General features: G+C 44.4%; 1 long non-coding RNA gene across 2 annotated transcripts; it reads right to left on the minus strand.

Annotated features, from left to right (window-relative positions):
- Window positions 1–31790: 31790 nt before the first annotated feature.
- Window positions 31791–58290, minus strand: LOC109492177. 2 transcript variants are annotated; one of them, XR_002736205.2, is made up of 4 exons: window positions 58001–58290; window positions 41227–41296; window positions 37940–38029; window positions 31791–33218 (listed from the first exon to the last, which is right to left on the minus strand). It is a non-coding gene; the product is annotated as an uncharacterized LOC109492177 (long non-coding RNA). The 2 variants fall into 2 exon arrangements; XR_006586214.1 differs by lacking the exons at window positions 37940–38029; window positions 41227–41296.
- Window positions 58291–72089: the final 13799 nt, after the last annotated feature.

A 72089-nucleotide genomic window follows, 5' to 3' on the forward strand; every position in this document is an offset into this window, starting at 1 on the left:
CTGTATGGGAGAGTGTCAACCTCAGAAAACTGTTACACGAATTAAATGAGATACTACAAGAAAAGTGTTTATCATAATGTTTGGCACTTCATAAGCACTAAATAAATACTATTTATCATCATCATCATGGTTAGCAAAAGGTAACAGTATAGGCTAAATTGAAGCAACAATGGGATTATATTTCACTTAAAAAAATTTTAAGTTTATTTATTTATTTTGAGAGAGAGAGAGAGAGAGTGAGCAGGGGAGGGGCAGAGAGAGAGGAAGAGAGAGAGAGAATCCCAAGCAGGCTCTGCACCATCAGCACAGAGACTAACGTGGGGCTTGAACTCATGAACCCTAAGACTATGACCTGAGCCAAAACCGAGTTGGGTGCCTAACCAACAAAACAGAATATAAATGCTATGAATCCTGTCAATGTATAAAAATACATAACCAACAAAAATGGAGGCTTGAGGGGCACCAGGGTGGCTCAGTCGGTTCAGTGTCCAACTTCACCTCAGGTCACGATCTTGCGGTTCATGGATTCGAGCCCCGCGTCAGGCTCTGTGCTGATGGCTCAGAGTCTGGAGCCTGCTTCGGATTCTGTGTCTCCCTCTCTCTCTGCCCCTCCCCTCATGCTCTGTCTCTCTCTCAAAAATAAATAAAACATTTAAAAATATTTAATTTTTTTTTTTTAACCTGGGAGGGTTAAGAAAAGAAAAAGAAGAGAGGAAGTGTACATTTACTAATTTCCTCATTGTTCGCAGCAGGAGGGAAAATAAATAAAATCATATGGGTTACAATAAAGTTTAATCACCTATAAGCTTATTTTTTAATCTTCTTTACAAAGTTCTTAAAGCACTAATTTCCAAAGTTTGGTAATTCAGTTAAAATCAGTATTTTTTTAATTTTATATTATTATTATTATTATTATTATTATTTTGAGAGAGAGAGAGGAACCCCAAGCAGACTCCACATTTGGCATGGAGCTGGACACAGGGCTTGATCCTGTGACCATGAGCTCATGACCCGAGCCAAAATCAAGAATTGGATGCTAAACCGAGTCACCCAGGCACCCCCCAAATTCAGTATTTTTTCTGTTAAATTCAAAAATTAAATTGTTTTTCACATTGAGCATTGAGCATATGATCCCCATTTTGTAAACAAATCTTGTATGGCATAGAGGTATTTGAAATGATATGATTTTATTCCAGATGGTAGCTTTTAGAGTTTTGAGAGGTTTTTTTTTTTTTCCTTTCGTCTTTAGACTTTCTAATGGCTTGAATTTTTATCGTACACATCTATCACTTTAACAAAAACAGTAAGCTTAATTTTAAAGAACTAACATGCTTTCATTTTCATGCATGAAGTTTTTTACTTGAGGCCCAAAAAAGTATTAATTCAGCTATAAACACACGAAGTTCAATTCCACTGACTTCCAACAGGACAAGAGTTTGGCCGGGAAATAGCACACTCGTTTTTTAAAAGTATTTGTTTTTCTGCTGTCGTTGTAATTGAGAAATTACCTACCAACAAATCCAATCTTTGCGAACATAGAGAAAGCCCAAGCTGTCATGAAGAATGTGACATTTGCTTCACTGTGATAATTGCTGCACTCTCATACTTGTTTGTGTAAAGTTTATTTATTCCTTTTGAGAGAGAGAGAGCGTGCCCGAGCAGAGGAGGGGCAGGGAGAGAGCGAGAGAGAGAATCTCAAGCAGGCTCTGTGATGACAGTGCGGAGTCAGAGGCAGGGCTCGATCCCACGAACCGTGAGATTGTGACCTGAGCTGAAATCAAGAGTTGGACGTTCAACCGACTGAGCCAACCAGGCGCCCCTTAAAAAAGGTTTTTAAAGAGAACTAAGCAGTAAGTAGATAAAGAAGTTTCTTAAGCCCTTTGAGTACGGCAGCTGTGAGCTAGGACGGACAGGGTTTGCTCAGATCCACGCTTCTCAAGCCTGGCTGCATTTAGGACTTACTCCAAGAGCTTGTTAACTATACTGACACGATGCTGCAGTGTTCAGAGGGAGTATACTGATGTGTGTCATTTACTCTGAAATGTGGCACGAGATAAATAACTACGGCGCTAGACGTGTGAGAAGGCAGGGATAGAAAGATGTTAACCTAGAAGCTAGGTGTGGAGTATACATGTGTTCACCCTAAAATTCTTTTATTTATTGATTGATTGATTGATTGATTGCATGTTTGGACCTTTCCATCATAAATGTTGGGGGAAAAAGAAATATTAGGGGGGCGCCTGGGTGGCACAGTCGGTTAAGCGTCCGACTTCAGCCAGGTCACGATCTCGCGGTCCGGGAGTTCGAGCCCCGCGTCGGGCTCTGGGCTGATGGCTCAGAGCCTGGAGCCTGCTTCCGATTCTGTGTCTCCCTCTCTCTGGCCCTCCCCCGTTCATGCTCTGTCTCTCTCTGTCCCAAAAATAAATAAACGTTGAAAAAAAATTTAAAAAAGAAATATTAGAAAACATAGCATACTTGCATGAAGAAGGGAAATGGTGGACCGCAAAGTACAATGGAAACCACTGAAGACTGAATTAGTAAATTAGATTCAGGAACTGTCCCGGGGGGGGAGGGGGGGGGGAATAAACCAACAAACAACAAACAAACAGGAAAGAAGAGAGATTTAAAAAACATGAAATGATGAGATGCACGGGATGGTGGCAAGTATGAGGAATCCCAGAAAGACAGATAAATGAAAATCCCGAAAAAGATCTATGGGAAAAAATAAAGGAGATTTGAAAGACACGGATGAAAACACCACCCCCCGCGGACGCCGGTTTCGCTCTGCCCGCCTTCCCTTGTCGGTGAAATCGGAGGTGCTGAGGCACCGGACTGTTTCGTGCTCCCTCTGTTTCTTCACTGCGACGGCCGGGGGGTGAGAGCTGCTAGCCTCAAAGAGGGAGGGAGGCTTGGACATCAACACGCGTTAGAAACAAACAGGTTTGGGGGCGCCTGGGTGACTCAATCAGTTAAGGGTCCGACCCTTGATTTCCGCTCAGGTCAGGATTGGTGAGATCAAGTCCCAGGTCAGGCTCTGCACTGATGGCAAGGAGCTTGCTTCAGAGTCTCTCTCGCTCGCTGCCCTTCCCTCGCTCATGTGTGTGCTCTCTCTCTCTCTCACTCTCTCTCAAATAAACTTTTAAAAAAAGCCTTTTTTAAAACCTTAGACAAACGAGAGGTAATGTCTAAGTGCAACATAAAGTCAGTGCAAGCTGAGCGAATCAGTATGATGTGAAACCCCAGAAAAAAGACGAACAAAAACCGCGTCTTGCACATTGTTTGGACGGGTAACCGATAGGAAAGGAAACGGTCGCGTTGGTTTAGCTCAGTGTGTCTCAAATGGCAGCTTTTCTCTGGATATGTTGCTGTGGGTAGTGGGAGAGAGTTTCTTTGCTGGCACTGTGGGCTCAAAGGGATTCTTCCCGCCGGGCTGCTCAGTCACCTCCCAAGACTGTCAGCTGCCACCTCTAGGCCCAGCCAAGCTGCCCCGTAGTCCTCACGCTATATAAATCATAAGGCTTTCACGACAGCGGATACAACAATTTGAGGAACCCCCTTCCAAGTGGGGTAAATGGATGCCCCCAATGGCTTTCGAGGAGCCCATCGATCTTGTGACATTGGCCCTAAAACAAAACATGAGTTTGGATGACTTAACAGCATTGCTTTCATCAGGGATGTATCTAAAGTTATCCTGCTGAGTACAATCGTCCAAGGACTTCACGCACACGCTTTGTTAATCGATTCTAAGTGTTTGGTCTTCTGATGGGCAAAAAAAGAACCCACACTTGTATGCTTACTGAATTCTGCCAACCTCGGGGTTCTGAGACGTTGCACACCGCATCTGTGAGCAGCCAATGTGCTGTGTATCTGGCCCAAATTTTTCACATACCCGTAGGTTTATTATAAATCTTACAGTGCCATGAAACAGAATGCTGTTGTTAATAACATCAACTCACATCAGAATACGTGCTCTTAGGGGCATCTGGGTGGCTCAGTCGGTTGAGCGTCCGACTTAGGCTCAGGTCATGATCTCGGGGTCCGTGGGTTCCAGCCCCGCGTCGGGCTCTGTGCTGACAGCTCAGAGCCTGGAGCCTGCTTCCGATTCTGTGTCTCCCTCGCTCTCTCAGCCCCTCCCCTCCTCATGCTCTGCCTCTCTCTCTCTCTCTCAAAAACAAATAAAAACATTAAAAAATATAAGAATACATGCTCTTACTCTCTCATTTCCTTTCTTTTACTAGAACACTGCTTGCTCTACATTTCGTTAGATGTTCCAAACCATGAAATCGCATATTCGAACAGTTAACATGTGCTGAATACTGGCATTTCTACTCTTTTAACTATAAGAATAACTTCCTTTCAAGAAGTGCAACACCGTTCATGTGTATACATGCGTCTCTTCTCGCTTACTCACTACACATTGGACAACAAACATCAGCATTCCTTTTAAATCCTAAGCAAACGCTGAGGGGGGAACATACCTCGCTGGCTGGCAGGCGATTTTCCTTTCCTAGCAGCCGGCTTTCCAATTTCCCAACCAGATTTCTGCCCAACAAGCACACAAATTCACCTTGTTCCCCTTTGTGGGAAAGGAAGTTGAACAAAGAGCCATTCCGAGGTTTGGGTAACTTCACGCCGCCCGGGAAAATGGCGGCAGAATTGTGACTGTGCTTTGCTCTGATGCTGCCTCCTAGGGGTTTTGTTCATGGGAACACCAGGCCTGGCCGGTGCCGGAGGAGGAGTAGACTCCACGAGACAAGCTCGGGGACCCAGGCACTCAGGGACACCGTCCCGTCTCCTCCTGCCCCCACTCCCAGAAAAAAACAAAACAAAACAAAACAGAAACACCTCCAAAGAGAAGAACACCCCATGTGGGAGAGCTGTCAGAAAGACGAAGGTGAGCAAAGAAAGAAAAAAAGGAGGAGCCTGTTGAAAATATCCGACAGCCTCATGAGGCAGGGATTATTAAATTCAGCTTCTTGCTTTCATGAAACGGGCTGGTTCCATCAAGACCACTGTTGCAACAGAGTTCCGTGTGTTCGAGTCTGCGAGAGGCGAACAAGAGTGTGCAGGCCTGTGGATCTCCGGTCGGGCTCGGTTTTGTCTTGTTCACTCTTCTGAGGTAACCATTTCACTTCCGAAGGAAGCTGAAATTCCTCTGGGCTGGTCCAGAGCAGGTTAGTAGAAGTATTTTGCAATGTGGCATCTTCTAGAAGCGTGGGGCTTTACAAGAAGATGACTCACGTTCAGCCACAGGCGACTCACGTTCCTGTTCTTAACTGACCCCGTATTACACATGGGGATTTGAAAAATGGAAAGAGTTCGGAAGACTTGGTGGCACCTCAGAATCAAAGAGAGAGGCTGTCTTCCGACCAACTGGACCCATCCCACGGCTTCTGAGTGTCACCGAACGGATAAAATAAAATTTTCTTTTTGTCACAGGCAGAGACATAGACCCAGGGAGTTCTTTATCCAAAGTTAAAAGATTTCTTTCACCAGAAACAACCCCTGCCTCATCCCAAGCCAACCCGCACCAGTTACCTTATGATATATATTTTTTAATTCAACGCAAATAATCGTGATATTGACAGGCTGATTGACGTAACTTAAGCTGCCTTACTTGCAAGAAACAAAAAAGAATTCCTTTTGAGGAACTACACGTTAAAAAGGGAACACAGCCCTTTGGTCTAATGCCAAGGGGAATTCGACGTAAAATGGATGTTGAGCCGACAGCTCTATTAACCTCAGAAAATTTTGCACAAAATGGCTTGGCGTTCCGCGGAGGCCAGGAAGATCCGGGAAGGAAGGCTTGGTTTCCTCTTTCTCCTGATTCAGAGTCCTGCTCCAGACTCAGAAGAAAGATCTTATCATGGCCCTTAGAAAAAGCTTCATTGTTACCGTGGTCCTCGTTTTCTCGGTGCCCGGAAAGGAAAAGAAATAACATGTAAAGTTCACTCCTGCTTGTCAGCTGTTTGCAGCCAAGAGTTCATTCCTTACCAACGTTTTCTGAACCTGTGCGAATATTTCAAAGGATTAAAGGCTGACTCAGGTTGTCTCAAGGATCGGGAATCCCCCAATAAAATTCCCGTCTCCCAACTACCCAGCACCATCGGCTGTAGCGGTATTCACAAGTTCTCAAATAATGTAGGACTTCTATACTACTTATCGCTTCTGCCGATAAAATCAGACATTAAACAGGTTCTACTAAGTGAGGCAAAGCTTTCTTTCATTCGGTATCCTTATATGAACATTGCTGATTTCCAGTCTGATTGGATTAGAAGCCGAGAACATGGCCTCGAAACTTACTTTTTTGGGAATTGATTTCAGTTCTCTTTGTGGTCAGTTACATGATTGGATGCGGTTAAGTGCCCAGAGCCATAAAAGAACATACATTTTCGGTAGGATATAAAGTCCTATACATAACTCTATTATGTTGAGGGTGTTCATAAATTTTTTCAAACTCTATTCCTCCATATTTTTTTTGATCTGCTTGGTCTATTAACCTCTGAAAGAGATATATTGAAATCCCCCAGAACAATGTTTTTGTTTGTTTTTACGTTTTCTTGATATATCGATGTATTTTTTTAAATTTTTTTTAACGTTTATTTATTTTTGAGACAGAGAGAGACAGAGCATGAACAGGGGAGGGGCAGAGAGACAGGGAGACACAGCATCTGAAACAGGCTCCAGGCTCTGAGCTGTCAGCACAGAGCCCGACGCGGGGCTTGAACTCACGGACCGTGAGATCATGACCTGAGCCGAAGTCCGACGCTTAACCGACCAAGCCACCCAGGCGCCCCATATCGATGTATTTTTACTTTGTATATTCAGCTTTCATGCTTCATGGTTAGCCATTTGGTTAAATGACATGGGGGTTATCACATGTAAAGACAGCACTATTTTCTCTGAATTATTTTGGACAAAACCTGAAAAAAAAATGCGAGTAAAACAAGTTTTTCATACTTCAAACAAATGTTGCTATGCTGGAACTAAAATTAAACAGTACTTAAAACACTGAGAAATATGAAAAAATTAAGAATTGCTCTGTTAAGGAGGTGGATTATTAATTATTCTCTAAATTCTCTAAACAACTTCAATTTGAGAATAAAGTAGGGGTGCCTGGCTACTGTCTCTGGGCAACAATTAATTCCATTCAGAACGACCCATATCTAGTCATCTGTATTGTTTTTCTGAAGATGAGGAGTCATCAAAAATGCTCAGTGAGTTGGAGGAAGAAGAAACACATGAAATTCTTTGGCTTCTTCTCAGTGACCTCTTTCCTGCTTCAGGGAACAGCATGACTTAGGTTCAAAGAGGTTGGAGCAAACTGATACATTTTTGTAAATGTTAGAAATAGGAAGTTGAGAAAGACTTAATAGACTAGAAGCTACAAGGCAGTCCTTCAACTGATCTTGGTAAATCAACACTGCTTTGCATTTGGACTTGACTTTTTGAGGAATCAAATAATGTCTGCATCAATCCCAAGCAACAGAAGAATGTTGTCAGTAGAGGAATTCAGTCAGTATATGGCCATGGCTTCTCCTGTCCTTGAGGACAAGAACCTAACTATTTCCAATATTCTACTGCCCTGGAAATGGCAATAGGTGCTTTTCTCTCTGTTGTTGACATAGGCAGGGACAATCAAGGCAATTCTGTCCGTAAATGGCCCTTCGTCATTTTTAGTGACAGCTGGAGGTCTTTAGAAACTTCTCTCAGAAGGTGCAGCAGGATGTCAAAGGAATTGCAACTTTTAGCAGGAATCTCAGAGTGCCAAGTTCAACACATGGTTGAAAGATGTTTAGTCCCTAATCAAGCAAATGGGACCAAGATGGTCCGAGAGTCTGCAGAGGGTGCCCAGTCTATAACCCAAGAAGGAGCTGTCTACATTTCTCCAAAGAGTAGAGAGGCAGCTTTTTTATGTTTAACTGCACACCAAATAGGAATGCTCTAGACACAGATCACCTAGCAAGGAAAAACACAGAAAAGAAAGAAATTATTGCTCAGGCAATGGTAGTATAATTCTATTTGCCCTTACCTACACCTAGAGCAAGGGAAAGAACTGCCTCCAACCTTCCGTATAACAAGAGGTTTTATTTAACTACGTGAAACTTTAGTGTGTAAAGGCAAATTTTTCCTTTGATGAAGTAAAGGTAATTACCAATTCCTTTCTAACCATTTCCCTCTGTATTTGACACTCCATCTCCTTCCAAAACTGCAAAAAGGTAGAAAAAAAAATTGTGGGTAGTTGCCGATTCTGGAGAAGAAGGAACTCTCCCCGGAAAAGTGAAGAGAGTACCATCCGAGGTCACTGTTGATGGGACAAGTCAACTTCTGACCCACCAGACGGGCCACAGAACTGGAGGAGGTGGTGATTCTGTCATATGTGTGTGTGTTTTTCATTTAAATTGAACTGTGCCTTCCTGGGCCAAGTCAGGATCCAAAGTGTTCAGAGAAAGTAGAACTTCATGGGATATTTTGAGTCCAAACAGAAACAGGAAATTCCATTGACCTCTGGAGAGAGAACAAGTTCCCTTGAGAAGTTCTCACTTAGTTTTCCGTATTGAATGACTTCTGGATAGTTCAAATGACATCCTGAACCACACGCAAACAATCCCAACATATCCCTAGTGTTGAGTAAAGTTCAAACAGCCCAAAATTGTTTTAAAACTTGGCATGTATCGAACTGCAAATGAGCAAAGTTAAATGCTGAAGTCACAGAAAAGATGAGGGTGGTTATTCATATTATTTATGAAAACTTGCCTACCGGAACAATTCGAACATTGAAACATTTTATTAGGTATAATATCTTAAAGTCTCTTATTCAAATAAATACGCTGTAAGTCACAGGAGGTGGTACTTGATGGCAATAAGAACTGTAAATCGTCTGGCTCGGTTAATTACCTATCACTTACCAGAATGTAAATGAGGGAAGGAGAGAAGAGAAATAACATCTACGTAGCTCTTTCCATATGCCTACATTCAGCTGGGTTTTTTAGGTCACTTCTGTTGTTGAAGTCTCATAACGTTTTGATAAAGAAATAAAATATTTATCACTTTCAAAAATGTTACAGTTAAGAGAATCGAAGCTGAGAGATGTTAATAGCTTTACACACAGCTAAGAAGAATCTGGTTTTGAATCCAGGCTGGTCTGATTCCAAATCCGGCCAGGCTAGTGTCCATCTAATATTTGAAGGAGGAAAGGAATACGAAGAGAATAGAGCAGTGCTGTCCAATAAAAATAGAATGTGCGGCAAACCAAGAAACAAACAAACCAAGTTAACAGTGCTCTTAACTTTAGAGAACAAACTGATGGTTGCCAGAGAGGAGGTGGGTTGGGGGGGATGGGTGAAATAGCTGATGGGGATTAAGAGTACACTTACGATGGGGGCGCCTGGGTGGCTCAGTTGGTTAAGCTTCTGACTGTGGCTCAGGTCATGATCTCACGGTCTGTGAGACCTGCGTTGGGCTCTGTGTTGACAGCTCACAGCCTGGAGCCTGCTTCGGATTCTGTGTCTCCTTCTTTCTCTGTCCTTCCCCCACTCTCTCTCTATCTCTCAAAAATAAACATTAAAAAATTAAAGAAAAAAAAAAGAGTACACTTACGATGAGCCCTAAGTAATGTATAGAATTGTTGAATCACCATATTGTATGCCTGAAACTAACGAAGCACGTTTGTTAACTATACTGGGCTTAAAATTAAAAACTTAATAAAAATTTTTAAAAAATAGAATGTGAGACACATGTAATTTAAATTTTTTTGTAACCACATTAATAAGGTAAAAAGAAGCAAGTGAAATTAATTTTAGAAATGTATTTTGTTTACCCCAATGTATCCAAAAATGCTACCATTTCAACATGTAATCAGTATGCCAATTATTTCCGAGACAATTTATGACACAAGTTACATTCTTTTTTCATCCTAGGACTTTGAAATCCAGTATATATTTTTACGTTTATAACTCATCTTAATTTGGACTAACCACATTTTAAGTGTTCAACAGCCACATGTGGCTAGTGGCTACCATAGTGAACAGCACCACCCTGGAGCATGGATTTCTTAACAGATTTATACCATTCAGAAATTTGATCATTATAAATTTTGTCTTCACATAAGTGGCTTATTAAAATATTGATCAAGATAAGTTTCTCAAAAAGCGTTAAGCCTAGAGTTACAACATGGCCCGGCAATCTCACTTGTAGGCATATACCCAAGAGAAAAGAAATAAATGAAAACGTTTCAGAGAGAAATGAAACCATATATCTCCCCCCAAATTTGTACCCAAATGTTCACACCGGCATTATTCAAAATAGTCAAAAAGTAGAAATGACACAAATGTCTATCAACTGATCGATGGGTAAGTAAAATGTGTTATGCCCATAGAATGGAATATTATTTAGCAATAAAAAGGAATAAAGTGCTGACATATACCATAACATCAGCAAACCTTAAAAGTATTACGCTAAGTGAAAGAAGCCAATCACCAAAAAGCACATATTATATGATCCCATTTATATGAAATATTCAGAATAGACAAATCAATAAAGACTGAAAGTTGGTTAGTGGATACCTAGGGCTGGGAAGGTTGGGACGATATGGGGAGTGACTGCTCATGGGGACAGAGTTTCTTTTGGGAGTGGTGAAAATGTCTAAGAGTGATCGTGGTGATGGTTATAGATATAAGAAAACACTGACTTGTACAATTTAAATAGGTAAATTGTGTATATGTTAATTATATCCCAATGAAGTTGTCATATAAAAGAAATAAGTAACTTACCCGAACCCTCAAAAAATATTGAGCAAGGCAAAAGCTTAAATAGAACTTTCTAAGTAGATATTTATCTGTTCATCAATAATCATTAGGTATGTTGGTTCTAAAACTACCAGCTCTCCTACCTGTACTGCTGTAATTCTATGTTCCTAGTCTTATCTTCGAGGAAAGGATCCATTCAGCTAATCCCTAGGGTGAAATAGCTTGCAGTCAAGCACTTCATTAAATGATCGAGATAGGGTCCCTGCCCAATAGCGCTTGTGGTCTAGAGAAGTTGTCGTGAGAGAAACAAACAAATATAAGCCACTGGGAATAGACATATAATGGAGAGTCTATATAGAGACTCACAGGATGCTCTTAGGAAAGTAAGATAAATGAAGCATTTCCTGGATCTACCAGTGCACGGCACTGATTAAATTAAAGCAAAGAATGGATTAAAATAATTGGTCATGGCTTTTTAAAAAACGTTTTGAGGGGCGCCTGGGTGGCTCAGTCGGTTAAGCATCCGACTTCGGCTCAGGTCATGATCTCACGGTCTGGTCAGTGAGTTCGAGCCCCGCGTCAGGCTCTGTACTGACAGCTCAGAGCCTGGAGCCTGTTTCATATTCTGTGTCTCCCTCTCTCTCTGACCCTCTCCCGTTCATACTCTCTCTCCCTGTCCCAAAAATAAATAAACGTTAAAAAAAATTAAAAAAAAAAAAGTTTTGAATGTTTATTTTTCAGAGAGCGTGTGTGTGGGCACGCAAGTGGGGGAGGGGCAGCTAGCGAGGGAGACACAGAATCCAAAGCAGGCTCCAGACTCTGAGCTGACAGCACAGAGCCCGATGTGGGGCTCGAACTCACAGACCGCGAGATCATGACCTGAGCCAAACTCGGACATGGAACCAAGTGAGCCACCCAGGTGCCCCTGTCACGGCTTATTTTTAGTGACATTATACTAAGTCATGGGGACCTCATTTTTTTAACCACTCTTATGAACAAATCACATCAAATTTTCTTTTCTTAGAATTTTGCCAAGATTCCTCATCGTGCTCATTGTTTCAATGGACTCTAGATTCCAACTAATCCCACATTTTAAAAATAGGGAAAAGGTTTAGCAACTCCAGCCTTGGGAATTTTGCCCGTTTCCTGATGATTCTTCAAGGAAGGGAGTCTGGTAAACAAAAGCTGTCAATATCCAACCTGACACATGTTCATCAGGAAACATGTTCACAAATGTTTTTAGCAGTGTTCTCCAGAAAGGAAACAACACAAGCATCTATCAACAGTGTAACTATTAAAAGGCCTCGTCATTGGTTTACCAGACCATGGCACCCTACACGGGGGAAATAATGGATCAGGTTACACGCATCCATGTGGCTGAATTTCCAAAGCAACATTGATCCAAAGAAACAAATTATTCATGTAAAATTCAAAAACGGGCAAAATTAAAAATACTATTGGTTGATATTACGGTTATAGCCACACACACACACACACACACACACACACACGCACACCACAATAAAAACAAGGATGTCATTAACACAAAATTCAGGACAGCGGTTATGGGGGATGCAAAGCGGGGGAAAGACCCATGATCTAACTGGAGCACACGGCCACTTCTGGGGTACCGGTGATGTTTTCATTTCTCAGCATAGATGTCCGTTTTTGTTTAAACAGTACATGGACGTTTGCACATACTGCTTGTCTATCTTACAGTGTTTTAAATCACAAAACAAACCACGGCAAAACACCAGCAATGGTGCTGGCGAAGCAGGTTTTTATGGGCATCGATCATTTCATGCCCATGTTATTCTGGTTTATGAATCCGTAATAGATCCCACATTAGCTGGCTTCTGAAATGCGATGCTACTGAACGTATATAGATTCCTTTGTCTGCGAGGAGCTTTAGAATCTGGCAAGATATTTGAGATAGAAGATTCCTGGAACCTCAGGAGGGCCGCCTGGGCAGGAGCATGGGCCTCCCACCCCCCCCCCCCCCATCTGGCTTATGGCCTGGTCCGACCACCCCTGGTGAAAGCAAGGTCAGGGAAGCATAGGAAATATGTGCACCGAGGCCTGATACCTTCATTTATTAAATCTTTATCCTTGGACATCAAAAACTCCTGAAAGTAGGGAGTGGGGGTCATAATAGTCTCTTGGGCAAACAATAATGGAAGAGGCCCTACTCCGCCTACTCATGATGCTCACAGATCGCACTTGGAGACACCTGCCTGGAGAGAGGCCCAGAAGAAACTTTGGCACAGGAGTTGTCTTTGCATTTGGTCAGCTGTTTCCTCTAAAGTGCACTAAAAGCTATGAGATGGGAAGGAATGGATAGTTGCCACTGACTCAAAGCCTCTTATTCTCCCAGCCAGACAGAGTCTAAGTGCCGATTGTAGTCAGTTCTAAACACAGACACAAACACGCCAGTTTATGTCTCCAGAAATATTCGGGTTTCTATTCTGCAAGAAGGAATAGTTTTACTTGTTAGCTCTCCATGGAGGGAAGAAGGATAGCAGAAGCTTTTAAACGGAGCCACAGTAACTCATTCCCCCAAAAGAACATATTAGACAAAAAGATAGCAAAAAAAAAAAAAAAAAAAAAGGGATTTCAGGGACTCTCTATTGTTTTCGAATAAAATTAAGGGGTAGTTTCTAAATTCAAGTTTGCACAGGTATGCATGTCCATGGTCTCCAAAGGTCAGTGTCCTGAGATGGCTGTCCCAGGATGAATTCACAACTCAGTGGCCTTGTTGAATGTGGGGCTCTCTGCCCATTCCACTGAGGCTGCCTGAATTTGCTCAGCATCCCTTCATTTCTGCTGGAATCTGGGACTCGCCCCAAGGCCAGGATGGGGTTAACAGAGGGGCAGTGGAAACCTTTGGCCCTGCTTCTGGTTATCACCGCCAGAGAACTACCCCCCTCACATTCCCCTTCTCACCCCATGGCTTCTTTGCATCTTGCACAAAAGATCCGAAATAATTTGAATCTGTCTTCTTTTCCTCAAACTACTGATCCTCAACAAAAATGCATCAGGGTCGGGATAGAATATGACACCCATGCCCATCAATAGAGATCCCTAGAGGACACATTCAACTAAATTACCCACTCCAGATTCTGATAGGTATGGTCTTCAGACTGAGTGGTTGGGAGCAAAAAAGGAATTCGATAGTTGTTGTTGTTGTTGTTGTTTTTTTAACGTTTATTTATTTTTGAGACAGAGAGAGACAGAGCATGAACGGGGGAGGGGCAGAGAGAGAGGGAGACACAGAATCGGAAACAGGCTCCAGGCTCTGAGCCATCAGCCCAGAGCCCGACGCGGGGCTCGAACTCACGGACCGCGAGATCGTGACCTGAGCTGAAGTCGGATGCTTAACCGACTGAGCCACCCAGGCGCCCCTTTTTTTTTTTTTTAATGTGATTTTTGCCTCAATCTTTGGGCTAGCTACGTAGTCATGATTTTCACCCGTATTCGACTTTTTCGTATCCCATACATGGGTGGTTCTTAGGTCTGTATGCACATTAGAATTGCCCAGACAGATTCTTAAAAAATAAAGACCACCTCCCTGGCCTTGTCCTGATATCCTGACTGAGTTGGTCTGTGGCGGGGGCTCAGGTCCCGCCATTTTCAAAAGTTCTCCAGATGTTTTTGAAAGCATAGCCAGGGTTGAAAAGCATTAGGTAGAGGCCAAGTGAAAATGGGGGAAGATCAAAGGGAGCCATAAACCAGAGATGTTACTCAAGATGTTTATCTATGCATGTTTAAGTTTGGGAAGAGACAGAGGGGAAGAAGGGGCACCTCACTGAATGTCAAAATGACCGTTGGAGCTTGCACTTGTGTGAAGCGCTGAACTGACATTTGATCCCACCGTGCACTTAGCACCTGTAGGACCTCGGACTGAGCAAGCCAATGCGGGGTGTCTGGGGAACCAATGAACACCAAGAAGTGTCGCCGACCAGAGTTAGGAGATCCCTTCCCTCTCCCAACACAGCAGACACAGAATAACGATTAAGCTTTGCAGTCCAGTCTGGATCCCAGTCTACGTTCTGGTTTTTAGCCACCCTGGCCTATTCTCATCCGTAAAACTGAGATCTTGAGGGTACCTATCTCCTAGGGCTCTCGTGAGACAGCCCCAGGCGCATAGCAAATGCCCAGTTAACAGTGGCTTATTCATGCAGACAGAGTCAAAGTCCTGCCTTGCCACACGGTTCCTCAATGCAGAATCCAGGATCGTGAATGAGAGAACGCCAAGGAGAAGAGGTAACTGACGCCTAGAACAAATGTTCTCGGTTGGTTAGGGAACAGGACTCTATTTATACATTCATTGATAATATTCAACCAACATGAACTCAGCATCTATTCTAAGGGTTCCCTTGTGATGCTAATATTATCCTAGCTTCTCAGTTGTCCATGTGGGTTGCTGTAACAAAAATACCAGAGACTGAGTGGCTTCAACAACAGACATTGATTTCTCACAGTTCTGGAGGCTGGGAAATCCGGGAGCAAGATGCCAACAGATTCAGCGTCTGGTGAGAGCCCCGTTGTCTGATTGCGTGGACGTCCCCCCTCTGTGCTCTCACTGGTGGAAGAAAGCGAGGGAGTCCTCTGTGGTCTCTTTTATCAGGGTACCATCCCATTCATGAGGCTTCTACCCTCACTACCTGAGCACCTCCGAAAGGCCCCACTTCCCAATACAATCACATGGAAGGTTGAGATTTCAACATACACGGTTTGGGGAGGGTACACAAACATTCAGTCCCTAACACACAGCCGTGTTACAGATAAGGAAGTGGGCGTGGTTATGGAGTCGCAAACATTGAGCTGGAATCTGGACCCAGATCTTCTCACTCCAAGGCTGCCTTCCCTTTCTTGGTGAGCTCACCCGTCCTCGTGGCTTTCGATATCATCGACAGGCTTAAGTGGTCCGAACAAACATCTCCAGCTCAGACTTCTCTGAACTTTCAACTTTGGGATACTGAATATTTTGAGCTGTAATCAAAAACAGCAAATACAGGGACAGGCTTTCTCTGAACGCCCCTTATCCACCGAAAGACGGCTCCTCCAAAAGGAAGTTCCCCGCTGGGAGTTTCATCAACCAGGAAGGATCGACTCTTATCACAGGAGAGGAGACTGGGAGCCTAGCAGATACCACACCCAGCAAACTCTGTCACAAACAGTCCTACCTCCCATCCCTGCTTCTAAGGGCCCCTTCCTCTTTCCTAAAGATCCTTCACTCCTCCCCTAAGAAGCCTATACACCCCCCTTCCCTGATTAAAATGGTATTTAGGCTTGAATTCTAAAGCCATCTCTTGGAGGTACTCATTTTCCCTCAGTTTCTCCCGTGTATCCAAGAGGTACACATGTCAATAGACTCGGTGTGTTTTTTTCCTCTTGTTAATCTGCCTTTTATTCCAGGGGGAACTCGGCCAAGAGCGGGGTACTCAGGAGGGTAGAGGGAAGATTATTTTCCCTCTCCTACGGTGGTGACTCCGTTCTTACAATTTGTTGCCCGGGCAAAACTCTGAGTCCACCCTGGCCCTTCTCCCACACCTCACATCTAATTGGCCAATACATCCTGTCACTCTGCCCAAACATGCACGCAGAATCTGATGGCCATCCCTCCCCCCATCGCCACCTTCCCGGTTAAAGTCACCACCACCTCTTGCCTGTGTGTGACCACACTGCCCTCTCAGGGTGTCAGGCTCCCGGCCCCGTCACCCCACGACATCTGTTCAACCCCGAAGTCAGAGCGATCTTATTAAAATATGTTAGGTCCCATCCTCCTCTGGGCAAAACCGTCCAACAGCTCCCCACCTCGTCTCATGACCTATACCCGATCTGTACGTGCCCACCCTGCCCCTGTCTGTCTTCCTCTCTAATCCTGCTCTTCACTCACGCCCCTCTTGCACACTTGCCTTGACTGTGCTGGCACTCTCCCACCTTCTCTCCTTCCTTCTGTCTGCCGTGCTGTTCCCCATACCCTCCTGGCTTGCTCCCTTTCTCCTTTAAGGTCTTCACTCAAAAGTTAATGTCACCCTGTCCAGCGGGACCTCTCCTGTCTAAATTTGCGATTGGCGCATAAGGATTATCTTGAGCCAGAGGCAACTGAGATAAAGCAGACACAGAGAGAGCTCTCTGCCTCCCCCATCCACCAAAAAGCAGGGCATAAATTTGCCTGGTGCAGGTGTTCCCCCCACCCCCACCCTGTTCCTGTACCAGGAAGAGCAGAACAATCCTAATCACCAGAGACACATCAAGATTGATCTGCCTGAACAAATTTTACCCAATAACCTTTCTCTACCATTAGCTTTCCCCAAATACTTCCTAGTCACCTGCCCGTAATTTACTGGCTCTAAGAGCCCAAACCCCCTTCCCTTTGTTCCTTGTCGCTTCCCCACCGTGTATCGCCTCTTGTCAAAATGGTACGTAAGCCCTTGAGCCTAACCACTTGTTCAGATTTTCCACTTCTTTTCTGTGAAGCCCCCGTGCATGTAAAATTAAAAACCTTAAAATGCGTCTGCCTCTTCTTCTGTTAATCAGTCTTCTGCCTGTTTAGTTCACAGACCCCAGGCACTGAACCTACAGGAAAAGCGTTTTCTTCCCCCACAGTCACTTCTAAGGTACCATATATTTTCTTGTTGATCTTGCTTGTGGTATCCCTCCTTGGTCTAGAATGTAAGTTCTATGAAGGCAGAGATCTTTGCCTGTTTTGATTACTACTGTCTCTTTAGCACCCAGAATATTGCCCAGCACATAATATAGGCTTAATAAATATTGGTTGAATGAATAAACGGAGTACTTTCCCGTACAAACAGCACCTAGGAAGGCAGCCAAGTGAAAACTCTAGAATTCTAATATTCAGTGAGAGATGTTACAGTCGTAAAAATATTCTTGATCATTGATGTGAGTAGTTAAGATGGCAAGAGTATGGGAATTCAGAACACTGGAGTGGAAAAGTAATTCAGAACACTGGAGTGGAAGCCAATGTGGCTATTTCTATTCTCAGTATCATGTGACCGGGCAGGGCCTCAGGATTCTTGGGAAATGGGGGGCGGGAAGGGTAATAACTGACATTTTCAGTAGGAAAAATGGTCTCTAAAAAGGAAGAATTAAAAAAAAAAAACAATTGTATACCAAGGAATTTATCAGAGAATAATTTGGCCATTCGGTTAAACTCAAAGGATGAAATGAGAAAACGGAAATGCAACCTGGTCTCGGATGAAGTTCAAGATGTATTTGGGCCAGGGGCACCTGGGTGGCTCAGTCGGTTGAGCGTCCCACTTCGGCCCAGGTCGTGATCTCACAGCTTTGTGAGTTCGAGCCCCGCGTCGGGTTCTGTGCCGACGGCTCGGAGCCTGGAGCCTGATTTGGATTCTGTGTGTCCCTCTCTCTCTGCCCCTAACCCACTCGCATTCTGTCTCTGTCTCTCTCAAAAATAAATAAACGTTAAAAAAATTTTTTTAAAAAGATGTATTTGGGCCAAAGTGTCATCTACCATTGTTAGGGGAATTCCCACGAGCTGCAGAAGCTGGGGCTCTGGCCAGTAAGGGATTATCTCCAGGAAAGTGTTCCCTGAGTACTTTCCAACCACACCCGCTACTACTCAGTGCCCTCCGTAAACCCCAAATGCCGCCTTTTATTGGTGCCAGTTTTCATATTTTTGAAAAACGCTTTTGCCATGCAGCTTAGAAACAAGGGAGAAACAGACTTCGGGGGAGGAGCCCCCCCCCCCCATCTGCTTCCTCCAAAACTGTGAAACACTGACACCTGGCCTGACTTTCAGGCAGAAGCTCCAGGATTTTTCTGTTTCAAAACAAAGCAGGGCAGACTTAGCTCCTGGCTGCTTATAAATCTCGCCAGTGACTCTTACAAGAGAATAGGCGTATAATGGTTCTTGGCGTCGTCTTTTCTCACATTTACACTTTTCTTCATGCGGAAGAAATGATCTGCGATACAGAATATATCGGTTTGCGTTTCCCCACCCAGGACGTTACCTAGAATCTCATCTCTGCTTGGACTTCCTGTTGTAGTTCAGGTACCCTATGTTACTTATGGAGGTTGAGATTCAGGAAGCATAACCTTCCATTTTCTCCTCTCTCTTTCCCATTTGCTTCTTCCTCTCAGCTCGGAGTCTCATTCCAATCAAAGTGCCCGAACAACCAGTTCAGCAAGTTTTTTGTTTGTTTGTTTGTTTCCCGTTGGGGACTCCTGGCCGCCCAGCAGTGCCGATCTAGGAGATCAGCTGAGGCAAGGACTTTTTATCTTGTGGCTCCCGGTAGGAAGTTTTTTGGGACAAAGGGAGACTCAGAGTAACAGGCGGGGTTGTGTGCAGATTGGCAAAATCCGCTGGACGACCCTCAGAGTTTTCAACACGCCTGTTACTTGTCTGCTTTCATTACGGTAGCTTTCGCCGGGCTCAGTGTGGGGACAGCCTGTTTGCAAAGGTGAAACGTGACCCCATAACCAATTCTCTGGTGACTATGAAAACTTTCACTGCCCTCCCCCCCCCCCCCCGCCCCCACACTGGGTTTAGCAGGAGGTTTCTGCTAAACTTAATTGAACTAAATAAACTAAACTAACCCTACTCAATGGCTGACAAATAGAATATAAACCACCCAGGACAATGGTATCACTTTGATATGGTAAAACAACCAATTTCTCTAGCTTTTTCTGCTTACCATTTCACCTAACTAGTTCAGAATTGCCGATATTGTAAACTTTCTTTTTGGTTGCGCTTTTGGGGGGGGCTGTTTCTGCTCACATCTGCGACAGAGGTGAATATTTAAATATATCATTTAAAAGTATGGGGCGCCTGGGTGGCGCAGTCGGTCAAGCGTCCGACTTCAGCCAGGTCACGATCTCGTGGTCCGTGAGTTCGAGCCCCGCGTCAGGCTCTGGGCTGATGGCTCAGAGCCTGGAGCCTGTTTCCGATTCTGTGTCTCCCTCTCTCTCTGCCCCTCCCCCGTTCATGTTCTGTCTTTCTCTGTCCCAAAAATAAAATTAAAAATAATAATAATAATAATAATAATAAAATAAAAGTGTATCTTACCCTGCTCGTGTGAGTTATTTCCTTTTATTCAAGTGTTTAAAGGGACACACTCCCAAATATGTTCCTATGAGCAACGTTGTTTTTATCATTATTTTTAACATCATCGACATCATTCTTTTTCATAGTTTCTTTTTTTTAAGTTTATTTATTCATGTTGAAAGAGACAGAGACAGCGTGAATCTGGGAGAGGCAGAGAGAGAGAGAGGAGACAGAGAATCTCAAATAGGCTCCAAGCACTGTCATTGTGGAGCCGAAGGGGGTCTCAAACCCACAAGACCGAGAAGTCGCGACCTGAGCCTAAACCAAGAGTCGATGCTTAACCGATGCAGGCACCCCGGCATCATTCTTTTATTCATAAATGTTTTACATCCCCAGCATACATGGAAACTTTTAATTTAGTGTTTGTGAAGGTTATTGATAGGCACCTAGAATTCTAGAAGACACACAAAGTTAAGTTCCAGTTTTCAATGTAAGGAGTAGAGAGGTGGGTACCAGATTTCAGGAGGATCATGCTTGGATCATTGGCAGACTTGAAGAGAGAGAGTTTTTCACAGAAATGTTTCTTTCTTTTCTTCTTCTTCTTTTTTTTTTTTTTTTTTGTTTATTTTGAGAGAGCGAGCAAGTGGGGGAGGGGCAGAGAGAGAGGGCAAGAGAGAGAATCCCGATGCAGGGCTTGAACTCCCAAACTATGAGATCATGACCTGAGTGGAAATCAAGAGCCAGATGCCTAACCTCCTGAATCATGAAGTCACTCCAGAAATGTTTCTTACATCAGGAAATTCCAGAGGGTTCTTTCAGAGCAGGAATCACCACCAATGAGGGAGATAAACACCACTTCCTGATTGAACTCCACCTGCCATAAAGTGACCATTGACATGAGAGACTTGCTCCCCGGATGCTGCATGTCTGCTTGTCATGTTTCCAGAACAGTATGCTCTTCTCCAGGTACCCCTGAAGCTGAAGGCGCAGGAAGGCAGGCGCTGACATCTGTGAACACTCGGGACATTCTCTCAAATACCAGGTGAAGCCATCCAGAGGGCTTACCCTTTTCCATAAGCATAAGACGAGCATGAGCATAGCTCCAAAATTTTCTCATAGATTTACCCCAAATCTAATCATTTTGAACACATGGAAAAATTCCTCAGTAAAGCCTGTTTTGAAAAATTTCAACCTGCTTCTGCCAAACAAGTAAGAAAATACGTCGAAGCGGTTCTCAGGGAAACTAAGAGAGAGCAATTATATTAAAATTCCTCCTGAAGCATATTTAGGTTCTTTACGCAAAGCTTTCCTATCTTTGTTTTCATGGTCAGGAAACAATAGAAAGGGGCCATAGAAGGATTTTTGTAGCTGGGTTTCCCTCGGGGGCGGGGGGGGGGGGGGGGGGCCAGGGATGACCTAATTCACATATCAGGTCGGTTTGAAAATCAAAAAGATGCCTTGCCCCAACAGGGCCTGCCATCTGGTTGTTAAGCCAACCCTCCACCACTGTCCTTATTGTTCGTGTTTTGCTTTCATCTGTATTCATTTGGTGCCAAGGCAGAACCCTGTGGTTAGGTCGCATGGGACAATACGATTAAGGTATCTAACACTTCTAGAGCAATTCGCTCCGAGCCAAGTTCTGCCAGATTCTGTTCAGAGCCTTTGGCCTGTGTAATCGGGGTCTATCCTCTTTGCAATCTAAGAAGTAAGTATTGCTAATGCCATCCCCATTTTAGAGGAGAAAACTGAAGCAAAAGGAAAAATGACTTGCCCAAACCCTCAGGGTGTGAATGTCACAGCCAGCCTCTGAGCCACCCCCTCTTCACTTAGGGCCACATACCCAGAAAAGCATAATGGGAAGGAACAGAAGTCTTCCCCTTTGATTTTCAAACTTTCAGATATTCTACATATTCAACCTTTCACTTATAAAAACTTACTGCATCTTCATATTCTCTGGGTTGTCCCAGGGAGTAATATACCATCCCACTTCAGCTAAGGAATGGTCATTTCAGAAAAAAAGGTTTCGAATTGACGTTAGTGATCTATTCCACTCAAATACATTGCTCAACAACGTACTTTGCCTCCGATGCTCAGTGTGGGAGAATAAAATGTCAGTTTCACCCAAAAGTAGAATTCATTCACGCAGTTTTATGAAATTCCAGAAATGGAAAGTATGCCAGCATGAGTTGCAAAACTCCTGATGTGTTTAAGGAAAAATACAAGTTGTTTCCACTGTTGGGAAATAATCGACTTTAGTTAATAAACACAACAGTATATGTAAGGCTTGATCACCGCCCGGCTTTCTGGGGAAAAACCCCTACAAAGCGTTTTGTTACCTTTCCTTTTCTCTTCAGACGGAAAATTCTACTTCCTCAGTATTTCTAGTGTAACTTTCGCATCCTGACAGTACAATCAGCAGCCTCATAGTCCAATATCAAGTGGTGACAGGACTTTTTCACGTCCCAGAGAAAAAGAGTCCAGCACTTTCTACGTGAAAAGTTGCTTTGAAGGACCCGTGCTATTTCACGCAGATGCATGAAGTTTAATGTTCACATCTCCTTGAGCCAGGAAGCACTAAACTTAAAACACAATTTTTATCTATAGGTTTTAGATCTGATAAGGTGTTCGGTTTTCCCACGCCTTCACAGCTGCCTTGTTTCCAGTAACACTGCTGTGCAGGTTTCCACAAGAATCCCAAAGCTTTGAAACAAAACTTGGCCTCCGCGTGGAGGCCGTGAACTGCAGCGTGAGGTCATGCTATTGTTGACAGCGGTTACTTCTGCAAATAGGAATTTGTATTCGACCTTGTTCTGCATTGTTCTTCGAGGGTCAACAAAACGTGCGGTGAGCGTTTTTTTTTTGAACTGTCATCATTCAAACACGTTATTCAAATCCACTCATTCATTCGTAAGCTCCTTGAGGGCAAGAACCAGTTTTGCTCTGCCCCTGGTCTTTGTATCCTTCCTGGACTCAGCCATAGACGCTAATTAAAAATGCACGCACGCACACACGTATACAAATGTTTACAGTTGAAGTGATCAGAGTAAATTAAATAGACCCCTCTCATTATGATGGAATGGAGGGGAGCTCAAAGGGAGGAGACCGAGCACTTAGAAGGTCATTGGATCACTCCAGGCAAGTACTGTAGGAACCAGGGATTGGGAAAAGTAGCCACGGAGTTTAACTGGACACTCCAGCCCCAGAGCCACTTTGTTATCCTGCCTTAGCTTGGGCAACACGCCTAGGAAATTACAATTCATGAGAAAACAAGTTACCATGCTTAATTTTTAGATCTTCCCCATTTGTTACATATTCTATTCTAAAGTTGGACGAAAATTTATTAAGCTTTGTTGTTTTATTCTCTTACGTGTCTTCTTGAGTAATTCATCATCCCACTTCACCTAAAGGTTTTCAATTTGGGAAACATAAAACAAATAAAAAGCAGTGATTTACCCCGTTAGTAGTCTATTCCAATTAAAGTGTCCTAGGGAAATGCTGAGGAGGTAGAATGGATGGGATGAGGGATTGGCTGGAAGAGGGGTATAAAAGAGAGAGAGATACAGAAACACAGGGAAAGAGACAGAAAGGGAGGATGACAATTTCACCTTCTCTGTTTTGAGAAATAGGACCCCAAAATGGCGGCCCCATTACCGAGACCAGGAAGGCTGGAGGAAATCCTTCCAAGTCAACCATTACAAGGACCTGCTTCTCCTTTCCCATAAGATTGGCCATGATTGTTGGGGTCAGCTCTTCAGTTGATGCCACTGGCGTTATATTTTATCACTGTGTAGTTTTTTCGCTCCGGATAATTCTGAAATGCTCCAAAGAGTCCTGATCAAGCTAAAAAAAACATAGTGTGTTACACGGCAAACTGAGATATGTCCTAACAACTCAGACCACCTCTCACAGAGCTGTTTGCTTGCTGTCATTGCTAAGAAATATTGTGGATGACCCAACTGATCAACCTGCCATACTGAAGTCTGACGATTAACTCAAAATCATAAGCCTTAATCCTAACAGGTTTGAATTCGAGATGGCATAACGCCTTTTCTATGTTAGTATGTTAGTGCATCTTTTTTTTTTTTAATGTTTATTTATTTTTGAGAGAGAGAGAGAGAGACAGAGCGTGAGCAGAGGAGGGGCAGAGAGAGAGGGAGTCACAGAATCTGAAGCAGGCTCCAGGCTCTGGACTGCCAGCACAGAGCCAGATGCGAGGCTCGAACTCATGAACCACGAGATCGTGACCTGAGCCAAAGTTGGACGTTTAACCAACTGAGCTACCCAGGTGCCCGTATGTTACTGCATCTTTAATTTGAGCTCATAAGAGTTCAGCTTTCACATGGAGCTGCAAAATTAGCTAACTAAATAAGTGTTCAAGATAAAGCAGTAACCTGATCCTCAATAGAATTTTCCATGATGAGCCTGCTTTGAAATGGCTGCAAGACCATCTATCTGGTAACAAGTTCTGCCCAAGAATCCCTCTGGTTTTAAACATACCAGCACTTACAAATGTTTGTTTATCTACCACCAATTTGAGATGCCCATATTTCCACTTCTATATCCTCACAGAACAGAAAGAAAAATCTTCTCTTTCCCACATGAGTCCACACTTCTTAGAACATGACTGCTTCTTTCTGCAGCCAAAACAAACTCTGGTTCCAAAGGAGAGTATGGCCTTTTGGGCTTGGTCCCGCCCCTACTTACTTGAAGACATAAAATGTGTATCGGGTACTTTGCTTGGTGCCTTAGTGAACACCTATACATCATGGGTCTGCTGGAAATCTGTGCTCACGGCTTGTCATGAAAGGTGTGTGCAAATGGGCCAGCAAGGAGCTGCTATGCACACGCATATTACACAGTCTCTTTTCCACCGTTCTTGCAGATTCCATTTACAAAACACAAGTTCAAAGACAAATTTCTTTCAGAACTTCAGGATGACAACCACAGAACATCTACTCAAGCATGATGCCCTTCTGAGCATGGGGCTCTGAGGGACCGCACAGGTCACACATGCCCAGGAAGCTGGCCCTGGGACAATGTGGATATAGAGGTCGGGGGATACATGAAAGGCTCACTCCAGAAATGTAACGGTATTGAGAAGACAAGTGTCATCCAGCTTGCCCAAGTCACAAGTCTCCCACGTCTACCAAAACAGCATATGGATACCAGAAGATGATACTAACTGAAGTGGGAATGGAAAGAAATAACACGTGACCCAAAGACCAAGTCCTAGGGGCACCTGGGTGGCTCAGTCGGTTACGCATCCGACTTCAGCTCAGGTCATGATCTCACACTCTGTGAGTTCGAGCCCCACGTCGGGCTCTGTGCTGACAGCTCAGAGCCTGGAGCCTGCTTTGGATTCTGTGTCTCCCTCTCTCTCTGCCCCTGCCCTGCTCATGCTCTGTCTCTGTCTCAAAAATAAATAAAAACATTTTTTAAATGTTTAAAAAAAAAAAAAAGACCAAGTTCTAGCTATGTGTTGTAACATACTACCTAAAATAAGTGGCTTCAAACCATTTTATTGGTCCCTGGGTCACCATGTGGAGGGCCATTTATTGACACGAAACTTGCTCCTTGTATGGTTACAAGATCCAGAAATAAAATTCTATTGTGTTTGAGTCATAGATACATGTGCATATGCATATGTATATATGTATATGTTTATGTGTATATGTGTGCATGTATATATATGCATATGTATATATACATGCATATGGATATGTGCGTATGTGTATATATACAATGAGAGAGAAAGAGAAAGAGAGGAATTTGGGCAAGGTTTGGCTGGGACATTCTTCAGTCCCTTATGGCACTGACCAGGGTCGCTAGCTGGGATTCAGCGGCCACAGAATTGGACTGGATGGTTTCTCAGATACCTGGGTCTTTTCCACATGACTCCAGCAGCATAGCCGGACTTCCTCCAGGGCGCTCGGGGCCCTAAGAGCAAGTGTTCCAAGAGCCAGGAAGAGCAAGCTGCCAGTTTCTTAGGGCCTGGGCTTGGAAACTGGCACAGCATCACAGTTTCAATACCTTATTGGCCGGAGCAATCACAGAGCCTGCCCGGATTCAAGAGAGGCAACGTCAACCCGCCTCCTGATGGGCGGAAAATCTGCAGCCTTCTTTAATCTGCCACACGCCCCTTAGCGAAGATCATGTCTACGTGTACCGTGAAAAACCCTTACTTTCATCGCAATGAACAGATCGCTGGGAATTTCCCCAAATCTGTTTCCCAGGCAAGGGTTTGTGAATGAAGGGACTCAACGTATCTTCCAATCAGCCGTGGCCTTGTCCCTTTGAGCTCGTTTCACTGTATGCCATACGTATATTTATTGTTTATAGTCCTTTCCATACGTGCAGGCATAACTGCTCAATAATTATAATATCCTAAAGCACCTTGCCTTCTACATCTTTTGTAATACCTCTCAGAATGTAACCTACTCTGTTACAAGAGCAAGGGATGAACAAATCTGACTTCTGATTAACAGTGTAGCTCCCCCCCCACCCCCAAAAGATGTGAAGCCAATTTTAAAATTATTTCTCCCGTATATCTGAAGTTTTTCTGGGTATTTCTAGGATGCTGTCTATAACTTTTTGCCTGCCTGTGTGAAGAAAAACTGTGCTTCCCCCTGAAAACCTGTGTATGTTCTGTGCGCCCTGTGGGCCTGCCTCTGCCCTGCTTCTGGGTGGTCCATCATACCTCAGTGGCTTCAGGACTCACTGTTTCCTGAATCTGATGTCTTGCGTCCAGTTCTGGAAATTTCCCTCTTGCTTTCTTTTCTTTTCTTTTTTAATAAAGAAGTTCCTTTGTTCATCTTGAGACGGAGAGACAGAAACAGAGAAAGAATCCCAAGCAGCGCAGAGCCCAACACAGGGCTGGAACTCTCGAACCATGAGATCGTGACCCGAGCCAAGATCAAGAGTGGATGCTTAACCAATGGACTGAGTCACCCAGGCGCCACTCCCTGTTGTTTCTTGAATATGAACTCTTCCCTACTCCCTTTTATCTCTTCTTGAGATTCTATTACAGGTAACTTAGACCTTCCTACCCCATACTCCAGGCCATTTGTCCTCTACTTGTCTTTCTGTAGTATGTTCCGGGTTAATGCCACAGATGAATTTTGCAACTCCTAGGTTCACTGTGAGACCCTGTCAAAACAGCTCCTTTGGCCTGTTTTTTGAGATGTTTAAAGACTTTTGTTTTAATTTCTAGAAATGTTGTTTTGCTCTTTTTCAGACATGCCTGGTCTTCTTGATATGGTATATTACTTTTTTCTTTCCCATTTCCTATTTACATGTTTATTTTTTGGTCTTTAATCAGTTGACACATATTCTCTGGTCTCTAGACGACCGTTCTAGAGTTCTTGGCCGTTACCTCTGCTGCTGACATCTATTCACGTGGAGTCCTCCCCTGTGGGCTGTGGGATTCACAATAGTGAACTCATGTTCAGTGGGGACTTGCCTGGGGGAATCCGATGCTGCATGAGCAGGGGGCACATTCCTCCTCCTGAGTTACCGAAGCACTTGCTATCTTGGAAGTTCAAGGGGTATCACCAGCCTGAGACTACTTCTTATGTTAATTTTTTCTCTTCAGGAGCCCCTGACCATGCAAGTGGTATAAATTCAACCCCAAATCCACGGGACCATAACGCTGTGGTAACAATTCCTTAGGAGATTCCAGAGATTTTATTGTAGTGAACTTTGGCATTCTAACCATTTAATTTTTTTTTTTTTGAGAGAGAGAGAGAGACAGAGACAGAGAGCATGAGTGGGGAAGAGGGAGAGAGAGAGAGAGAGAGAGAGAGAGAGAGAGAGAGAATCCCAAGCAGTCCCCATGCTGTCAGCAAGAGCCTGACATGGGACTCAATCTCATCATCATGACCTGAGCGGAAATCAAGAGTCAGATGCTCAACCGCTTGAACTACCCAGGCGCCCCTAACCATGTTAAGTGTGCAATTCGGTGGCATTTAGTACAACCATCATCACTGGTTCTCGAACATTTTCATCACCCCAAAAGGAAACCCGGTGCCTACCGTCCCCTCCTCCCGGCCCCTGGTAACCACTAACCTGCCCAGTCCAAGACAGAAACATCCCCTTGTCGTTGCTTTTGGCTGTGGGGGCAAATGTTTTTCAGATTCTCAGCTTTATGTGGGGGTCTTCTTTCCTTCTCCTCTCTTGCTGGTCCAGAGACTCGTCTCTGTCCAAGCTGTTGGTGGAAACCCGTTAGACTGAAAGTCATTCTTAGTATAAATACTGAATTCTGGGCTCTGAGCAGGTATTTGTGAATAACCCAGACAAAAATCCCTACCCTCACGGAACTGACTTTCTAGAAGGAAGGAGGCAGAAAACAATAACCAAATTATAAAGGAAGTTAAAGGTGAGGAAGGAGCAACGCGGGGACAGTAGAGGATTAACAGAGAAATTGGAGGGGGGCAGGAGTGCATGAATCAGGGAGCTTTTGGGGGCCACTGTGAGAATCAGGGCCTTGGTTTCGAGAGAAATGAAGACACTGGAGACTTTTGTTGAGGAGTACCATGTGTGACTGACATGTGAAGAGGTTCATTGTGGCTGGCGTGTTGAGATGAGACCACAAGGTCGCCAGAGAGAGACCTGTCGCCACACCGCTGCAATAATCCCACGAGTGACGGAGGCTGGACCAGGGAGTAAGAGCAGCCAATTGGTAAGAAGTGGCTGGATTTTCAAGTTATGTGGAAAACGGAGCCCACAGGGTCTCCCAACAGATTGGTTTTACCACGGGAGAGAGTCATCCAGGATGGTGCGGTAGGCAGAACAATGGCCCCACAAAGACGTCTGTGTCCTAGGGCAGGGGTTAGAGGGAGAGTGAAATCCATGAAAGGGATTAGGAGGTGCAGAGTTCGAGGTATAAAACAAATAAGTTACGGGGATGTAAAGTATAGCATAGGGACTATAGTCAATACTGTTGCAATAACTTTGTATGAGAACAGACGGTATCTCGACTTCTTGTGGGGATCATTTCGTAATGTATCAAAACGCCGAATCGCTATGGTGTCCACCTGAAACTAACAGGATACTGCATGTCAATTATACTTCAATAAAGAAATGAATTACTTAAAAAAAAAAGATGCCTATGTCCCAATCCCTGAACCTGTGAATATGGTGAGTGACTTACATGCTTACACGGCACAAGGAAATGAATTAAGGTTTCAGATGGAATTCAGGTTGCTAACCAAATGACCTTCAACTCAAGGCACCTGGGTGGCTTAGTCGTGTTAAGTGTCCGACTTCAGCTCAGGTCATGATCTCGTGGTTTGTGTGACCGAGCCCCATGTCAGGCTCTGCCCTGATAGAGCGGAGCCTGCTTTGAATCTTCTGCTCGCCTCCCCCTCTCTCTCTGCCTCCCCCCACCCCGCCTCCCGCTCAAAAATAAATAAATAAATAAACACTTAGAAAAAAAAAATCAGGAGATTATCCTAGATTCTCTGGCTGGACCAAATACAATCCTACGAGGAAGAACCAGAGAGATGGCAGCTTGGGAAAGACTCCACTCAACGATGTTGACTCTGAAGGTGGAGAAAAGGGGCCACGTGCCCAGAAACGCAGACAGCCTCCTGCAACTGGGAAAAGCAAGGGAACAGATTCTCTTCTAGAGCCTCCAGAAGGAGCATAGCCCTGCCAAAGCCTGGATTTTAGCTGGGTGACACCCGTGTTGGACCTCTAATCTCAAAAACATAAGACAATAAATCTGCATTGTTCTAAGTCACAACGTTTGTGGTAACTTGTTACAGCAGCGATCGGAAGCTAATACAGAGGGCGTCGAAGTTTCGTACCAAGCAAGTGGAAGGATGGGGCTGTCATCGGGTGACATGGGGAAGGGGTAGGTAGAGGAAGTTCGGGGGCAAGAATCCTCAGTTCCATTTTAAATACATTCTATTCCTGGAGAGAATCTGTCATACACCCGCACCAGGAGACATTTACGTGCCTGTTCATAACTGCATGAGAGTAAAACCTTGGCCCATCCCAAGTGTCCACGATGGGAGAATGAATGAATATTACACGGCCGTGAAGTGAATGAACTACGTTTGGAAACAGTATAAATGAATTTGAGTAATATGTTTTAGGGAGCGATATGCTTTTGGGGCGCCTGGGTGGCTCAGTCGGTTAAGCGTCCGACCTCAGCTCAGGTCACTATCTCACGGTTCGTGAGTTTGAGCCCCGCGTCAGACTCACCGATGTCAGCACGGAGCCTGCTTTGGATCCTCTGTCCCTCTCTCTCTCTGCCCCTCCCCCACTTGCACTCTCTCTGTCTCTCTCAAAATAAATAAAGTGTAAAAAATAAAAGAGTATTATTCTTTTGTGTCCATCAAATAATAAGCAATGCTTTAATAGTCTCCTAATGGATCGCTAAAAGGCTACATTCCTCCCCTCAGAGTGCCCTGTCACCAGGCATGGCTACAGAATTCTGGACTCACCAGTCCGGGTTTCGGTTCCTTCTATGATTTGGGGCCCCAGAGGATTTTACTGTCTCAAGAGCTCACTTACACAATTTAAAAGGATGTGTTTTTGAAACTTTGTCTGGCATTTCTAGGTATATAACACTGGGAGGATTTTCTAATTATCTAGCCCTCTTGAAAAGCCTATTAACAACTCCCAGACTTTACACCTTAATCAATAAATGAGAATTTCTGGGTCAGAGCCCAAAGCATCTCTATGTTTTTAAAGCTCCATGGGTGGCTACAAAGCAAACTCACTACAGCAGGCACGCAATAAATCGCTGATTGATTCGTTGGGGGAGGAGGGAGTCTGTCCTGCCTAGAACCTGAACTACAGTCTTTCCTGGGCTTGAGACGACTTGAGCACGTCTGGGGCCAACCCACCAGATATCTGTTGCCCCAAGGGCTAACGGGCTCCAGGGAGATAACACAGTCCAGAGGAAGAAAGAACTGGGTACAAGCTTAATTCTGAGTAGACTTCAGGGTCTGTGAGCTGGCTTCATGTGGGTTAAAGGAATCAGACATATCAAGTTCAAATCCTCTATGATCTTGGCATCTGCTTACCTCTCTGAGCCTCAGCTTCGTCGCTTGGAAAATGGTGCCATTTATAGTATCTATCTTTGGGGGCTTCTGTGAACACTGAATGAGGCCACGTTTGGAGAGTTATTCCCCTAAGTGCCCGGAGCACAGTAGGTGCTCGGGAAGCATTAACTATAAGTGAATGGAAATCGCCTTTTCTCTAAGACCTCCGGTCCTCCGCTTGCTGTTGGAGTAGACTGCAAGGAAAAAGAGAGAGGGGGGATGGAGGGGGCCGCCCATAGTGGCCGAGCCCATCACCTCTGGCACTTCCAGGAGACAGGATGCCTGGCAGACACCTAGGTGATCCTCTGCAAAAACCGTTCAGGGGTCTAGCGGAGGCCTCATCGCAGAAGCAAGAACAGCAATGATCAAGAGGCATAAGGAAATTCTCCAACAGGTTTGCTTCGAATCGCAGTGTGGGTACCATCTTGCCCGCCATAAGGAAGAGTCTTGATCCTGGGGGGCCCGGGTGGTTCAGCCGGTCAAAAGTCCAGCTTCAGGGGCGCCTGGGTGGCTCAGTCGGTTAAGCGGCCGACTTCAGCTCAGGTTGTGATCTCATGGTTCGTGAGTTCCAGCCCCGCGTCGGGCTCTGTGCTGACAGCTCGGAGCCTGGAGCCTGTTTCAGATTCTGTGTCTCCCTCTCTCTGACCCTCCCCTGTTCATGCTCTGTCTCTCCCTGTCTCAAAAATAAAGAAAACGTTAAAAAAAAAAAAAAAAAAAAGTCCAGCTTCAACTCGGTTCATGATCTCGTGGTTCGTGGGTCCGGGCCCCGCCTCGGGCTCTGTGCTGACAGCTCAGCGGCTCGAGCCTGCTTGGGATTCTGTGTCTTCCTCTCTCTCTCTCTCTCTCTGCCCCAACCCCACTCATGCCTCTCTCTCTCTCTCTCTCTCTCTCTCTCTCTCTCTCTCAAAAATAAACAAACAGTAAAAAAGCAAAACAAAACCACAACAAAAAAGAAGAGGCTTGATCCTGAAACCAATAGTATTTCAAACACTGCTATTCCAGAGGAGAGGACCTTAGTGAATGGGACCCACCTTGAAGCTCCATATGCTCCTAAATCCGGTGGCCTGCTGGTAAACCCACCCTCAAAAATCAAAAATGTTTAAAGCCCTCATTTCTAGCATTTGTCAGTCTCCACGGTGTAAATTCTCCCACCGCGGCCAATACCAGCAGGGGGTTCTCACTTTGTCCAGCACAACATTGCTTCTTCATTCTTCATTTGGGGGCAGGGCCCCCAAAAGGCGGCTGACACCCCGCAGCACTTAAGTGATCATGCTGTCCCTGGAGAAGGGACATTTCTACATACGACTTAGCTCATCTGTGTCCTGACACTGCCGTGCACATAATGTATTCTCTCGTCCTGACCGGCACATGTATAACCACGGAGCAGGTAAATACCGTAATGCCGTAATTCATAAATAATCTGCACATCGGCCTGTCTTGCACACTGTCTGATGGAACTTTGTCCTCCTCCTTTATGACAGCCTTCGCGTCTTTGGGGGAAACCACATTTTTAAGGTGCTCCCGGGAAAATGGCTTACGATGTTGTCAAGTTGGAGAGCGCTTGTGGCATGGGGTTCCAGCAGTGGGGGTCATGCTTGAAAATCCAAACTCTATAGGGAAGTCAGTCAGAGGACTTGTCACCAAATGTTACATAGAATAAACAATTCAGTAAAACGACACGGCCCGGAAATGCGGAAATTATGGAAAACAGCCATCGGCGCGTGCCAGAATCCCACAGATGGCAGTGAAAACACAGACTCCTGGGCCCCGTGGCCTGAGCTTCCGAATCAGTGGGCCTGGGGCCCGCGAATGCGCATTTCTAACAAGTTCCCAGACATTATCCTCGTGTTGCGCCTTGCTCAACTATCCAGTCTATGTTTGCCAAACAGACGGCAGTCAAAATTTTAGAAGCTGTCCTCGGACTGGAACAAGACTTCTGGAAGACTGTTAACACAAGCATTAAGTCTCCCGTGAAATTTCGTCTAGGAGTTTCAAGGTTATGTATCTGGTTGGTTAGCTTCCTACTTCGTAGCAGTCATTCTGGTTTCGGCCTCAGCAAAGAGAAGACACAAGTTGCTTGGGGTTGCACAGCAAAGAGTGAGAGAACGGAGCCTCCAACATGGAGCTTTCTCCTCTCTGCCTCCCTCCGGGGCCCGGAGCACAAGGGTGTGCAAGACACGCGCTTGGAACTGTGTGAAATCGTGGAAGGGAGGCAGAGGGACGCAATCCCGGTAGGATGAATCTTCAAGGCTGTCCGCGGGGTCAGAGTGGGGCCCTCGCATTTCTGCATTATTTAGCCACACTCTGAAATTCCAGCCTCCCTTTTCCTCCAAAGAAGTTGCTCTAGGTACAAAGGTGGTTCGTTTCATAGCTTATGCCCAGGAGAGACTAAAAAAAAAAAAAACACCCCAAATGTTATTTTTAACAGTTGATGTAAGCAGGATGTGAAGGTCATTGTTTTAAAATCACATCTCCCAACAGAGAAAAATAATCTTAATTGAAGTGTTTTGTTTTGTTTTGTTTTGTGCTGGTCTCACTCACAATACTCCTTTTCTAACTAGCCTAGAAACTGCTGCTTTAATCCTTAGTATTTTCTGAGTTGTTGTTGTTTTTTTTTTAAATAACCTTGAAGTGAATTCAGATCCACCAAATGCTTTTGAATTTTACACATATTAGTCATGATTGTCAAGCAGGGTTCCCCCCCCCCTCCCCAGGCTGGTTTCAAGGTCATTTTGCAAACACCACCCACTGGGCCCCCAACAGGGACACCTCAGCCAGTTGGAGCCAGCTGGACCTAAGCCCTGTCTGTAAATGTTATAAACCGCATTCTCTCCTGACATTATCTTACCCAGCTAGCCAGATGTCACAGGTCCGGTTGTTTGTTATCCTTGCTTTTATTTTTCCCCTGCTAGTCTGATAGCTTTTAGGGTCAACGATCAACAGGCATTTTAGAAATGAGATGTGTTCAATGGCCTTAGGGGCGAATGACCCATTTAAGGGGACTTAGCTCAGCGGCTCAACCCTGACGCATCACTGACTTACGGGTCTCAGGGTGAGCGGTCCCTCGGGGGCCGCATGGCAGGAGATGGGCCTTCGGGTCCTCTTTTTAGCCTCTGCTTAATGAAAGGCAGGTCCTCTTTGTAAAAACTTGGTTGTTCTAGACCTTGGGATTTTAGGTAACAACGAATGTGGCCGAAAACTGCTATTATTCTGTTTGCCTAAGCTGTCAGATGGGGTGCTAAGCATTCGTCGGGAGCTTGGAAGGTACCTACAATTGTTTCCACTGTATATGTAGGAAGCAACTTGGAGTCGCTGGGTAACCTGCCAGGACCAAGTGGCGGCCAATTCTATTGTCTCCAAGCAGTAGTAGCCGATGCTTATTGTCTTAGTCAGATCCAGCTGCCCCTAACAAACAGCCGTCGACCAGGTGGCTTAAACAACAGACATTCCTTTCTCGCCTCTGGAGGCTGGGAAGTCCAAGAGCGAGGTATCGGCTGATCTGTGTCTGGCGAGACCCGCCTCTCTGGTTTGTAGACTACCACGTTCTTGCTGTGTCCGAACTTGGCAGAGAGAAAAGCACAAGACAAAAAATTCTGGTGTCTCTGCCTCTTCTGATAAGGACGCGAATCCATCACGGGGCTCCTACCTTTGGGAGCTCATCTAAACCCAATGAGCCGCCAAAGGCCCCACTTCCTAAGAGAATCACCCTGGGGGTTAGGACATGACAGTGTGAATTTTGGAGGACGAACACACTGAGTATTGACTTCTTTATGCTAATCCCTCTAGGTGTATTACTTCTTACAATCCTCACAAAAGACCTACGAGAATACTGTTGTCATCTCATGGTCCGGATAATGAGATAGCACGGAGAGGTTAAGCAGCCGGCTCCAGGGTCCCCACCAAGCCCCTGAGCCACAGGACCCTCCCACTGAGAACCCCTCCTCCTGGGAGACCACCATGAATCCGCCCTAGAACTCCAGCATCAGGGGAAAAGGTGCGTCACAGACGAGAAAGACATGGTGAGCTAGTAGCTAGATACTAGGGTTCTAGTTCTAGAACTTTCTCTATTAGACATCCCCCCCCCCACCACTCTTCTGGGTCTTATTTTGTTTACAAAATAAGGGAGTTAAAAATAAAATAAATCAGGGGCGCCTGGGTGGCGCAGTCGGTTAAGCGTCCGACTTCAGCCAGGTCACGATCTTGTGGTCCGTGAGTTCGAGCCCCGCATCAGGCTCTGGGCTGATGGCTCGGAGCCTGGAGCCTGTTTCCGATCCTGTGTCTCCCTCTCTCTCTGCCCCTCCCCCGTTCATGCTCTGTCTCTCTCTGTCCCAAAAATAAATAAAAAACATTGAAAAAAAAAATTTAAAAAAATAAAATAAAATAAATCAAATTAATCTCTCTAAGCCAGCTCCCAGTTTTAATAGCTGTGTCTCTGCTTATGTCCACGAGGTCGGCAAACCCTCCCTCAGGCACTGATGCCGACTGGCACGATTCGGATCTAGCTGCCATCTCAGACTTGTCATGCGCTGAGTTATGCCTTAATAAGGACTCTCTCAAGAGCCTCCCCCCATGTCAGCTTCTGATCCAGACTCGCTCACCAGAAACACACGGCCACAGTTCCTTCTGGGGTAGGGGAGCCCCCACCCCACCCCCGCCAGGAGGCTCCACGGGAGACCACACGGCCACGCAGGGTCTCCCGCTCCAAAGGGCCCTCCCTGCACCTGAGTCAATGCTCTGAAGTCACTCTTAAATTCCTAGGAATTGTTGAATAAAGAGACCTGCATTTCCTTTTTGCCCAGGGCCCTCCGGTCTACACAGCTGGTCCTGCCCCGACTTGTCTACACCACCTGTTCTCCTAGCCCACAGACGCAGTTCTCTCGGTGGGGATCGCTCAGAACAACCTTATGCCCAGTCCGCCTGTGCCTTGCTTGTCGGTGACACACATTTTCCCCAGATGCTGGAGTTCCGGGGAGGAGGCACGGTGGTCTCCCAAGAAAAGTGGCTCTCAGTGGGAGGGTCCTGGGGCTCAGGGGTTTGGCGTGGGCCCTGGAGCCGGCTGCCTGGACTTGTGTTCCTGCTGTGCACCCACCTCGCTGTGTGCCCTGAAGCAGGCTGCTTAACCTCTCTGTGCTACCGTCTCACCATCTCTACAACGGCAATAACAATACCCTCATGAGGCTGTTGTGAAAACGAACCTCAGTACCATGGGACCTTTTCATCAACAATTAATGTTTCTTGTGTCTATAAAAGAACGATGTGGTTGATTTTTTACTCCATTTTTTTCTGTTCTGACCAAAAAAAAAAAAAACCGTACAAAGGAATGTCACAGGAGTGAATGTTCTGGTTTTCTTCGGAAAGAAGTTGATGAGGCTTCAGGTCATTAGACCAGCTCAGGGACCGGGTGAGATACTAACTAAAGAAATTAGGGTAAAAGCTAATTAAAGTCTTGAAGACACTAGCGAGGGATCAGGTCAGATCGCAAGTTCCAAATCCCGGCGTCCCCGAGGGTTCCGAATCTTCTTGGCAACACTACCAGGACATGACAATCCAGAAGAATTCTAATCTTAAGCGGGGGGGGGGGGGGGGGGGGGGGGGAGGGGCGGGGGGAGTCAAGTTTAAATTGAAGAGGTTAATCAACATTGGGATTGATGTGAGCTCAAGTATTAATAATTAATAATAAGTATTAATAATATTAAAAGCAGTCGTACAAATGATGGCTTTCAGATAATGATTAATATCACACGTGCCTCTTTCAAAGTGTCCTGACATAGACCCTTGGGAATAACTTTCAAAAACAAAGCAAGGGAGGGGCACCTGGTGGCTCAGTCGGTGGTGCGTCTGACTCTTGATTTCTGCTCAGGTCATGATCTCACTGTTCACGAGATCAAGTCCCACATCGGACTTTGTGGACAGCACAGAACCTGCTGGGGATTCTCTCTCTCTCTCCCTCTCTCTCTGCCCCTCCCCTGCTCCCTCTCTTTCTCTCTCTCTCTCTCTCCCTCAAAATAAATAAATAAACTGCATTTAAAGACCACAGCAAAATAGGGGATAGCGGTGTCAGTGGCACAACCTTGTGAATGTACTTAATGCCACTGATTTGTACACTTAAAAATGGTTAAAATGGGGTGTCCGGGTGGCTCGGTCGGTTAAGCGCCTGACTCCGGCTGAGGTCATGATCTCACGGTTGATCAGTTCAAGCCCCGCGTCGGGTTCTGTGCTGACAGCTCAGAGCCTGGAACCTGCTTTGGAGTCTGTGTCTCCCCCTCTCTCTGCCCCTGCCCCGTTTGCGCTCTGTCTCTCCCTCCCTCTCTCAAAAATAAACATTTAAAAAAATTTTTTAAATGGGTAAAATAGCAAAAAAAAAAAAAAAAAAAAAAAGTAAAAAAATGTCAAGCCCACTCTTGTCCATACCCCGATAGCACATGCTCCCTCCATTGGAACATCCGACGAGCCCCAGGCATGGTGGTCACACATATTCTAGTCATGGCAGAGTGGTCGGTTATGCCATCATGAGTGAACGAAAAACAAATCAAGAAGATAGAAGCGATTGCACTTTGAAACAAACGTTTCCTGCTATTCCTCTCCCAAATTTCTGGATTCATTTTAATGAAAGTCTTGGAAAGTATCCCAAGACTGCAAGGTGAGGTGTTTCCTAAATGTTTACAACCCGCTATTATTTAGCTGTGTCACTCAGGATTTTTCTCAGTGCTGGGCACCCAAAGCAAATCAACAGTCTAAGGAGATTGCCGAGGTTGACAAGCAATGACAAGTGTCACCCGCGCCTTCCAAGTTCGCATTTGTGTGGCTCAAAATCGCTTCGTTTTACTATTTGCTGTTTTTAGTTAAAGTCGTCATAAGTCTGAAACTGACATGCATTTGTGCTCATAAAATGCTGTCTTTGCTCATTTTTTAAAAGCCGAAGTAGGACAGATTAACAGTGAGTTGTCTTGGCTATCCGTTAAATGATGATCTATTTAGCTAAAGAGGAACTAGATGCGCTGAAATCTGCTACTTTCACCCCTTGGGATAACTGTGCACCCCCAAACTTGAGGTACGACTGCTCCCCAAAAGTGCAGGACAAGCCACCAGAAGGAAATAAGCAGACTCACTGGGCTGGTTGATGCAGAAAGAGCCAGAAGTCCTGGGATGCCCCAACCGTGCCCGCCGGTCAAGTTGGCAAGTCTCCAAAACTCCATGAACTGGTTTTTAAAGGGGGGATGATAGTATTGTGAATTTAACAACAAATAAGGAAGGAGGTTTAGAATTCAATTTCCATATGGAAAAAAAGATTCTCTCCTCCCTCCTTCCTTTCCTTTCTTTCTTTCCTTTTTTCCTTCTTTCCTTCCTTCTTTCTTTCCTTCCTTCCTTTCCTTCTTTCCTCTTTTCTTCCTTCCTTCCTTCCTTCCTTCCTTCCTTCCTTCCTTCCTTCCTTCCTCACCTTCCTGACCTCAAACTTCCCAACCCCCAGAACTGGGAGAAATAAATTTTCATCATTTGGTATCCTATGACAGCAGCTCCAACCAAGAGGATAGTTTAGAGAAGCACAAAAGTCTCTTTTAGCATCAGCTGCTAGAGTCCCAGACTCAGCAAAAGACACACTTCACACGTGGGTGGACTGAGTCCAGACATGGAGTGTGAGAAAAGACAGCCAACGCTGCTTGAGATTAAGGATGCCTACCATCTATAATTTCTTGCCTTTCTCTCTCTTTCTCCCTTTTAAATGTCATGTGGACATTAAACCTCGCTTCCTTTTCTTCCCCTTACTGTCATTGGACTTCTCTAGACCTTGCCTTTCTTCAATTGGGAATAATAATATTTACCTCCCAGAGGTCGCTGTAAGGGATTAATGGTGACAATGTTCATAAAGCTCTCAGCACACACGGTGGCACTTGGTAAGGTCTCCGAAAGGCAAGCTATTAAAATTAACTTCCTAGGGGCACCTGGGTGGCGCAGTCGGTTAAGCGTCCGACTTCAGCCAGGTCACGATCTCGCGGTCCGTGAGTTCGAGCCCCGTGTCAGGCTCTGGGCTGATGGCTTGGAGCCTGGAGCCTGTTTCCGATTCTGTGTCTCCCTCTCTCTCTGCCCCTCCCCCGTTCATGCTCTGTCTCTCTCTGTCCCAAAAATAAATAAAAAACGTTGAAAAAAATTTTTTAAATTAACTTCCTGCCAATTAATTCCACGAAAAGTAGGCACCATGAGATTCCTCCCACCTGTCCAGCTCCTCCCATGCTTCCTCCTACTGCCCTTTTCCCTTTTAACTTTGACTCACTTTTCTGACCTGGCTTTACGTTTAACCTGCTTGGGAAAGCTCTTCTGGAAACGATCTAGATTAGGTTGTTCATGAGACTGATCTACAGCCATGGCCTACCGTGTCTCTTCTGTAGAACTATAAACAAAATTACTTGCTTCCTGCTGTCTACTCCCCCTTTCTTTACCCCCACTATAACCTCATGAGGGCAGAGATTAACTCTTCTGAATTATCTTTCCGGTTGTGATCAGGGTGCCTGGCGTTATTATGAGCTTAATCATTATTGGCTGTAGGAGTGAGTGAATGAATGAATGAATTCTCAGTGAGAACTTGACAGTTATGGGAGTCTTCGTCTATGTATTCCTCCCCCACATTCTCCTTCCAGTGGTTTTCAAGGAATGGCATTATTTATTTTCCCACTCAGAGCTGGGATATCTCATGCTGAGCACACAGCAGAACGCTCACCACGTTCAACATGCGTATTTGTTTCTCAGTCAGCCCAGTGTGTTTTATACTCTTTGTTCTTACAAAAGGTTTTGTAAACTGTTAAAAACAGACACAGGTGAGCAAAGGAAACCTTCCTGCCCTCAGCACAGACTGTGTATCTGGGAGTTCTAGGGGATCGGATGCGCCCTAGCGTGTGTCTACAGGATGTTATGACCCCCAACCTTCCTCCGGGGATGGGGAATTTCCTCCACTGTCTCTGAGTTTGTTTCATCCGAGTACGACCAAATGATCATCTTAACTTGCGATGGGGGATCTGTCACTGGGTCCAGGTCCTAGGGCTGTAACAAGGTAAGCAGAATGTAAATGACTCAAAGCTATAACCAAAAGCTGACTAAAGCTACATTTTTACCATCAGCCTATGGCCCGGACAAAACAGTGAGCAGATCTCTGCCCCTTTCTGTGTATATGCCTGTGTCTTTTCCCTCTTAGGATTATACTTATTTTTCTACATAGAAATATAGAAATAACATGCTCCATGAATAATCCAGATAATTACCTTTCCAGAAGTCATCTGCATCCATGAGCTATCCACAAACCCCTGAAGAAGTAGCCCTCCTCTCACTGACACAAAGAAGTTATTTTGAAATCTCGCTAATAGCAGTCGACTAATTTAATCGATCGGTACAGTGGATAATGTAGACATGGTGAAATCCACCTTGAACTAGAAATCATTCAGGTTCACTATCAACATTAATAAAAGCAGATAGAGGTAGTCTAGCATCTTAGGGAATTAGATGTGCCAATATAATTGAAGTTTAAAATCCAATAAGTCTGTTTATCTACCCATAAAATTAGAATGCAAATTTAATCAACATAAAGCAACTTGACCATCAATAATTGGCACAGGTTGGCTATTATTATAATTGCCATCATTCTAATCGTCACTAAATACCTACAGCTCAAAGGACACAGCCCAAATGAGGAATTTGGCTATTACCCCTTCTAAGTATAGAATGAGTTTGCAGCTGCCTTAAGTTTTTGACTAAATAAGTCACTGCCCGTTATTAAATTCCAAATGCTCGAGCTGGTCACAGTGCAGAGTGAGGGAATATTCTAATTTAACTGGTTGTGCAATATTTAGCAAAAAGGCACGGATATTTGTGGGGAGGGGTGTGCATAGGTTTCCAAGAACAGCTCAACAAATCAACACTTATGATATGAAAATAGCCCCCCAAATTGTCAGGGCTTTGTTTCAGTGTAATTTTAATTCTACACATTTAATCCTACAAATATTACCAGTTGATATAAATGAACACTAAGCCCCTGAAAGATCACATTTTTAGAAAATGTTCTTGAATTCTCAGTGGAAGTCATGGCCACTTGAGGCATCTTCATTGACCTACATGGTTTGGGTTAATGGCAACTCAGCCGTGTTTATAGACTGTCAGTCCCAATGGGGAAGAGTCCATCTAGGTTGGAGAGAGGTGTCCCACATTCTAACTTGTATCAGGAGAAGAGGGCAAAGATTTCACCTACGATTCCTGTGATAGTTAGCTTTATATGTCAACTTGACTGGGCCACGGGGTGCCCAGATATTTGGTCAGACATTTGGACTGAACCTACAGCATCAGCTCTCCTGTTCTCAGACCTTCAGACTTGAACTGGAGCTGTAGCGTTGGCTCTCCTGGGTCTCTAGCTCACCTGCTGAAGATCTCGGGCTTCTCAGCCTCCAAAACTTCATGAGTTAATTCCTTAGAAGATCTCGCTTACCCTATAAGCAAACAATTGCTCAGGCATGACATGTTCATTCACTGAGTAGTCCATGTTACTGCTCTCCCTCTGCCTGGGTGCCCTATCCCATCGTCCTGGTCTGACAAACACATACTCGCCCTCCAAGACCCAGCCCAAGTGTAAACTTCTGGAGTCCTTCCACAAGTCCCCCGGCCAGAAATGACTTGTGCCATCCTTACTTCTGTCAAGCACTGTGTAAGGTCCTCTGTAATCAAACCTCACGGTTCCGTGTACGCCTTCCCTAAAACTCTGGACCGGGAGTGTGCTAGTAAATATTTACAGAGTTCATCACTCAGCACCCCTTTGCAGCCCCAGAAGCTAGCACAGAGCTGGAAAATGGTAGAGCCTCAAAATTTCTAGACTGTTCTCATTTATTAGCTAAAGTGGTCCTAGTCAGGGCCAGCGTTGGGCAGGTTCATGAAGAAGACAATTCTTTGGGCAACTCTCTATTTTTAGCACTCTTTCTCTCCCTTGAAGCTTTTACTCTTCCCAAGCTCTTGCTGGCAGTAAAACTGATTCAACAATAAGAGTGATAATTCAAAGAATACATTAATGATAAAGCTGGGTAATGATGGTCAAAATGAGTTTAAAATTAAACTAATTAAACTAAACTTAATTAGTTTCAAGGAGAATACCTGTATAAGGCAATGCTTATGGTAAAGTCACAAGAAGTCTGTGGTGGAATTTCACGCACTTCCTACCACTGCAGTTAAGATGTGGACCCTAAGGTATTTTCACCAGACTACCTCAGGTCATATAAAGCAGGCACCATATTTATGCTATGACGGTAGCCCAGGGCCTCCACTTTTCAAATCTGGAAGCACAATCAGTTCTGCAAACCATAGAGCAGAGGAAAAGTACCTCTGCTTAACCAACTCCTTGGGTTAGTCAACACTCTCAAATCCATCGGTAAAGCAAATCCACTGAGACCCACAACACGCTGAACCGTTAAAGCCGGTAAGCTTCTCTCTGGTAGAGCCACAAATTTCCGATGCAACCAGCTAGCGGTGTGCCTGTCAAAGTTAGCTGTGCTTGTTTCCAAGTTTGTTTGGTTTTTTAAATCTAAATTAGACGTGTTATTTTAATTAAGGATTTAATTAGCTCATTAACTATTATGAAAAGTAACGAAACAGGCGTATAAGAGGAAAGAGTATTCTTTTCAATGGAAACACAGAATACTGTGCAAAGATGGAATGAAATTGAGACAATAACCATTGCTGTCAAAGAAAATACGGGAGAAAGCCATAAATGACTGGAAGTGAGGGAAGGTCCCAAAAATCCAGAAAGATCGAGGCGCCTGGGTGGCTCAGTCGGTTAAGCGTCTGACTCTTGATTTCAGCTCAGGTTACGATTTCACAGTTCTTGAGTTTGAGCCCCACATCATGTTCTGTGCCGACAGTGCAGAGCTTACTTGGGATTCTCTCTCTCTCCCTCTCTCCCTACCCCTCCCCACCTCAAATTAAATAAATAAACTTAGGGGCGCCTGGGTGGCTCAGTCGGTTAAGCGTCCGACTTCAGCTCAGGTCACGATCTCGCGGTCCGTGAGTTCGAGCCCCGCGTCGGGCTCTGGGCTGATGGCTCGGAGCCTGGAGCCTGCTTCTGATTCTGTGTCTCCCTCTCTCTCTGCCCCTCCTCCGTTCATGCTCTGTCTATCTCTGTCTCAAAAATAAATAAAACGTTAAAAAAAATTAAAAAATAAATAAATAAACTTAAAAAACACCTAGAAGGATTGTGTACTTTGTTTGTCTCACGGTGTCCTTAAATTCTCTCTCCATTATAAGGAGACTCTTAGGTAGTATATTAGGGAATATTATTTACCAAGCAAAATGGCACTATACTCCAATCAGCGGACCTAAACTCAAAACCAAACAGGTCTTCAACATATCATATATATGTGTGTGTGTGTGTGTGTGTGTGTGTGTGTATACACGTATATACATATATATATACATATATACATATATATATATACATACATATATACATGTATATACGTGTATACACACACACACACACACACACACATATTTAAAGTCGAAGAATTGTATCAGTTTTTAAAGTGATTCCCTGCCTTAACGTACTTCTTCAATTAAATGAACAACCTCTGTTCTCACGGGACAGTCTCAATCGCTATCACGTTGCAAGAGAAGACCTATAAACTCTATAAACTTATCAGGAACTCACTACTTATGAGAAATGCTCCCCCAGCATCTGGCTCTCATCTCTGTCATTTTTTTTCTCACCTTTCTTTCTCATTTTTTCAACCTCCAAAAGGCAGAGAGGACTTGCAGGGACTTTCTGATCACCTTACCCCTCGGACATGATGCCACGTTATTCCAGACCAACAAGGATGCTTTTGGAATTGAGGACCAAGGAAGAGGAAGTAACGGAACCAAATGTCTGAGAAAGACAAGTTGGTTTTTGCAGGAACTGAAGAAAAGGATGAACTAAAGAAGCTGAAAAAATAAAACAAAACAAAACAAAACCAGGACCCAGGCGTCCTGGCCGTAGTTGGAAACTGAGAAAGAGAATAGCTTTATATTTTTAAGTCTCGCTTTCATTTACTCAACTTGGATCAGATATAAATGGATCTCAAATTGACACCACAGGCTTCCTGCAAGCTCTTCAAACTCTTCCTTTCCCTCTAAGTCTGATCAATAAATGACCATACTTCTGATGTGCCCCAATGTTCAAAAATAACACAGCCCTGTTAATGAAATGAGGCATAAAAGTCCTTCAGGAGGGCCTTTAAAATGTGGAACCAAACGTGGAATGTTCTTGTCTGAGAAAGGGTGAATTTAGCAGACCGTAGCTTGCCCTCTGGGCCACAGTGGAAATAAGTAATCCAAGATCAGCTCTCCAGAGCCATTCATCGTCCGAGTCTTGTCTTCTTACGGTCTTGGCAACGCTCCCAGGAGTCAGGTAGCGTGCACTATTAGCCCCATTCGTCCAAAGTAAAGTTTGACAATCTTCCCAGCGTCAAATAACCAGGTCCCCAAATTGGAGCCCAGTTAGTTGATAGGAACCAGGACATCAAGCAAGGACAGCCAGAGACCTGCCTCAGATCAACAACTGTCAGACTCCAAGTTCAGAGCCAGTCTGGAAGTCTTTTCTCTCCCTGCTGTGTCTTTTCTTGATGACACGCTTAGCAAAAAAAAAAAGTCTCCCCTGAAAGTAATTATCCTTTGTATTTCTTCCTCTTTGAGTATAGTCTTAGATGATATTTAGTACTGCAATGAATTTTTTTTTAATTGCTGTGCAGCATCCATTGTATGAATATATCATAGTTTAGCTACTCTCCTATGGATGAACAAACACTTGGGTTGTCTCCAGTTTACAATGTCTATACAACAAACAAACACTCTGTGAACGTGCTTAATATAAGTTTTTTCTTAATAGACCTGTATTGTCATTTTCTTGGGTAAATATCTAGGCTTGGGATTTTTTTTTTAATGTTTGTTTATTTTTGAAAGAGAGAGACAGAGACAGAGACAGAGACATGCAGGGGAGGGACAGAGAGAGAGGGAGACACAGAATCCGAAGCAGGCTTCAGACTCCGAGCTGTCAGCACAGAGCCTGACGCGGGGCTTGAACTCATTCCTTTCAACAATGTATTAGAGTTCCAGTTGCTCCATATTCTTACCCCAACACTTGGTATTGTAGGTTTTTTTAATTTTAGTCATTGTGTTGAAGGTGTAATGGTGCAACTTTTAAAAGTACCCATTTTATACCTTATCCGTGGACCTTCTTAACTACCCCAATCTGCCTTAGTTCCAGGCTTTTGTCAATTTATCACCCAAAGCACCGAGTATGGGGGAGAATGGTCCCATTAAAAGATAAACTCCATGAAAACAGGTATTTATGGACCCGGCACATAATAGTAACTTAATAATACTTGTTGAATGACGTGAACGAATAAGTGAATGGTTATGCACGGCTAGACGTACTGAAATAAGGACGCAGGAAGACTGTATCTGTGAGCACATCTGTGTGATCCCCTTCCAGGCTCTTCCCTGCCACGCTGCCAGCTGCCTTTCATCTCCTTTCTGGTCCACTGAACGCTTTGCTGCTCTGGTGTGTTTCTATTACATCAAAGGGTGTCTCATGTCTAGTGTAAAGACATTCTTTGTTTCGCTACCCACACTCTCTCTGAACTGAAGTATCTAGGAGGCCCTGAATAAATACCTCCATCTACCAAGGTCGCATCATCCTCATGTATCAAATGAAGGGGCAAATTTCCCTTGCACTAAGGTATAGTGATCTTGATTCCTTCCTCATCCTATCTAAAGTCACGACTCCCAAGACAGCCTTGCTTGCTTTGTCAGTCTTTCCTTTAACGTTCTACGCATTAGGGACTGGGGCTAGGATTTGCTAAGAAGTTTGGGCACATTGGGAAATTTATGACAGAAAATAAATAACACTGGGGTAGGCGTGGACAAAGGTACATTGCGAACATTTCTGGCTATCAAATAACTTAAACTACTTATGTTTTCCTGTTGAGCTAAGCCCTTCTCTTCTTTGTCAAATTTTGTAATTGAATGAGAGATGCCATCTACTCAATATAAATGAAAATGACTTCTTGACTTCTACTGAAATGAATGGATATTGTTATTCTTGTGAAAATTCGTTAAATCGTAATAAACCTGACTTTTACACGTTCACAATGTTCCACTTATGACCCACAATTTGTTGCCTAATTCTAACTAGGGCCAAACCCAATGGCCTTAAAAACAACTTTAAATTTGTAAGTCATCAGAAACCACCACGAGGGTTAAGTAAAAAAAAAAAAAAAAAATGCTCTGGGCTTACATGTTCTAAAGGCAACATGCAACAATAGAAGGGGCATGTGACATTTAAAAACTGTAAGGAAAATGTAATTATATTAATAATGGACATATCCAAATTATCTTAGAGCAGAGGCACCAGATATAAAGAGTCTAGATCTCAGAATCACCTCTGGAGGAGAGCCACCCACCAATAAAGAACATCCATTTCGAACTTTACATGAATAAGAAATGAACTTCTATCATGATTGAGCCATTGTACATTTTGTACAATGTTTTTGTGTTTGTTTGTTATAGCAGCTAGTATTATCCTTTCTAAAACATCATTCCTATTTTAGCCAAAATGCATCACTCTCTGTGGCGGTATTTAATTTCTGATCCTAAAAGCAAGCATTTCAAAACCACCACCACAAAGCATTCATCAAAAGTAATTGCAAAAAGTGTGTGTATGTGTGTGTGTGCAAAAAAATGTGCGTGTGTGTGTGTGTATGTAATACAGGAGTATTTATTTTTAACACAATAACTACCTTGTCCTTCCTGTCTAGCCATCTATAAGCTTCCAGAATATTCTGTTGGACCCTCAGATTATTTTAGCAGGACTTAATCTCACTCCTTATTTAACTCTCTGCCATCATCTTTTACCATATTAATGTTCATGCTAATGATACTTCTAATATGCTGGTCTCACAATTCTTCAATTTCTTCCTTAATAACTTCCATCTCTATTCCATTTAAGATATCCAGTAAGACAAGTAATCACTCGAAGCCATCAACCACCAAAATATTATATTCTGTATTCTTTGTCTTCTTCCCTTTCCCCATTATCTCGTCCTGAAGATAGTGTGTTCCATCGTTACAAATCCCAGCCTCTCACCCCAACATCATTATCCACATCTATTTTCCAACCATACATGCCGAGCTTACATCACACCCCAATGACTGTTTCACTAAGTGCTAAGGACATAGATATGAGAATGAGATACTCAATATCTGGAGCCACAGGGAATGTCCTCTGAAGGGGAACAGAGCCGTGTTACACATCCAGGATGAAACAGTATTGGAGACATGCCTCTCTTCCTTTCCTCCACCTCTCTTTCCTATCCCACTGGGAAGGGGATAGCTTTATCCAGATGAACCCAAGACTGGCGTCCTCTCCCCACTCCTGTCCCCATGTAGGGAGGACATCTGGCTCAGAGTCAGAGGCCTACCATCTTTCTGAACACAAGCCTGGAGGTTCATGTCTACGGCTCACTCTCTCCTGTGGTGTGGGCACAGCTACTGCCCTCTGTGGAATCAGCTTTACTCCAAGTGGCTATGAGATCTAGATTCATGGCTCGGTGTTGATGCAGGTCTAGGGCAGGGCTAGTAGAGTTTATAGAATAACTTTCTGAGTAGTCAGCTTGGATCTAAACTGCATGCCCTGGCAAAGCGTACTAGAAGTCTTCTAAGTAGAGGCAGAAGGTATATGTTAATCTCTGATTCTCAGCTGAGTCCTTGTGTGATCAGAACTCCAGAACAAAGGACAAAGTACAAAATATAGGCCCTGACTATATGTTCTCAGGGGAGACACAGAGCATGAACGGGGGAGGGTCACAGAGAGAGGGAGACACAGAATCTGAAACAGGCTCCAGGCTCTGAGCTGTCAGCACAGAGCCCGACGCGGGGCTCGAACCCACGGACCGTGAGATCATGACCTGAGCCGAAGTCGGACGCTTAACCGACCGAGCCACCCAGGCGCCCCAAAATCAGTGGTTATTTTAACACATGCGTGTGCGTTAGATATGATAATGACATATGTATCAGCTGTTATGGAAACAAAGAAAAAGAGAACAGGTGACATAAAACTCCCTCTGTCCAGGGATGAGTGAAGAACAGGAAAGAAGAAAAGATCAAGAAAGTTTCCCGAGGTAAATAACGGCCGTGTTGAATCTACGGGACATGAAATGTTAACGGGCAGAAAAGGGAAGAAGACTTATCAGAGGGTGGAACAGCATGTGCAAAATCTGGAGTGAAGAGAGATCACAGTACTTCCAGGAATTTTAAGTCCTTTGGACATGACAAGCGTGTTTGGTAGGGAGTTGTTAAAAAAAGAAAAAAAAAATCAAGGCGAAGCCACAGGTAGAGACCAATTCACAGAAGTTTTCGGGCGAACTTTTTTCAAGTTTTGATCTGGGATCATTCCTGGGTTGTGGAATCAATTTAGCGGGTCATGACCTTTTTTAAATGGAAAACATCAGGGTCTTTTGCATTCAGGAAACTTAAATCCTGTTTCATAAACTTGGGCAGGGAAGCGGGTGCTTGTGTGTGCACTGGTTCCTTAGGTGACATGTTGTCTTGGCTATAAAGTGACCGCTCTTCTCCAGGGGGTCCCCGTAAAAATGCTTTCTCTCGGCCTTGAAGCGGCCCATCCACCAACAAGTCCTACTTCAAGATACACAGCTGACGATCAGCTTGTTTAATGCCCCATTCGATAGCTTGCTGGCTATCCAGCTAGCTATTTATCATATAAATGTAGCAATCACTCTAATCTCCTTGGTAGTTTATATTTTAAAAATACGTTTTGGTCCCTGATTCTGACTTAACTCAGTACCTTTTGGTCACAGATAGCTGAACATGGCAACAATAATAGTATTTTTTGGTTTCTTTTCCTAATTACCAACTCATCAATCAGTACAGAAAGTTGACACAGGAAATTATTTAGTGTCTTATAGAGGCACTTGTCTCACTTCTAAATTAGCGTGCCTCACAATTGAGCACATTTCAATAGCCAAAGATCATCAGGTATTTGAAGAAAGGGGCTCCCAGACAAAAGACAAAGGCTAAATACCAACAAATAAAAAAAGCTAAAGAAGAAACAGAGACAATCCTGAAGACAGAATGAAATGTTTAAACTGTAATTAATACCCTTAGGAAGAGAAGACATCAATCCAAATTTTTTTTTTAAGAGAGAGAAAAAGACATCTTGCCAATAATTTTAAAAGATACAATTGGGGAAATATAACTCAGGAAATGAATTGGAAGACAAAGTTTGAAAATATCCCCAAATCGGATTAATGATTCTGAAAAAAACACACGTGCGTAACTGGAACTGAGCAATTAAACAAATGAATGGCAGATGGTGGGAGCCAGGATTCTGTCTGGTGAAGAGGGAGGTTATCCAGGCAAGCAAGGGAAGAAGACTAGAATAATCCATGTGGTACTGATTCGGGTTGTAGACATCATTAGGAACTAATGTTTAGCTTACCATAGAAATAAACGGATGCAGGGCGCCTGGACGGCTCAGTCAGTAAAGAGTCCGACTCTCGATTTTGGTGTAGGTCCTAGTCTCCTGGTTCACGGGATCAAGCCTTGCGTTGGGCTCTGCATTGACAGCACGGAGCCTGGTTGGCATTCTTTCTCTCTCCCTCTCTCTTCTGTCTCTTTCTCTCTCTCTCTCTCTCTCTCTGCCCTTCCCCCACATGTACACGAGTATATGCACACTCTCTCTAAATAAATATTTTTTAAAAATGGATACATACAGAAGCGTATACAGATATTTATAGATGTATATACAAGGGTTCGCACACGCACATGTATTTCCTTGCTCTGTCGGCTGAGAGGGCCACCTGGAAGCAATGACAACCCCATGGCAGTAAGCTCACATCACATCTAAATCTGGTTTTCTGCTAGCGTTCTCTAATGAAAGAAGTCAGGGCCCTTAGAGGACAGGCCGGTGCAGGGAATGCACAAGATGAAACGGAAACACCTACTTGGGCCCGCCCTGCGCTCCCCGGAAAGTTTCTGGCTGCCTGTGTGGCACCAGCAGCCTTGAACTCCAAACCCAATTGTCGGTGGCCTTCTAGCATGACCCCACGGGATGAGCACAACAGAGGGAGACTTTTCTCCCTTCTGTTTTTATGAGACCAACGAGAAGAACTCAGCTGCTAGGTGATTCCCTCTCGTAATCACGGTGCCGTCTCACAACGCATCCTGACGCGACTGTGCCCCGTGGTAAAATACGACAGGAAAGCCCTGTCCTTTAGGAAAACAGCCGCACCTGCTTTGAACACCCTCTGGAGCTCTAGCACGGGTTCGTTCAGTCAGGACCAGCATAAGATGGCAAGTTCTATCTGTTAATAAGCAAACACTAGGGGCGCCTGGGTGGCTCAGCCGGTTGAGCGGCTGACGGGCTCAGATCATGATCTCATGGTCCGTGAGTTCGAGCCCCACGTCCGGCTCTGTGTTGACAGCTCGGAGCCTGTTTTGGATTCTGTGCCTCTCTCTGCCCCTCCCCCGTTCATGCTCTGTCTCAAAAATAAATAAACGTTAAAAAATTTTTTTTTAAATAAGCAAACACTAGAAGTGCCTTGGAGGCATATGAGCAGTCTTTTAATAACGTAGGTTAGATTCAAGACAGCCCATCCGTCCTGAACGAGAACATGTCCAAGGGTCTGATCACTTGAAAGAAACTTTGACAATAAAAGGATTAGATTGGGCTTGAACCCTCGGGATTTTTAAGATAGGAAAGAGCACAGCTGCATTGAAATCATCAGAGAGTGCACATTATCTAGCGGCTCTTTTTATAACTGTTTGCACTACAGGTGCAATAAGAGAATGTTAATTTTATCTACCAGGGCATTTCCATTTTGTATATGTGTGTGCCATGTGACTCTTAAAAGCCTAGCTCGAAAGCCTCAGCGGAGAATTTTTCTGTTTAGGTTAAACTGGAGCAAAATACTTTCGTTCTAGGTCGTTGTGGGGGAGGGGGGCTCTGCTACGTAAAGCAGGAAATTTTCTCATTAATATTTCCAAGCTCTTTAGTGCTTCCATTTTCAACTGGATTAAAAATAAGAGACACCATCAGAGAGCCCCAACAACGTATTCTTATCAGGGTCAGAGTAATAAGCGACCGGCGTAGTTCCACTGGGATTATTGTATTACGTTCGTGGAAAAACTACCAACCAACACAAACCAGGTGACGTCCAAGTTTGGCGTTAAAAGTAGTATATAGCTGTATTGTGCTGAGGTCAGACCAATCTGGATAAGAAAGAAAAATGCTCCAAAAAAATAAAAGAAAGCATGTAAAGGAAGACAATATTCCCCTTGTTGGCTGGTTCCTTAAACTGGGGCCCATCCAATACGCACACCCCGCCGCTTCCTGCTGGCATATTCCGGGGGTGGGAATCAATCCGCTCTTTGTAGAAATTAAGAAATCGTGCAGGCATTAAAAAGGGAAACACTGAATAGATCTAATGTAGTTGGAGACAAAGGAATGAAGTGATTTGGAGGGAGAGGGCAAGAGGAAGGCTGGTCAGGATCTGGGGTGACCCGTCTCCCATTGGAGGAAGTCAGAGACTTGAGGTCACTTGAACTGGGGACTTGAAGTCACACAGGAATCCACCCAGGAGCTCAGAAGTGACTTATGTTTCCACCGCCCTTAATGTTTTATGGCACCAAGCGAATGCAGAGAGCTGATTTCACTTGGGACTGGATTAAAGGGGACTGTATACATCAATGCTAAGGTCATATCTCTCTTAGGCCAGAGGTGCAACATTGTTTTGATGACTTAACCTTGAGCCACTTTTGACCGGTAAAGGTTTCACTCCATACCAGAGAATAAAGCTGAGAGGATTTTTTATTTTTTATTTTTAAGCGAAGGGCCAAAGCATCATTTCGCTAAAGCAATAAACCTCAACTGTAAATCATGCCATGCAGTAAGTAGGTCACTGAAAACTGAAATATCAGATGTAGTCTAGGATTTCAGTTTAGCGAGATTATCTTTTTGTAATTGCCGTTAAAAAAAAAACACCTATTTTTACTAAACGTTTGGGGGAATGTTTAAGTGTTTCTAAAGCTATGTTACAAGCGGAAAAGTCTTCTTCCCGTATCAAATATTTATAAAAACCCATCAGTTCACCTTCCTGCTTTAGTAAAACTGTATGCTAAATCGAATTTTATTGACTTTCAAGTTTGTGGGCCACTGCTAATATGGGTTTTCATCAGGCACTCATCTTGTCTTTCCTAGTCCAACTATACCACTGAGTAAGCAAACAACACGTGAAGAGAAACCTCTCTTTATAGAATTCCAGCTAAAGAAGAAGTGATAGGATTAGCATAGATCCATTTTATCCCCCTGTGAACGCCCCGACCTACCCATTGAGTGTAAGCAGCTGCAGATATCCCCCAAAAAGGGACAAGCAGATAGATATATCTAGTGAAATATCTAGAAATATATCTAGGTAGATATATCTAGTGAAATATCCAGAAATATAGATATTTCACTAGATATTTCTAGGGAATATAAGGAATAGAGGGAAATGTTATATGGCACAATGGAGCTGCAGTCAGCAAAATCCATCTATGGAAAACTTGATGGGATCAACAACCCAATTTCTTCCTCAAATAAATTATAAGGAATAAAAAGAGAGAATGATGGAGAGGGAAGGTAGCACAGATTAAGGGACAGTTAAGAGACTGTACCCATTACAAGGTATGTGCTCATTTGCACCCCGATTCCAAAACATCAACGAAAAATAACATGACATATATGAAACTATTCATAATTGACCAGATATTTCATTACAATTAAGCGACCATTGGCATCTCCTTTAGAGGTAATAGTAGTATTTTGGTTACAGGAGAGGGAGAGAGTCCTTATCTTTTTGAGATACAGACGAAAACATTTACACATTTTTTGCAAGTCAACTTTTATTTGACAAAGCCAGTTATTTTCCAGGATTGCTTTCTTCAGGAATTTTCTCTATTCCTATCCACCTTCTGTCCCACCTCTGAGGATCGTCTTCATTCATTTTATAGCTTGCACACGTCTCTATCTTAACACCTACATATTGCATAATAATCTCTTCGTGTAAGTGTCTCTGCTTACGAGAGTAGAGCATCATAATAGACTAGACTAAGCACCATAATAAATCACGCCGTAATTGACTTGGTATCCCTGGTGCCTGGCACGTGGTGACTCATTCAATGAATGTAGAAATTATTTATTAAATCCAGTATTTTATTTTCAGTGATCCATGTGTACAACAGCCATGGAGTCTTTCCTTTCCTTTCCTTTCCTTTCCTTTCCTTTCCTTTCCTTTCCTTTCCTTTCCTTTCCAGTTTTATAACTTGTAATTGATAAGTTTAATTGTAATACACTTAAAGCGTACAAAGTGATGATTTGATATAGCTGTCAAGTTTTGAACTGTTCAATGCAAACACGAAATGGTTTCTGGTTCACAGGCCACAGGACTACCACACCAGCCTATACCATCACTGCGTAGCCACGTCTTCCTCCAAAGAGACAACAAATAATGGTAATAATGGCTAACTCTCACAGCCCAATTCCTCCACACCAGGCTCTGTTTTAAACATTTTTACATGTTTTCAACCATATTTTCATAACAACCAGTGACGTAAGGCCTACTGCAATCATCCTCGTTTTTCTCTTTTTATTTCTTTCTAGAAATACAGGAAGCACAAGTGGGAGTGGGGCAGAGAGAGAGGGGGGGACGGAGGATCCAAAGCAGGCCCTGCACTGACAGAGTCCTATGCAGGGCTTGAAGTCACAAACCGCAAGATGGTGACCTGAACTGAAGTCAGACGCTTAACCAACTGAGCCACCCAGGCGCCCCTCATCTTCGTTTTATAGGCAAGAACCCTGAAGCACAGAGATGTGGGCGGGTTCCCAAGGTCTCATCTTGAAAGGGGCAGACTGGGGTTCGTGCCCAGGACATCTGACTCCAAAACATCCTTGCTTGACCATGGTCAGCAGCGTCCCTAAGATGACCAGATCCCTGCTAACCTAGTACCAGGGACTTCACAGAAAATAGTAACTGTGAGCATGGCAGTTCCAAGAACCTAACTGATAAATTATCGCTCTAACGCAGCCAAATAACACGCAGAAACAAATGCAAATTTAGGAACATAAATAATCGATATACCATATCAGAATAATTTAGGACTTCCTTCGGGTGTTTAGTTGAGTCAATCAAGTTGCTTCACACCTGAGTCTGGACATTTGCCCAGCTGGTTAAAGAGTGTCTTTTCTAACGATGAGATCAGAAGTGGCAGTGACCCCCATTCACAAGGCATCCATCATCTACTAACAAAAACAGTTTCCTGATTTAGCTCTTTCCTTTCCACCTCTTGCCCCCAGATGGGTATGCCTTCTGGTTTGGAATAATATCACAGTGAATCAAGGTTACAAAAACACTGAACATTCCTCCCTCATTTGAGGAATTTGAGGTTGGTCAAAATCATTGTTGAACAAAATATCCGAGATAGAGTTGGATAGAATTTACTTGACCCTTCCATTTTTTTTTTTTTTTTCCCAAGGAAGAAACAGTCTAACTGACTCCAAGATTCTAGGCTCTGCCATTACTCAAGCCACAAATACTCCAGTTATCCAATGAGTCAGCGGCCTTCAACCACACTTTAAATAAAGGCCTTCTATCATGATATTTTTCACATGTGTTTTACTCCCAGTGGTGTATCCTATAAATACTAAGCTGTTGAGATTTCTTTTTTTGCAGAGATATGCCCCAACCATAATTTTAAGAGGACTATTGCCTGTTTTTCACTAAGGCTCAAGCAATAAATGTTCTAGTTCATTCCACTAACTGATAACTTGAATACAGACATGCTAGCAACATTCTTTTCCTTTCTATTTTCTTCCTTTCCATTTATTTACTGCGATAAAATATACACATGTAAAATGTACCATTTTGGCCATTTTTAAATGGACGGTTCAATGACATCAAGTATCTTCACACTGTGGTGCGACCATCCACATCCAATTTTTTTTTCATCTTCCCAAACTGAAACTCTATACCCATTAAACGCCAACTCCCCATCCCCCTCCTTAATTTCTAGCACTCACCATTCTACTTTCCGTCTCTATAAATTTGCCCTTTGCTTTTTCAACGGTTTTGGTAAATATGGTAATCGTTACAAGGGCGATGGGTTACCAAAGCAAGGAAGGCCTATACCTTTTTATACTTAATTTTCAAATTTTCAACTTTTGAGTATTACATTTGTGAGCGATGACCGGTATTGATTCTCTGTTTCAGTGCACTTGTTCTCCAGACTGCCTTAGGTACATTTTTGTGGTTCTTGATAAAAATCAAACATTGGACAGAAAAAGCAAAGAGACTCTACTTAAGAATACAAGAGTGCTAGAGAAAGAAGTTGTACCATGGGTTTACTGGCGGTTTTTAAGTATATGTATTTTCATAGCATCTCTCTTCATAAATAGTTAAGCATGGATGATCAAGAATGTTCTAAGTTTGAGGCAGTTGATTGATTTCCCATAAAAAGCTCTTACCCCCTTATTTATCAAGTTCTTAAATAAATAACTTCTCCCCTTTCTCAGATGTCTCTGAGCTGACACATCAGAAAACAGGCAAAATGGTGACCCTCTGAAGGAAATAGTCAGGGAGAATTAAATAAGTCAAGAATGGACAACCAGTAAAGCAACTTTTCAGCACCCGAGGGCAAACGGTGAGGCAGAAAAAGACTACTGATTGTTCTGCTGTAAAAGCCAAGTGGGCATAATGGGACGTAGAGCAGGATGAGGTCAGTGTCTGATTCTCAGAAGGCAGAGGTGCGGGTCCAGAAGCTGCAGGAGGCAGGTGCAGAGCTAGTGGAGTCTGAAACACGTGACCTAGAGCCTGACAATTGAATTCCATCAGCAAGAGTCATTTTTTGTTCTCATACCAATAGGGAAAAGTAGAGTTTGGATAGTACAGTCGATCCCTATCCCCAACTCCTCAAATCTCTAATAAAGACATTTAAAACGGGAGGAGGGTGGTGGGTAGTGTGAAATGGGGATGTGGATGTTCAGTGAGTTTTCAAAATAAATAAATACCTTTGTTATCATCAGAGTCTGGTTTTTGAAAACTTCCCTCATCCCTAACTCTCACTGGGTGATACACACTAAGATCTTTTTTATTTTAATTTTTTTTTTAATGTTGATTTTTGAGAGACACAGAGACAGAGCTTGAGCGGGGGAGGGGCAGAGAGAGAGGGAGACCCCGAATCTGAAGCAGGCTCCGGGCTCTGAGCTGTCAGCACAGAGCCCGACGAGGGGCTCGAACCCACGAACCGTGAGATCATCATAACCTGAGCCGAAGTCGGACACCCAACCAACTGAGCCACCCAGGTGCCCCCACACTAAGATCTCTAAACATCCTTTCTATGCATTTTATTTTATTAAATATATGTGTGTGAGTGTGTGTATATACATATATATATGTATATATATATATATACATATACATATATATATATATATATAAAATACATGAATGTAATTTATACATGCTGTGTGGGGGTGTGAGTATAGAGAAGGTTTTAGAAGTGGATTAACAAATGAACCACTGCTTTGGGGATATTATACTCTTGATAGGCAAAAATGAGAAAGAGAAGTCTCCTTAAGATAAACGGCCAAACATTGATCTTTCAGTGGTCTCACAACCCTTTAATAAGGGGAAAAGATGTCCTAAGAATATTGCCGGGGGGTAATTACAAGGAACTTTCTATAACAAGTCTCTGCTCACCATTATCTACCCACTAATTATCCTCCCGGGCAGTGGGGTTTTGCCCAGAGGCCCCTCCATCTAGACCCCCATTCGCTCTCCTTGGAGGAAAGCATTCATCGCTTCCTTCCAGCCCAGGCCTAAACTATCTTGAATTGTGTTGCGAGGGGCTCCCGACAAGTCCAGAAACCATCACGTGTGTCGTGTGACTTTATCCCTCGAACACAGAGGGCAGCACAGTGTAGGAGCACAGAAAGCCTTTGCAGAGCCTTCAAACTCCTTTCCAGGGACAACCCTCCAAAAAAAAAAGCCATTCATCTTGAAAGGTGATCAAAACCCAAAACGGTTTTATAAGAAATCTATCCTCCAGGAGCACCAAACGCTTGCTGAACTAAAACAGAATCTTGGGGGAAAACCCAGCCACCCACCTAAAAGCTTAAAAGGACGTGATGAGAGGTGAGCAAAGCCCGGAGCCCTTAATCTTTTTCGACACAGCAACCGTGAGGCTCCCTTCAAACGTGGCCGTTTTTTCTTCCAGGGACCGGACAAAGCCAAACCTGTCTGTCTTCGCGAAGCGTTGCCCCCTTCCTTATCCTAACATCTAAACCTGAACTCGGAGAGAACACAACATCTCCAATCCCAAATTTGTTTCTCAGTTAGATCCAGGTCTCCCTCCAGCTGAGAAGGTCATCATATCCCGATTTAGAACCTATTCTTTCTCAAGCTGCCGTAAACATCACAACAGACGCAAACACGCGGCGCAGGTAGTGAGAACATCGCTGCCAAAAATATCACAAGCACCCCGCGGGCAAACTTCCTTTCCCTGACTTCCTTCTGCGCGTCAAGGTCATGTGCCGGGCTGCCTCCCACCCCACCCAGCACACTGCCGCCTTTTATGGAGTACCGTCCCTCTCGCTTTCCTGCCCAGACTGCTCTGTGTGCCGCTGAGGCTGTGAGCCAGTGACCTGGGCCGACACCAAGCCCTTGTGGTTCAGAGACGACTGTCCATTAGCAGGAGAGAAGAGGTCGCCTGTAATGGAATTCTGCTGGCTGAAGTGTCTCGCTCAGCAAGATGCAGCCAGTATCCGATTCACCACGCAGAGATCAATTGTTACAATAGCTTATTGGAGAACAGAACGTTAACAGCTTTGGGAGGAGGAGAAAATGCGTCCTTTCCCCTCCCCCTGCCCCCCCCCACCCCACTTATCTGACACAGAATGTTCTGGCTTCTGGATGGAGAGGCTGGGGTACAGCCCCGGAATTGCCCTCCCCCCCCCCACGCCCTGGATGTCCACGAAGCCCCCCACCCACTCACCCCCTTCCCGCCTGGGCTGCAAGCCAGAAGGGGATTTATAAGCAACAAAAAACAGATTGTTGCTTTACCTTAGATTTCAGATTTTAAGATTTTCCCACCGACTTGAAGCTCTTCAATAGAGAAGTGAAATGTTACCGACTTTCAAAACACCTCTCTTCCTATATATCTCAGGAAATGAGTAAAGCCAAAGACAGATGGGTCTTTGCATATTTTCAAATATTTCTGTCTTGATTGTAAATTCTTGGTGGGTAGAGACTAAAACTAATCAATCTGCATGGTCCCCAGGGACCTGGTAGAATCCTCTGCCCGCATTAGGTTCTGAGTTAATCTTTCTTTCCTTCTTGTTTTTTTTTTTTTTTTTAATTTTTTTTTCAACGATTATTTATTTTTGGGACAGAGAGAGACAGAGCATGAACGGGGGAGGGGCAGAGAGAGAGGGAGACACAGAATCGGAAACAGGCTCCAGGCTCCGAGCCATCAGCCCAGAGCCCGACGCGGGGCTCGAACTCCCGGACCGTGAGATCGTGACCTGGCTGAAGTCGGATGCTTAACCGACTGCGCCACCCAGGCGCCCCTCGTTCTTGTTTTTTAAAAGCACATCCTTTTCTTTCCCGTTTTGTTCTCACTTCCTCTTCCTTCAACTGCATATCTCCCTCCTGCCTCTGCTTTCTTCCTTTCTTCCTCTTGGTTCACATCAACCCGTCTCTTCCCGATCCCTGCCAATTTTTATTTCACAAGGTGCCTGCCTTCTAGAATTAACTCGGGCTTTCAGAATGTAGATCTTGCCAGTCATGACAGGACCAGCAGGTGCATACTGAAGAAACTTACAAAGGAATGAAACTAAGGTTCATTCAGGTAAGCTGGGTCTGGTCCTGGAAATCAACACTGGAGAGTGAGAAGGGAAAAATGAAAGAGAAATGGAGGAGAGACACCTGATCACTTCCCCTCAATCCTTTTCTTCTTGACTAATGGGAAGAAGAAGGGACTGGCTTGTTGAAATAAGTGACAAATCATACCCAGCTGCAGGAAATGAGCGAGGACGTAATAAAAAAGTCCCTAAAAGAACAACAACAGAAAAAAAAAAAAAAAAAGTCCTATGCCAAACAAGAGTGACCAGCTCTCCAGGAAAAACTCATTCATAAATCGGAAAGAGAACGGTGTTCATCTACTTAACAGAAAAGAAAGAACCTTCTGGGGGTAACCGGCACTACAAAGGCTGCAGCACTGCCGCTGGCCCAAAGACCAGGGAGGGGACCTCTGTGAGATGCCACGGTGGAGAATAAGCCCACTTCACCCTGCCAAAAGTCTGCCCCTATCCAGGTGCCTTCTGCACACACCCGGCTGTCAGAAGAGATATCATAATATTCGATAATAAGAAACAAGTGGGGGGGGGGGGCGGTGCCTGGGTGGCCCAAGTCGGTTAACCGGCTGATTCCTGGTTTCGGCTGAGGTCATGATCTCACGGTTTGTGAGTTTGAGCCCCGTGTCCAGCTCTTTGCTGACAGCGTGGAGCCTGCTTGGGATTTTCCCTCTCCAACGCCCCCTCCCCGCCCCTCCCCAGCTCTCTCTCTCTCAATAAATAAATAAACCTAAAAAAAAAAAAAAGCAAGGGGTTCACCAAGGCAACTGCTCTGTATGCTGTTCAAGGAAGAGCATCTATTTCCCTTTCCTTCAGTTATCTCATTCTGTCCCATTTAATTTCCTCATCACGTCTTCACACCCTGGGCGATCGCATGTGTGGGCGACATCAAGGTGTCACAGTGTTAAGGGTTCCTTCTGCCCATCTGCCCATCTGCCCATGGGTGTCAACACCACACCTGCATTCATCATAAACCACGACAGAACGCCAGTCCACGCAGACGCTGACACGCAAAATTCCTTCCAGGAGGTTCGGTTTTGCCTCCCCCGGTGACTCCCTCCCAAGAGCCACTGTGGTTCAACTGTAGTAAGATCATTACCTCCGACCACATTTAAAACCAGGCCCAGGAGGAGGTAACGAGGTTGAGGTTATGGGGAGAGATGAGAAAAGGAAGAAGAAAGGCAAAGAAAGATCATATATCTCCCTGTCTTCTTGTTTCATATATATACATATATAAAACTAATGAGAAAAAAAAAAATATATATATATATAACAAATGAGAAAATAAATAACATGAGGTCCTATTTTGAAATTCATGAATACAAAATTTAGGAGAGTTCAATAAAAACAAAAATTTGGTAACCATATGGCGCTATCCCTCACTGTTTTGTTTTTTCACTTGTTTTATAATTTATTCCGCTGTCGTGTCCAAAATGCCTTGGACCATGGGCCCCATGCCTGGCCTCAAATCTTGCTCTTCCAGGCAAAACATGAAATGAATGGCTGCTCTCTCTCTCTCTCTCTCTCTCTCTCTTTTTTAAGTCTCTCAACCTAACTCCAGTCATGTCAGCGTCACAGATTTTCATACGATGACAACAACTTCCAAAGAACAATTTTTCATGGCAGGAATACGCTTGTATCTATGGTATTTGTGGCGTGGGCTGGCCTCTTTCCGGCTCTAGTTTCCAGAAGAGTTTTAAAGTAAATCTTAAGAGGAAAGTTAAATATTTTCCAGAGCGAACCCTACGCTGCAGCTGGTGGTTAACTCATACTTTCAAAAAACCAGGTCTTCAAAGAGGAACAAAAGCTTTTAGTCCCAAACTACTGTGGCTTTATTTTTAGGCAATTGCATTTCAGGCTGGATTAAGCCCACTCATGGGTCATTTTTTCCTTCTCAAAATATCAAAGCGCTTTATAGAAATGTACCAATTAAGCTTCATAAATCTTCGTTCTGAAGGTAAAAAAAAAAAAAAAAAAGATCTTGTTTACAGAAGGACACAACGTCAGCTTTCTGTCCCGTGGTTCTCTTTTTTCGTTCTCGTGGTAAAAGCAGAGGGGACAGGTAGCCCCCGAACTGTGCAGTGTGTTGGAAAGGTGCCGGATATGACCACTCTTTTCTCTTCATTAGTTAAGAAGCCAGGCCTGCGTGCTTTGTGCCTGGAGAAGAATGATCCAGAAGGTTCCCAAGAGAACCACGGTGGCGGGCAGTCAGAGTCCCAGAGACGCTGGACTCCCAGACTGAAGCACAGTCCATTGGGTTCCCTCAAAGCTTTCTTCATTCTTCAGTTCTCCCAATTTCAGTCTGCGCTTTATTATCCATGGCCTTTCTTGCCACTGTGATTCTGGCAGATTCGACATTTTCTTTTAACTCTGAAGTTCAAAAGCTTCTCACGCCCCCCAGTTAGGTGCCACGTATTCACGATAGGGAGTATCTTTTAGAAAACAGATCAATTCTCTTCTCATATTTTCTCTCTCTTCCCTCTACCCCCCTGTCCTAAAATAATCTCACTGATCTTCACAATATATCGGTGTCAAAAAAAATAAATATGCTCTAACGTGGGGGGAGGGAACCGGAGGGTTGCTGTTCAACAGGTAGAAACTTTCGGTTTTACAGCATGAAGAGGCTCTATGGGTCCACTGCAACATTGTGCGTGCAGTGAGCAACAGTGCACTTACACTTAAAATTTACGAGCAGGGTAGATCTCATGTTATCTGTTTGTACCTGGACAGAAAAAAAGAAAAAGAGAGAGAAATTAACATGAAAGGACCAAAAAAAAAAAAAAAGTTTCCAACAAACGAAAACTTCTCTACAAAGAACGAATATGTTTAAATGCTTGGGAACCTTGGATAAAGAATCTAAAAGAAACAAAAAAAAAAAAAAAGGAGGAAACACGAGCACACCCATAAATTGTTTCAACAGCCACCCTGAGAGATTAGGAGCAGGCAGAAAACAAAAGGTCCCTATGAAGGATTTAAGAGATAAATTGCAGCCCTGATCTACAGCTGTGGCGTTGTTACAAAGGGTTCTTTAAATATTTCTGATGGGAATGAAAATGAATTATGACTGACTGGAGGGGGGAAGGAGGATGAGAAAGGGCAGGATGTTGGGTAAATGAAAATGGTAAATTTCTTTGTCAGCCAAGCATACCTGCCCCGCGTCTTCACAGAGGTTGTTTTTTTTTTTTTTCCTTTTAAGATTTAGAGATTAGTGATCCTTTGCATAATCTGCTTCTCACCTCAGTAGAATCTTGCTCAGAATTGCTTATGTGTTGATCGTCTCCACATTACGTGCATTGTATTTTTAAAGGTATGAAAATGGGATTCTCATTTAATTCATTAAAAGGCAATTCCATCTTCTGACGCGTATAAAAGGCTCTCACCGGTCATCATCTATTGATCATTGACAAGCAATCATTGGACAAGCTTTTATTCAGATCCAAATAGGTGCCAGGCCCCGGACTATGGTCTCGGTTTCCTCAACAAGGCTGAATTACCTTGTAATTGGAGTCCTTTTTATGCAGATGTAAACGGAGTCAAATCCAGGCTGGGAATAAAATGCTTGAGACACCAGCCCTCGTGACTTCTTTCAGACACCAGCATTGTTAGTCACTTACACTTCTCGAGAACTGTCCAGATCTGCCCTGTAGCATTTACTGTTCACAGCAACTCCGGGAAGCAATGAGCATCTGTTATTCTATTCTACAAAAGGGGAAACTGAGGCACCAGCGGCTAAATAACTTAGGCAAGTTCACAGAGGGGGCTCTCCTATCCTGTGCTGCCACTCACATTCTTGAAGAAAACAAGAGGGAAAAGGCTGGATCCACTTTCAAGTAATCCATTTCAAATACTTACATAATTTAAAATTGTTTTAATGTTTGTTTTTGAAAGAGAGAAAGAGAGAGAACACGAGTAGGGGAGGAGGAGAGAGAGAGGGAAACACAGAATCCGAAGCAGGCTCCAGGCTCTGAGTGGTCAGCACAGAGCCGGTGTGGGGCTCGAACCCACGAATGCCGAGATCATGACCTGGGCTGAAGTTAACCGACTGAGCTTAACCGACGCTTAACCGACGCTTAACCGACTGAGCCAGCCACGTGCCCCCCGATTTAAAAAAATTGTACCGACCATGCCACTATCTGGCATTCAGCTTTTGTGGGTTTTGTTGCTTTGTTTTGTTTTGTTTGTTTATTTCTTGAATCTGGCAAAGGAAAAGCAATTTAAAACGCATAAAGTTCTTTAAAAACAAAACGAGACGAAACACCACTAGCAGGATGTATGTGTACAAAACCCACTAGACCAGAACATGCGCAGGGCCAGCTCCGTGGTCACGCTCCCGAGCGTTAATCCAGGGGTCAGCAAGTGTTTTCCATCAAGAGTTAGTCAGGACCATTTTGGGTTTTCTAGGCTCTAAGATCGCAGCTGCAACTGTTCAACTGTCTTTGTAGCTCAAAGCGGCCACAGACAATACCTAAATGAATGGGTGTGGTTGTGTTCCATTAACTTTATTTAAGAAACAGCCCCCCAGGCCTGATTTAAGCCACCCTCTTCCGCCAGAGTTACTCTCCCTACCGGGTCTCCTTTAAAGTCAAAGTTCTTTTTTTTTTTTTTTAATTTTCTTTTAATGTTTGTTTATTTTAGGAGAGAGAGACAGAGAGAGAGAGAGAGAGAGAGAGAGAGAGAGAGAGAGAGAGAATGAGTGGGAGGAGGGGCAGAGCGGGAGGGAGACACAGAATCCAAAGCAGGCTCCAGGCTCGAAGCTGTCAGCACAGAGCAAACGTGGGGCTTGAACTCACGAACCCCAAGATCGTGACCTGAGCCAGTCGGATGCTTAACTAACTGAGCCACCCAGGCACCCCTAAAATCAAACTTCTTAACCTGGGGTCCTTAGGCTTCAGGCTTTTAAACTCACCATAATTCTTCCAAGATGTTCAAAGAATTCTTTCAACATGTTCTTTTGTACGGGGATTTTTCTGGGGTGGGATCTATACCTCTCATCAGACCCTCGAAGGTTCTAGGACTCAAGAAAGGTTAAGCCCAAGATCCCAAGCTCCAATATCAGCTGCTGTCTGCAGAGCCAGCCCATGGCCTGCAGTGGGGCTCACTCCCCCCTATGTCTTTCGTTACTTTTCCCTGTGATTTACGAACACTGGTCTCACTAAACTTCCTTGGGTCTCCAAAACATCTTGCACGATTTTGAGTCTCTGAGCTCTGCAAATGCTTTTCCATCTGTTTGGTGTGGACCTTCCATTTAATTCGATTCAATTCATGAATGTCTCCTGATGAAGCCCTTCCTTGCAAGCCAGCCACACAGGTCATCGGGTTGTGAGCCAGTCAGGCAAGCAAACATGTAACTGCCAACTCAGTGTGGCAGGGAGAGCGGCAGGTGCTGTCAGAATGCTCAGGGTGGGTGCCTAACCCAGACGTGGGGAGATCAGGAGATGCTTCAAGAAAAGAAATGCTGGTTAAGCTGGGGCCTAAAGAATGCATAGGAACCTAAAACTGGAACCAGAAGTTGGTTGAATGAGGAGATAGAGGGTGGGTAGAAGGGAAGATACATGTGAATGTCTGTAGACAAACAGGTGCATTTGTCAGAACGGGGTACAGGATGGGAAGGACAGAGAATAGACTAGAGACGCGGGAGAGGCTAGACCAAAAGGATCTTGGGTACAGATTGTTTGTGCTGTATTATAAAGACAATGAGATATCCTGTGTGGTCAGCTGGCCAGCAGCTTTGGCAGAACTGGGACCCGGTTAGAAATGGGATCATGGTGGGGCGCCTGGGTAGCTCAGTTAGTTGAGCATCCGACTTCGGCTCAGGTCATGATCTCGCAGTTCATGAGTTCGAGCCCTGCATCAGGCTCTGTGCTGACAGCTCGGAGCCTGGAGCCTACTTTGGATTCTGTGCTTCCCTCTCTCTTCTCTGCCCAGCTCATGCTCACTCGTGCTCTCTTTCTCTCTCAGAAATAAAGAAACATTAAAAAAAAATTTAAAAAAAAAAAAAAAAGAAATGGGATCATGGGCCAACCCAGAACTACTACGTCGAATCAGCATTGTAACATAGCCCCAGGATTCTGAGGAGCTCTTCCTTATCCGGGCTGAAACTTGTTCCCCCACTTCACCTGACAAGCTCCCATCCACCCAGGCTACCAAAAAAGCCCTTGGGTAACAATCTCCCAGATCTAGCTCCACGTAGGAGGGGGTTACATCTTGATAAACCTGTAGTAAGCAGAAAATATCCTAAGTCTAAACTGCATTTATTTTTTTAAGTTTATTGTTTATTTTGAGAGAAAGAGAGAGAGCAAGCAGGGGAAGAACAGAGAGAGACAGAGACAGAGAATCCCAAGCAGAGCCCAGTGAGGGGCTCAATCCCACAGACCAGGAGATCATGACCTGAGCCGAAGTCCAGAGTCAGATGCTCAGCCGACTGAACCACCCAGGTGCCCCCCCCCCAAAATGTATTTAATGCCCCTAACCTACTGAACATCATAAATGTGCTCGTAGGAGAACACTTCCATGAGCCTCCAGTTGGGCAGAATCATCTGACACAAAAACCTACTTTATAATAAAATGCTGACCATCTCATGTAATGTATTGGTTACCGCACTGAAAGTAACGAACAGAAAGGTACAAAAGTTTGTCAGTGTATCAGTTGTTGACCCTGGCGACCGCCTGGCTGACTGGGAGCTGTCCCACTGGCCAGCCTCAAGAGACAGGATTGTCCCACATGTTTCCAGCCTGGGAGAAGATCCAAATTCAAAACGTGAAGGACAGTTTCTACCAATTGCATATTGATTTCACGCCACCGTAAAGTCGAAAAACTGCAAAGTCGAGCCATTGCGCGTTGGGGAACATCTGTATACAGATTCCCGGCCTCTCCCCGGACCTTCTCATTCTGTAGATCTGTGTTGGAATCAAAGCATCTATTTTTTCAGCAAGTTTCTTTTTCTCTTAACTTTTTTTTTGTTTTAATGTTTATTTATTTTTGAAGGAGAGAGAGAGAGAGAGAGAGAGGGAGAACACAAGCGGGGGAGGGGCAGAGAGAGAGGGAGACAGAGAATCCAAAGCAGGCTCTGCTCCGTCATCGCAGAGCCTGGAGCAGGGCTCGATCTCACGAACCTTGAGACCATGACCTGAGCCGAAATCAGGAGTCTGGCATTTAACCAACTGAGCCACCCAGGCACCCCAACTGTTTTTTTTTTAAGTAGGCTCCACGCCCAAAGTGGGACTTGAACTCGAGACCCTGAGATCAAGCGTCCCATGCTCTCCCGACTGAGCCAATCAGGCATCCCTTCCCAGCAAGTTTTTCAGGATGATTCTTACTTTAAGAACGTTTAGGAAAACACGTGGTCCCCAACGCAGCAAAATGTGTAACAGCTGGGTTTTCATGGCTCTTCAATCTCACCTGCATCACAGTGTTGATAGGTTGTTCTGCAATTATTTCCTTACATTATCTGTTTTCCTGGGTAGACTCTGAGCTCTTCCCCGTCTTATTTTCTTTGGTGTTGCCACACCAAAGCGTCTTAAACTCAGTAAACGCCCAAGTGCCAAGTGCATTCATGAATAACAGCTACCTCCAGATGGCTGCTTCCTGGGAGCCCACTGGGCAGAGCAAAGGTCAAATGCGGCAGCAAAACGCAAGTAGCTTCACTTCTCCTGAGCAATTTAGCAGGGAGGTCTTGTTCAGAATATTCAAATCAAGGTCGGGCCCTTGTTCCTGTTACCAGTTCAAGCTGGCGCTCAAAGCGGGACCTCTCACTTCCTCTTTTAACAGTGGAGAAGCCGGGCGGCCCTTCCCTGCCTCCCCCCCCCCTTCCCTCCCTCCAGCCATCACCCCCCAAAACGCCTCATTTCCCTGGCCTCTCAAGTCAGCCAGCGACTGCATTTGACCTTCGGTGACAGCAAATTCCTCTCGCTGACCACAAGCTGCCTGATGGAGCTATTTCCTTTTATTTGTTCTCTGTGGCCTTCTTCGCCGGTTGTCCTCATTTAAGGACTAACTTTCTACAGGAGAAATTAATTGAATTACTGTTCTGTTGTGGGTGAAGGCGGAGGGGAGAAGGTCAGGGGATACAAATATTTTAAACGTCCCCTTCAGAATGTCTTATGCCGTTGCAAATTATCTATTTTTTCCAGATATATAAATACTATGTGTCTATTTTGCTAATGGGGGCGGGGGGGGGGGCAGGAGAAAAGTGTAAGGAATATAAATCCTCCCGGGGAGAATGTCATGGTTATATTATTGGTTAATAGGATTTTGTTTTAAATAGTCACATTAGCATTTTCTCATATGTAAATGGTTTTGTCATGTAAGCCCGTGGCAGCTAGAGTCACACAGGCCTGTTCAGTGCTTTTGACTCCTGAAATATGACTGCCTCCCGGGGCAGAAAAGTGATGCGAGGGGTACGTGGGGCCAAGACTACCTGGGGCTCCAAGGGAAGGGAGACGCGGAGGCTAAGCTCCCATAAGGAATTCTGGCTTGGCAGTGGAATTCTGTATGAATCTGTCCCTCCGGCTCTATCTGGCTGGAGGAAGAAATGGAAACCCCACCAGGACAGTGGGGGTCCAGCTGGAAAAATCCAGCTCCCTTCCCAAATGCGTTTGTCCTTGAAACCTGCTAGTACTTCGTTGGAGGTTTGCCAACCGGCTCCCCTCATTAACTAGCCCTAACTCCCCATTGCTTCCGTCTCTGGATGTATTAGGTTAGACAAGTGATGGCTTACTCTGTTTACTTCGACAGGAAGAAAGCTCACAAGGTGATTTGTCACTTTAATTAGTCCAAGGGAGAGCTGAGTTTGCCTTGGCAAACTGGGATTCCTTCCCTAAGGGTTTCTAGGAAAAGCCAAAAGAGGGATTTCTTGGGTTTGGGGTTTTCCATGGGCTTCTTTCTTTCTCTTAAATGATTATGAGTTCATTGCTTTCCTCTTTTAAAGGCCTACCCTCATTACAAAACATTTGTCGATGAGGAAGAATACAAAGACGAAAATAGAAAATCATAACTGATCCAACACTTGGCTCGGCTCTCCTAAGATGTTCTCACTCAGGATTCTGCGCCGAGGTTCACTCCACCCAGTGGTGGGTGTGGCCTATGTTCATGGAGGTTGCTGCAAGACTTAGCTCAGCCCCACAGTTCAGTGGTACCCCCTGGAAAACGAGAAAGCCTGACACATCCTTTGCACTCTGCTCAATTCTGGGGTGGCAGAAGATGAGGCCCTGGCTCCTGCTACTTTTCCCTCCTCTTTTCCCTGGACCTACCCAGTCAGTTCCCACCTTTCCAAATTGGGGAAGCTGAGGAAAACCACAGCAGAATCTTCTGTTCCTCTTCTTGGCACCCTGAGCCATTTTGAAGGCAATGGCATGGGGCGGTACGTCTTTGGCTCTTGCCAATAACTTTTTCCCCTGGTTTTGATTATGTTTTATTCATGCCTTGAGGGAGGAGAGAGATTCTGTGCTTTGAATTCACTGCTCCATATTTGCCCAGACCGGGTTTTTTTTTTTTTTTTTTTTAATTTTTTTTTTCAACGTTTATTTATTTATTTTTGGGACAGAGAGAGACAGAGCATGAACGGGGGAGGGGCAGAGAGAGAGAGGGAGACACAGAATCGGAAACAGGCTCCAGGCTCCGAGCCATCAGCCCAGAGCCCGACGCGGGGCTCGAACTCCCGGACCGCGAGATCGTGACCTGGCTGAAGTCGGACGCTTAACCGACTGTGCCACCCGGGCGCCCCCAGACCGGGTTTTTAAGCCCCCACCGGACTGGTGGTGATTCTCTGCTTTTGCTTTGATTCCGATCATCAACAGTCATGACCTCCCAATGGGCAGAGGGACAGGCGTGAAGGCATGGACTGCAAGTTCCAGGAAGGGTCTTCCAGAATAGGGAGAAAGCCTTGGCAGTTACATCCCCCATAGAAAACTGGTAGTCTTAATTCATACAGGATGTAGTTATATTTGATTGTCGAATGAACTGAATAAGCACTTTCATCCTCCATAGCAATAATTCATAGCTTGTCCTACTGTTGCCATATTAAACTCTAAGAATAAGACTTAAAAAGACTCTCTCATGTGAATTGGAGCAAGAATCAGATATAGACGGTTCTATGAAAGGTTAAGTCTTTAAATACAATTTTTTTTAAAAAAATCACCTAATAATTTTCATCTATCCCAAGTACGGAAGGAGAAATAGAATACAGTTACAATTCTAAGATCTCAGTGAGAATATCCAAAGGCAGCATTACTCGCCCTGGGTGCTAGGTGGTGTCTGGGATGCCCTCCAAAATAGAACCATTCTAGGGATCTCCCTGAAATCATTTCCGATATTGATTTGATTGAATCTACAAATAAATGTTTATTTAGCAGCTACTATGTAACAGGTTCTATGTGTGTGCACTGGAAATGCACAGATGAAAAAAGACACAGCCTCTTTCCTTAGAAGATCATAGCCTGCTGGGGGAGAAAGCAGATACATAGCTAATTTCTATTCGTGGCAATACTGTAATTTAATAGAGGCATGAACAGATGCTGAGAGTTAGAAGGCTACGGAGGTATGCCCTCACTTAAAAACTTATTCAAGAGAGATGCGGCGGTCTTAAAGTGCCAGGCAGAGGGGAAGGTGGGAAATTAAGGCAGAGGACCTAGCATGTTTAAAGGCATGTAGGTGTCAAAATCTGGCTTAATCCAGAACCATGAGATGTTCGGTATAACTGGGTCCCTAAGGTTCGTGGGTGATTGGGGGAATGGGAAGGAAGACAAAGCTAGAATATGCCTGAAAACCCACTGAAGCATTGTGCTCGTCATCCTAGAGAACCTGAAAGTCATCCTACCAAAAAGGAGAGGGAGCTAATGGGACTGAATTTTCTTTTAGGACATTAATTCTTGTGTTGTGATAAAACATGGCGGCCGTGGGAAGAGATCAGTAATTAAAAGATTACTGGTGAGGGTCTTGCAGTTTTCCTGACAACAAAAACACACATTTGAGCTAGGGTAACTACAGTGGGGAATGAAGAGGGACAGAATCAGGAGATGTTGCAATAATAACACTTGGGGTTGATGAATATCCCGGTGGGAATGGGGTTGAGTAAAGTAAGATTCCATTTTTTTCCCCCTTGAAACACAGGGTAGCCGGTGGCCATAGTAACTAAGGAGAAACTGAAGAGAGAAGGTGTTTGCAAGGGAGAAAGGGGTTATAGAGAAAAGACAATGAACTCAGTTCTGCAAACTGTTGTTCAGGTTGGGGTACCTGTTGAATGATGGAGAGCTGGGAGTTTGGTCTAAGTCTCAGGAGAGATGGCGCCTAAAGATCTGATTTTAGGAATTCCTCACTAGCACATAGGCAATAGTTGAAGGACTTTGGGTGACATTACTCATTTGTGTCACAAATATCTTATCTCTTTCCTACATGCCGCGTGATGGGCGAGCCAGAGCAAAAAGGAAGGAGGAAGAGATTCTAAGGGTAGAATTTCAGAGTGTTAGTATTTAAGGCGTTGGATATTAAACTTCAAGGAGTAAAACAAATCAACTAGGGAGCTGGCTAAGAACTGAGATTCTCAGGCCCCACCTTGGTGATCTTGGCATTATTAACTACCACCCAGGTGATGATGATGCAGGGGGTGCTCAGAGGAACGAGAACCCAAAGGGTGGCCGGAGGAGAAGGTGTCGCTAAGAGAATGAGAAGAGATAGAGGGAAGAGGAAAGGCAACTTATGAGGTTCCTTTAAGATCTAACCCTGACCTGGGCTGCCTGGGTAGCTCAGTTGGTTAAGTGTCCGACTCTTGATTTGGGGCTCAGGTCATGACCTTGCGGCTTGGCAGTTCGAGCCCCGCATGGGATTCTGCACTGACAGTGTGGAGCCTGCTTGGGATTCTGCCCCCCTCTCCCCACCTCTCCCCTACTTGCTCTCAATCTGTCTCTCAAAAATTATTTCAAAATAAACTTAAAAAAAAAATCTAACCTTGAACCTTAGTACACAGTTGACATTGAGAGTTTAATACATATGAAAATATTCATAGGGTTCACACCAGAATTGCCTTTCCCTTTTGACCCATTTGAACCTGAGCTTACCTACAGGCAAAGCCTTTTCCACACTTACCTTTCTCTAGGTCTTCTGCCTAGTGGCTCCTTTGAGGTTCTGTGACGGGGCACCTTCCTGCTTCCTGACATCTGGACTGGCTTCTTCTAATCTGAATTCTATCTATTCCCTTTAACCTACACCTCTACTGACTGCCGGGACCAATAACGCCCCCTCTTAGCATAGCCCCAGGACCTCCCACACCCGCAAACTCCCTCATGGGTTGCTCATCAAGGTAATTATCATGATCAGATACAGAAGGGGGAAAAATCAGAAGGGACTTGAGAAGTTACTGATCCAAATTTCCTGCCCCAATTCAGCACTCTCTCTGACAATATCCTTGACCGGTGGTCACCCAGCATCTTTCAGTCTATATCCCGGGGCACGGAGACCGCCTGTTCTAATGTTGAACAAGCTTCATCCTTGTCGTGAGCCAAACCCTATGACGATACCGCTCGCTGATCAAGTTCTGGCTTCTGTGTCCACAAGAGAGCAGGCCTCACCCAAATCCACAAGACAGCCCTTAGATATGAAAGCCTCCATTGTATTTTCTGTTTCAGGTGAAACTTTTCCTGCGGCTTCAGCAACTCTGTATATGATGTGCCTCTGTATATGTTGAGCCTCTTTATTATTCTAATTGTTTTGTCTGGGAACAAAAGAACTTTTCTGTTTTATTATTTTTTTTAATGTGTATTTATTTTTGAGAGAGTGGCAGCGCAAGTGGGGGAGGGGCAGCGAGCGAGGGAGACAGAGAATCCGAACAGGCTCAGCGCTGCCAGCGCAAAGCCCAACGTGGGGCTTGAGCCTGCTCGTGACCTGAGCTGAAGTCGGACACACGACCGACCGAGCCACCTAGGTGCCCCCAAAAGAATTCTTGATTTAAACACTGCAGTAGTTTCCTATCGCTGCTGTAACAAATCACCACAACTTCAGTGGCTTAAAACAAGATAAATTCAGTGTCTTACGTTTCTGGACTTTAGAAGCGTAAAATGTGGGGCGCCTGGGAGGCTCAGTCGGTTGGGCGTCCGACTTTGGCCCGGGTCATGGTCTCGCAGTTCATGGGTTCGAGCCCCGCATCGGGCTCCGTGCAGACGGCTTGGAGCCTGGGGCCTACCTTGAATTCCATGTCTCCCTCTCTCTCTGCCCCTTCCCTACTCACACTCTGTCTCTCTCTGTCTCTCAAAACTAAATAAACATTGAAAAAAAAATTCTAGGGGCGCCTGGGTGGCGCAGTCAGTTA

Source organism: Felis catus, chromosome A1 (assembly GCF_018350175.1).
Source record: "Felis catus isolate Fca126 chromosome A1, F.catus_Fca126_mat1.0, whole genome shotgun sequence".
In the NCBI taxonomy this organism is placed as follows: domain Eukaryota; kingdom Metazoa; phylum Chordata; class Mammalia; order Carnivora; family Felidae; genus Felis; species Felis catus.